Genomic DNA, 72,089 nt, shown 5'->3' on the forward strand with positions numbered 1-72,089 from the left:
TAAATTATGTTAGGTAATCTTAGTATATGTTCCAGCTCCATATTCTACACACACACTCAAGCAATACTGCTATCTCCTTATGCTCACCAATGCATCCTTTCTCTTTCAAACTCAACAGCTTCTACACCATTTCTATCTTGGTCACTTGATAGTCTGTTTATTTCTTCCACAACACCTCTGGCTGTGCATCTGTGCATCCAGCTTCTCTTTTCCTAAACTCCTTGACAGCTTCCCTGTTGCTCCCCTCTTGCTGATTCATTGCTGCTTGCAAGGCCACTAAAGTAGCTTTGCCAACCAACATTCAACACTGGATTGCTGGATTGGCTGTTCCTGCAACTCTTATCAGCCTGAGTTGTGTTGAGCATATGGGCTGAAATGTATTTAACATTTCATACTGCAATCTGTGTGTGTGTGTGTATAAATATTACATAAAGTGCATATGTATTTGTTGGGCATATGGTTATTAAATAATTTATATGACAAATTTAACCACTTTTGTTTATAGAATCAGCAAACAAATTGGTATAGTCTCAAATGTAGCCACTTTGTGAAAGCATTTGACTGATTTTTTTTTGCACACTATTTATAACTGTCTGTAGATTGATTGTGAACAGTGCTCTGTAAATATTTGGCATTTGTTATTTAAGCTAGATTGTTCAGTTGTGATAGGACAGATAAGTCACATGGTATTGCTTCTGTTCCCTGGCTGGACAGTGTTCAAATACTTCTGGCACAAATCTTTATATGTATACATTTAAAATTTTGATTCCATCCAAACTCACTGATGCAACTTTGAAATTTGCTTTCTGGGAACATTTGTGCCTGCTCAGTTCAGACACAGATTGGAGTGCACATGGCCACAGAGAACATTTATGGAATACTTTGCATACGTTTATACTACTAGGTTATATACACATGGGATATGAAAAATGGCAAGATAGCTCTTTAGCTATACAACTCTTTATCTCCTTTAGGGGTAAACTTTAAACTGGACCTATACCAGCACCTGTGTGTGTGTGTGTGTGTGTGTGTGTGTGTGTGTGTGTGTGTGTGTAAAATTTCTTATGCATCTGCACTTCCTACACACAAACACCTGCTACAAAGGGAACACTTTTGTACGAGCTTGTTATCTAACACCAGCAAGTACTTATATTTTCACCAAAATATGCCCAGTTCTTTCTAATGAGTTCTCTAGGTGCAAATGCTAACACTTGCACTTCCTTAAATGGTGAGTGCAAGTGTTAGCACACAGCTGTTTCTATGTGCACAGGAAATTTATGCCTTGTTTATGTGTGCAAGTTACTTCAATTGCTCATGCAAATCAAGTAATTTCACAGGTGACTAATTATGGTAATTTGGTAAAAGTATCTGATTTGCATGCCCTAACATAAGAATTGCACACGAAATTTGGGCATGTCATTTGTGCACAACTGCACACCTCACTTATTTAAAAATCAGATCCAATGTGCCTACCTCCTAAAGATATGACTGTAGGGAGGAATGCGTGTTTCAGGAATAATATATTAGTACGTTTAAAAAAGGTATTATTAGTCAGTTACATGCATGGAGAATTAGTCACACAGCTCTCGGTAACGTTGACAGGAGATACACATTAGCACTGTACTAAAATTTTGTTCCTTGAGTCCCTGAAAGACGATGTAGCCTCTCTTACATTAGATTAGCAATCAGAAAATCTATGGAGTTTTTTGTTACAGAATTTCTGCCATCCATGCATGAAAATCTAGATTTTAAGATAATTTGATAAAGAATGATTGAAATGGACTAGAGCAGCAACGGTAACTAAGCTGATCAACCTGCCTCTGAATTTGACATTTGACTTCCATACTCTCAATCGCCATTTAAATTAAAGTGTCCAAGAGCAAAACTCGGGCAGTCAAACCCTCTAGGGCAGCTCCCAGACTTGCTGCTTCTCATTGTGTCTTAGGCTTGTGTCCGGCTCTCTTGCTCTTTTGAGTAGACATTTTTTTCAGCTGATTGCTGCACCCAGGTGTGTCAGAGCAACTGCTGCTAACACACTTTTCACTCAGTGTAATTGTTTACTTCAGTTCTGAAGCAGTCGGTCCAAATGGACCTCAAGGAATAATAATCAGCTCAGGGAACGCACTGAGGGAAGTTGGCTTCTGGCTTTCCAGTGATGGTGGGAGTCTCTGAGCAGGAAAAGGAGGGAAGGTGAATAAAGGTGGTAATTACTGGGCAGATTTGAAAAAGAGCTCAGCACTCAGCGGCTCCCCTGGTCATTTCATCTAGGTGTGTAAATGGGAGCTGAGCCGTCTGAAAATCTGGCCACATACGTTAAATGACAATGCTTTACGAATCAATGACTGGCTTGTGTGTGTGAGAGAGGGAAGAAAGACATGCACAGGAAGAATTCACAGCTGTGAATGGACAGGGATCTGCCTCAATGTCCTCAGTGTTATCATGCTAAAATAAATTTGTTAGTCTTTAAGGTGCCACAAGTACTCCTGTTTTCTATTTTTTTGCAGGAAGAGTGTGTATCTCAGGTCTGGGGATGTTGGTAAGGAAGATTTTAAGAGCAATAAGGGTGGGACCATTGTTCAGGCCATCAAGATAACGCTGCATTTTGAGCCACTCAAACAAATTGCAACTATCTCCAGATTTTTATTTTAAATAATTGATTAATTGGGGTTGGGCTGGAATTCTGCTGCGGGAAGTGGCTAAGGCAAAGGAATAATATGATTGTTTATATTTAAAGGGCTAATCCTAGGAACATGGAGGGACCTGCCTGCTGTGGAGTTGTCTTTGTTCCATTGTACCGAGTTGTGGGGACCCTGTGTAGAGAGTGAATGTCCCAATGCTGCTGTTGGGCTATGTACTGTGAGGGCATCTAATAGGTAGGGCCCGAAATTCAGGGTCCATTTGGGTCAATTTTCCAGTCAGAGGATTTTAAAAATAATAAATTTCATGATTTCAGCTATTTAAATCTGAAGTGTCACGGTGTTGTGATTGTAGAGGTCCTGACTCAAAAAGGAGTTGCAGGGGGATCACAAGGTTTTGTAGGGGGGGTTGCGGTACTGCTACCCTTACTTCTGTGCTGCTGCTGGCGACAGCGCTGCCTTCAGAGCTGGGCAGCTCAGAAGTAAGGGTGGCAATACCACAACCCCCCTAAATTAACCTTGTGACCCCCTTGCAATTCCCTTTTGGTCAGAACCTCCCAACTTGAGAAACACTGGTCTCCCCCCATGAAATCTGTATAGTATGGGGTAAAAGCACAGAAAAGACCAGATTTCATGGTCTCTGATGTGTTTTTCATGGCTGTTAATTTGGTAGGGCCCTACTTATAGCATGAAGAGTCCAATGGAGGAAAAGTGTGTGTGTGTGTGTGTGTGTGTGTGTGAGAGAGAGAGAGAGACAGATCCGCTAAGGCCACCAGAAATCAGTAATTCTACTGTTACTGTGCAGCCTTGTGGGAAAATTCCTTCTCCACCGGGTCCTCATGGAGAACCTAGTGCACCGCTTTAAGATTTGGCCAGATAAATCAGTTTCTTAATTAGGGGACAGAATATGATTCTGCAGCAGTTTGGGAGCAGAGGAAGCAGAGAGAGCAAGAGAGAGGGAGAGACATTTTATTTTAGGCATTGGCTGTACATTGAGATTTGTTATACAAGTTTTTTCCTAAATTAATACAAAAATAGTAACCAAAAATCACCTGAAATTTTACAAGACGTTAATTTACCACATGGATTAAGATTTTTGAATATTTTGGAGCTGGAAAATTCAAAATGACCTCGAATTTTTTGTATCTGTTTTCCCCCCAAACAAATGGTTGTGGAGATTTTTAGAAGGCAGACTATCAGAGACAAATTCAAGTCTAAGAAATATGTGCCTCCCAAAAGGCCACACAATACATGCTTGCAAAGGCATCATTGTTGTGCGCCCATCCTTTGCGTAGCAACAGCGTGACTAAACTATGTAGGGCTATGTGTGTGTGTGCACGCCTAGGTGCCACTGCTGGATAAGGGGGCATATCTGCCAAAATATGTGAGCCATGCCCCGTGATTCAGTGTAGCAGTCAGGAGCACCTCTCTGCATCTGCAGGTAGGCAAGGCTTGCCGAGCATCCTCTACCAGGGCTCTAGCAAGGATAGGATCAGAAAAGTTCTTCCCTGCACTTCCCCTGTGGTGAATGGGGGGGTTCCTATGTGCAATGCTCTGCCAGAGTTTAAACCTAAGGCCCCAATCCTGCAGGAGGGTCAACCTCTGTGCCGGTGCAGAGCCCCAGTTGGACAAGGATCCAACTGTGTGGGGGCGAATGCAGGATCAGGGCCTATACATACACCTATGGTAGGTGGATTAGTTGTTCGTTTCCTGCTGATGCTACCAGTCCGCTTCACCAAAGACATGGTGGAATTGAAATGAATAGATACGGTTCCTAATTTAAGAACATTCAAAGGTAGATAACTTTTATCACTAGAAATATTTATTTACCAAATTTAAGTATTTATAAAAAGAAAAAGGGGGAAAATACATCTTGTTTGGAGATAATAGTATCACTTGATACTTACTGCATTAAGTATTGATATCTAGTAATATTGTACAGGAAATATTTGGGGACAAATCCTCTCCACTATGCAAAGTCTTTAAGAAAGTGGAGGGGGCCTTACCGTTGGGGTCCCGCAGCAGTCACAGCACGTCTTACGCTTTCCTCAGTGTGAACCTCAGCCTGGTCTCCAAAATCTATCCACACTAGGATAGCTGGCGCCCTTCCGTTGTGCACAGGGAGCCTGGACTCTTTATCCATGCCCTCTGCTTCCGGTCCCCACATCCCCATGAAGTAGAATTGCATACAAGGCCTACTGTGGGAAGATTTGGCTCATAGTAATTTTATCTACTTTCAAACTTTAAGGAACAGGAAACTATGTATCTGTTAACATTTGAAAGCTAGAAATAACTAGAGTTTTTCTCTTTGTAGAACTCAGCCTTAACAGAGGGCTTTGCTTCTCTCTTGTTTAAGGGTGTGGGCATCATTCTAAAGAGGGACTGTCGGGTTGTGACATTGCTTTAACTATTTTATTTTTTTTAAACGAAGGAAATCAAATTTTTGGTTGGGGTAGATTGTGGCAACTGGCAGGAAGGAGGAGAGTGAATCCAGAACAGCATTTAAAAATACAAACTGTCACTTTACAGCTTGCCACTTCTTTGTCCATTTTGTCTGAATTCAGCCCTGGATCAGGAAGACTCTCAGATGTGAAGCAAATGCTGGTATGTTTCATAGATATATCAAGCTGCTTCAGTGATGCGCTCTCCCTTTATCAGAGGGGTAGCTGTGTTAGTCGGATCTGTAAAATCTGGATCTGTAATCTGGATCTGTAAAAAGCAGCAAAGAGTCCTGTGGCACCTTATAGACTAACAGATGTATTGGAGTATGAGCTTTAGTGGTTGAATAGCCATTTCGTCAGACGTATTCACCCACAAAAGCTCATGCTCCAATACTTCTGTTAGTCTATAAGGTGCCACAGGACTCTTTGTCGTTTTTTACTCTCCCTTTGGGCTCAAAAAACTGACCTGTTTTGCCATACAGGTTTTCCTCAGCTTTCACAGTTCTAATTTTAATCTAACTAGAAAATTCTCTGATAAAGCTTTGGGCAGAAAATTCTGCCCTGGCCAATTTCTGTTTACCGAGAAATTATTCCAGATGTTCCAGTTTTTCTCTCTCAGTGTTTTCCCAGAATGGAATACTTGTAAACTGAAAAATGAACTCATGTTAAGCCACCATAGGGAATAATCTTGCAAGAAAGACTAGACTGAACTTGACGATCATTTGTTTTTTTTTTTTTACATGCTTGTCCATTATCAGAAATTTGATCTGAACAATAATGTATTAAATGGAATTTTTAATGTTTGTAATTTATGTTCTGAATGGAATGGTAATCATATATAGATCCGTTTAAAATAAAAAGTCGGAATAATATTTTATTATCCTCAGATAACTTTCAGTCAGTGCCTGACAGTAACACAGTGTTAGACACTGACTGAACTCCCCCCCCTCCACTCAAGAGTGTGACAAAAACTAGTTGCTTAACCTAAGATGGCTCTCTAAAACAGGGTGAGCAGAATTTTACAGGCACTTGGGGATGTTTTGTAGTTGTTTATTAAGGGTAATCTCTTGTGCAGGATTAACCAGCTCTGGGTTGGTATATGAGCCTAAATTATACAAATTTTAATCGATACTGTGGTGAATATAGCCTGCCTTTGGCCCGGAGCATCCTAAGGAATCACGCTGGCTCCCTGACTGTGCCTAGCCTCTTTCTGAAGGTGGGGAATAGAAGTAGAAGGGTCAGGATGTGTGTATGTGTGAAAATTCTTCTGGGTCTCCCTGAGGAAGTGATGCTGCAGAAGTAGCTCCTCCATGACCTTCCCAATCTCTGATAAATCAAGGCAAAGCCCCACATGTGTGTACCCCCAAACCACATTACATGGAGTTTTCATGGTGGGGTTTCCGTGGGACTGAGGGGAATGATACCACTTTGTGTCAACACCCTCTCTCCACCAGATTTTGGGACAAAAGAGTAGGTATTCTAACTTTTTTTTAATGTTCTTCCTTGGAGATATCAAAAGGCCCCATTTTACTTAGATTTAATGAGAGACCTATGAAGCTACAAGCTTGAATAGCCATCTCTTCCCTCAGGAGCACTTAAAAGACAGTCCCAGCTATTCATTTAACTTAAATGTAAAGAGTTTTATAATAGTGGATGTTAGTAAATCTACTGATAGTTACACTAGCTTTTAAACTTCAATAAAGAGGTATTTATCTATCTGTTGAACAGTTCAATGAAGGGTAATTGAGTGTTATTTGGATGACAATAATGACTGTCACATAAAATTTGAAATAAATGTGCATCTGGGGACCTAATTTAAAGACTTACATCAAGCTCAGAAACAGATATGAAAAATTGGATCTTTCAAAGGACTCTCAAAGTTCAGCTCACAAAAAGCAACAGTGCGCTTAGAGTTCTGTGGAAAAAAATGAAAGTGGAAGTGAAACAGGTAGACAAGAATCACACTTTAGAGTAGACAATCACATGAAAAGTCTTGAATTTTTACTAAAACAAAGCTGATTTTCTATGCTCCCGAATCTCTCTCCATCCCCCATCTGGCTGGAAACTATAGGGCAAGGCTTGAGCCTCAAGAACATATCAAAAACAGACAAAACAAAACCCCCAAACAAACAACAGGTCCTTGAAGAGGCTATCTAGCGCTCCTCAAAGTACCTTTCCACCCATCCCCAGGTTCTGGTGTCTTTCTACAAGCCTGAGGATGTCTGACAGTTTTTCTGCCAAGAATGAAGTTACATTAGAGCTTCCAGTTGCTCCTACATAGTCATCAAACTTTGCCTCAGGGTAAAAGGTCTGAATTTTTGGCTAAGCAAAAAGTTGTAAGAAATAGCTCTTTGAAAATTAAAATTCACAAAATGGAATCTGAGGATTTCACACAGGTCTAATGGAAGCCATTTTGAATTAGTGCTAAAGAACAGTACTATGCAGTGATGGGCAGATCACCAATTTGTTACAACGGATGCACTTATCATTGTGTAACACATGCAGCCTCCTGAAACCAAAGCACTCAAGCCACACAGCACCAGAAAACATCAGTTTGAGTTCCATAACCCACGAGTTAAGTGAACATTTTCCCAGTTATTGAAATACTTTCAAGTACTTTTACTTTCTGGACAGATGTTAACAGAGAATAGTCACTAGAACATCTCACACAAATGCCAGCTGCATGTTACTGGGTTTTAGTTGACTAATTTAGACTGCTCTAGCAAAACCAAGTCAATTGGTCTATGTTCCCAGGAGGGGGGGGGGGTCTAACTGGTTGGTATAAAACCTCACAACAATGTCCTGTGGTTCTTAAGTGGGAGTGGGGGTGGCGGTGAGGATGCTTCTTTATCCACATTACTCCACATCACAGATGCTGACATAATTATTGATTTAGAACACAATGCTCCAAAAAGATTCAGTAATGCAAAAAAAATAACGTGGTGTTTTCAATAGGCCCCCTTGATACAGGCTCTTTGAGGAGACAGTTAAACATGACACTGTTAGTGTAGTCCCACCATTGCACTGTAATATATAAATCACGTTGTGGTCTGCTGTCTCCTGGAAGAGCCCATAGCTGTGAAGGCTATTGCTTTACAGCCACTCTAGGAAGATTGAGGGATTAAGTTATACATTATGTAAAACTATCCATTAATCCTCTTAGTGTGCATTACTAGTGAATGGCCTGAAAGAGACTCTTATTAAAGGAGCCCTAACATTCACTTTTCCTTGGTGACATTAGGTATTTGAGGCTTGTTTCATGGATTTTGGTGCTGAAATATTCAGTACACCATCTTTTATCTGCTGTTGGAGCCGTTGGCATATGTTAGTACAGTACTAACAAAACTACGGTTGGTAAAGCAGATCCCTTGTTTAAATAGTAGCAAGACATTCATAAAATAGAATTGTACATCTTCTAGCATACCAGAGTCACTGACATTTTTTGTTTTTGTTTTTTTAAAAAGGAACAGCTACAAAAACCATGACTTTAAAAATGTTCTTGGAGATGAATTACATTTTAAAATAACTGTATTTTTAGAAAAAAAATTACTTGTAACACAAATTTGTTCTGAAAGTGTCTGGTTGCTGCATATAGCCTTCTTCCCTAGTTCAATTTGCTTTCTGTTATACAAACTTGCACGAATGTTTTCATTCGAGGAAAAGAGAAAAGAAAAGTTCAATGTGATGGCTAAAACCTATCAGAGCTGACTCACTGAGCTGAATTATTGCTGTGCAGAAAGTTTGTAAAGCCTTTACCTCCGGATGAACACTGAGCGTTACTTCAGCCTTGACAGTTGACCTTTCAATTTGATTGGGCTCAGCAATAATAATAGCTGTATCTGCAGTATAGAGAAGGCAGAACAGTGCTTAGTAACCCATCTTCCCTTATTAGATCTTACCACAAGTGACTAAAATTCACACTCTTTGTGTGTGTGTATAAATTCTTTCACTAATAATACCTTTGTTATGGAGGCCAATTAATGTACAATTTCCCTTTTTCCCCCCCTCCCACCATTTTGGCTATTCTTGGTTTTAGTTTAGGAAAAGAAAAATCAAAAATCCAATATTTAATCAATAAAGATCTCTTTTCTCTCAATAAGACCTACTGTGAAAAGACAACAAACAAACAAGTCAAACTGTTGTAATTTGGTCAACCACTCGGGTACTATCCATATCCACCATTTCGACACACTCTATTTCCTCACGGTTTTCAGGATTCTTCTTCTCTTTCCTTTTTTTCTTGGATGGTGGCACAAAAGTCAGTATCACAGGTAAAATGGCAAAGCAGTGAAAGAAGGTGACTAATGCTATTAAAAACAAGCACCTGAACAGTGTACGGGTCAGATTTGAAGGCACAGCTGCAAGAGGAATCAGACCAACAATATAGCAGAGGTAGCTCTGTAAAATAGCTACCCCGTGCACTTCTAGGGCATTTTTTACCCATTTAGTTCTTGTGAAATCTTTGCCCAGGATAAAGGTTGATAACAGTGGTGCACAGTTGTCAATTGTATAATTAATCCCATAAATTAAGCACAACACAGAAATACAGTCCAGTTCCACTTTCCACAAGGTCATGAAACCTATGACTCCAAATTCGACTGAGGCAACAGTTAGAGTGAGCCAGACATTGATTAGAGAGTCTGCCACCAGGAATGCCGAGAAGAAGAGCAGAAATAAAGCACTGATGCAGGAATTTTGTAAGGGGGCTCCCACCGAGGAGGCGTAACGATCCATGTACACGAATGATGGATTGAAAACGATGAATTTCACCTTGGATGTGAGAGAGAGTTTCCTCAAGGTTTCCAGGAGATCATAGAGTTCTTCTCTCTTGGTTTCCATTGTCTTAGCCACCAAGAACATCCTTGAAGCTACTACATCAACTTCATTGTTGTATTTCTTGGAAAAGATGATATCCTCTGAAAAATGGGCATACTGGGGGGCTTTCAGGAAAGAGTTCCTCAACATGTCAGTAAAATTCTTTTTGGGCAATCCAGTAGATATGTTGAGTTTCCTAAGATAATTTAAATAGCTCTCAAACCAAGATATCCTCACAAACCCTTTAGTATACTCTAGCACATCTTCTTGAACGCTTGTGTTCCAATATTCTATTGACTCATAGATATAAAACCCAATGACTGGGCTGTAGTTACTGAAATACTTTTGCTGGGCAGTAGTGTATTCAATGGTTCGTGTCGCGGTTGCTACGATGTTACTAAGGTCTGACCCTTCATTGACCTGCAGGTAGCCCATTAAGGCAAAGGAAATATAAATAAGATAAAAGAGAACTACAAAAGGCTTGACGTAAGTGTTTGTTATCCAGTCACAGTAATAGCGTTTGAGGAAACACACCAAAAGATGACTTTCATAAGTATTTGTTTCCTCTGAATCGGTTGTGTCCTCACTGAATTTGGCTGTCAGAAGAAACCTATACCATGCAGGCTTCTCTTGCAATACCTCTGGCTTTGGTACCTTTCTGCAGAAGATACTATGCTGGTAGTTGTTTTCTATGTAGCCAGTAAACACCAGGCTGGAACCATAAAAGGAGAGTACGTAGAGGTAGTTGAAGAAAATTGCGATACAGGAATTGCAGCAGAAAATCCTTGCTGCTTCAATGTTAGTGAAGGGACTGGCACCTATTCCAAAAGTGACCAGGTACATGGCAGTGGTGAGAGAAAAGGAGAGCATGGAGTCTGCAAACACAGCTGCAGTTCTCTCTTTAACATGTTGGTCTTCTCTAGTTTTCCTCCAGGAGGACAACATTTCAAAAGTCCCATATAACCCATGACCTAGAATAAAGAACAAAGCAAGTGTTTAAGGACTGTATCTTTTTAGTCAGGAAGGGCAAAACAGCATGAAATTTTTTTAACATGGACATGCTAAAAGGCACAAAGGAGTTATAATTGGCCGCCATTAATTTAAGTAGCAAAGGTCTTGTGGAATAAAAAATATTAAGATTTTGTAAACTGCAGAAGCACATTAATAATGAGAAAAGCAGTTAGCAAACTCAAGTATCTTCATCATGTATTTTTGGTAAGGGTCAACATGTGGAAGCCTAATGTCTTTGTAAAGAGTTCACTAGAGTTTCCACACATCAGTGTTATTGGGTTGGTGGTAACCAGGTAAAATATTTGTTTTTCTCAGCCATTGGTTTTAGTTTTCAAGAGCGCCTGAGATGGAGGATGCTTTGAAATTCAGTAAGTTTGTAATGTTTTCAGGTGGTGGGATCTGACTAGTGAATAGAACAAGCGATTAGGAACCAGAAGAGCTTGGGCATTATTTGGTCTTTTTGCTGAAAAACTAGGAAAAAATAAAGTGAAGGAATGCTGTATCTGAGTTGAGTTTTGCTGGGTGAATCAATCGCAGACTTTCCCAGTCCCTTGCCACATCATCTGTCTAGAAAAAAAGATAAATCATAGAAATGTAGCAAACAAAAAAGCATGAATAAATTTTACAAAAGCAGACAGGCAGAATTAATATGGATTATAATAAGTTTATATGTACAAAACTACATGCTGCTTTATTTTTCTTACTTTAATGTGTATACTTACACAGTTTGTACAACTAAACGCAGATCCATTTAATTTTTCACCAATCCCTAAATGTTGTAATTTATTTAATTACCTCTTAAAATAAACATAGTGTTCATGAAAGAGCTGAACTGAAAGACCTGGGGACTGAAATCCTCTGTTTAACCACAGAAGAAATATAGGATTGGCAAAATGCATGGCTTTCCCTGTGTCTCTGGTTCTTTTGTCCTATATGCCCATTAAATCCTTGGTCTCTCTATTGTGACCTGACAACAAAGGTATCAATTGTGATGATGGTTTTGGTGATGTGGACATTTGCTCACTTGTAGCAGAACTATACTGCGAACACAGACTCATTTCACATACATTACCAAAGAGCTATCAGATGGGAACAGTTATGAGACACAACTTGATGTATTTTAGAGGAGAAAAGTTCTGTAAAAATAACGCTTAGAAATAAGTTGAAGTTTGTAAAATGCCAGCTGATTGACACCTAATCAATCCTAAAAGTACACTCCTGGGAGGTGGGTAAGTACTAAACTGATTTGAAATAGGAAAACTGAAATAGAGTGACTCTACAAGGGATGCCAATGTTTAGACTCAGGATTTCTGGGACACTAATCCTAGGCTTAGATCATTTGACAATGTCTTTGCACCCCTTTACCAACTCCTTGAGTCCCCCAGGCTAAATTCTAAGCTAATTATGGGCCTGGGACTGGGTGTATAGTCTGGGCTGTATACTTCTCACAGTGGAATGCCCATTGCTTTCAGTTTGAAGTTTGCACAGAGACAGGGTGACCAGACAGCAAATGTGAAAAATTGAGACAGGGGATGGGGGGTAATAGGCACCTATATAAGAAAAAGACCCCAAAATCGGGACTGTCCCTATAAAATTGGGACACCTGGTCACCCTACACAGAGATCAAATGAAAAATATAGTTTTTCTGTAGGAACTAAGGGTGGGATTCACTGCAGCAGGGGGACTGGGTTTCGCACTGCTAGGTAAGTGCTCTAAACACTAACCTGAAGAATCATGCTCACACTTTCTCACCCAATGACTCTTTAAGTGTTTATCCACAGTGGAACAGCTTCAACAGGATAGATTCCCACATCAGAATATCCCATAGCTCAGTGGTTAGAGCCTGCAATCCCCAAGGGATCAGAGAGGGGTGAATTGAACATGGGTCTCCCACATCACTGGTGAGTGCTCTAACCACTCAACTAGAGGTTCTAAGATGGGTGGTGGTGACACCACCTTCTCTCGCTCTTTTGTACGGAGTGAGGAAGGATCTAACTCAGGGGTCGGCAACCTTTCAGAAGTGGTGTGCCAAGTCTTCATTTATTCACTCTAATTTAAGGTTTCGCGTGCCAGTAATACATTTTAACGTTTTTAGACGGTCTTTTTCTATAAGTCAATAATATATAACTAAACTATGGTTGTATGTAAAGTAAATAAGGTTTCAGAATGTTTAAGAAGCTTCATTCAAAATTAAATTAAAATGCAGAGCCCCCTGGACTGGTGGCCAGGATCCGGGCAGTGTGAGTGCCACTGAAAATCAGCTCGCGTGCCGCCTTCGGCACCCGTGCCATAGGTTGCCTACCCCTGATCTAACTCATTCTCTCAGAAACTGCTAAGTCCAGACTGCAGGGAAGTGCTTGTCTCAGTGGTGAGCCATGAACTGGGATCCTCTTTCCTAGAGTAAGCATCTTAGGTGCCTGACTCTGAAAGGGGTTTAGGATAGCCATTGGCTAGTTTAGGTGACTCACGCCTAACTCCTTTTGTGAATTTGGGCCTAAAAATTTAGTTAGTTATGATTTCTTCTTCTTGTTGCATTTGTCATTGATACGTCCTCCCATCTTTGGGCCAGCCACTGTATCTCCCCTTTGTTTTTCTTCCTTTTCCTTCCTGCTTTCTCTGTGTTTCTCCCCCATCCCTGCCTTTGTGAGTCTACTCTGTTTTTCCTCTGCATTTCCTTCTCTTCAGTAATGTCCAATTCCCAACCCAGTAGGCTTGCTTTGCTCTCATCGTCGTCCTCATTCCTTCCACTAACAATGTTCAGTGATTAAAACATATTTAATGGGGGCACGAAAGTGTAAATTGGACTGTAATCATTGACTTAGGGTCAGGGGCATTCAATCTCTGCACTATTGTTTCATACTGTCTGCAAACTCGGGCAGACAGCTTTGCATCGATTACATTTGGTTCACATTTGGAAGGTTATCTCTGCTGCCATTAGTGCTGAAAATTTTCTTAAAAAATAAATCGATTCTTGAGCATCTGTGTGTCATGAAGGCCACATACATACATACCATTGGCTAGATCTGGCCTGGGGGCTGCATGTTTGACACCCCTGCCTAATCAGAATATTCCCAAAACAGATGATAATAGCCCTGGCCTTGATGCAGGAATTAGCATATCTAAGTTTTGAGCTGATGGCATGGCTGTTCATTCTGGTAATAACGGAAAACGGTGAACTCACTAGTCACAGATACTTTTAAACAAAAGAGAAATTTGAAATATGGAACTAAAATGAGTTAATGTAACTAGTGTCTTTTCTCTCCAGCATTTCTTATTTACAGTAACAGAGTGCTTGCCCTCATGCATACCAGATTTAAAAAAAACCCTACAGCATGGCATAAAACATGAATATCCATTTTGTAGTAACATTAGTCATGTTTCCAATGAGGCATTTATCTTAATTTGTCCAAATATTGTTTTACAGCTGCTTCTGGAGGGCAGGTCAAGACTGTCAATTTGATAGCTAGTACAGTGCCCCCTATTAAAACTAATTGGGGATGCCAAAACTTCCCAGACATAGAAAAAAGGAAAAAGTACAATCAGCGACTGACACCCCGTTGTTAATTATGTTTTAAATAGTTATGTTCTAGGTTCGGCAGGGAAAACTATTAAGCTTGCTTTCCTGTGTTCTTTGTAAAGACAGATTGACCTTTATTTAAAAGTAACAGATCACTTGCCAAAGCAAGGAATGAGAGGTTTAATCTCTTTATGGTTCCCATAAGTCCTGCAGACGGGCATGTCTGACTATTCCACACAGCATCACATTACAAATTACTTTCACCATGAGCTTTAGTTTGAACACATTTTAAAAAAAATGCTTCAGCAATAATAAGGCCTTGCATAACAATTTCAAATAGAAGCATTAATTTGGCAGGCTTTAGTCCTTACAATACAACAAAATTTAGATATAGTTAAAAATGATGCAAGGTCTGATTTTTGTTTGTTTGTATGTTTTGGATAATGGTCATGTCTGATGACATTGACTTCTGATCAGTGGTGCTAGAACATTTTTAGTAGTGGGGGTGCTGCAAGCCAGCCCCCTTACTCTGATCCGTGCCGCCCCCCCCCTCCCGAGCTGAGTCTGGGAGCAGGGCTGTGTCTCCGGGAGGAGGGACCTGGACAGGGGTAAGGTGGCCGAGGCCACAGCTGGAGGCGGGCATGGGGGCAGGAGTGGATCCCCGGGCAGGAGCCAGTAGCTGGAACCCCACAAGCGGGGCCAAGAGCAGAGCCCTGGCCGGGTGCAGAGCCCTGGGAGTGGAGGCCTGAGAGTGGGGGGTGTGGCTGGGCACAGAGCCAGTGGTTGGGGAGCGGAGCCCCTGGCACAGGGCCAGCAGCCGGGCAGTGGGGCCAGCAGAGTGCAGGCGGAGGGCTGGGAGCAGAGCAGAGGCATGGGAAGCACCCCCAGGTTTTATGTGTGGAGCCAGGGGAGCGGGCCGCAGGGCTGGCCCCCAGGACCCAAGCCGGGGAGTGGAGCCCCGGGCATGGGGCCGGTGGCCCTGCATAAAACCTGGGGATGCTGCAGTACCCCACACACTCCTACTTTCTGCACCTATGCTTCTGACTGCCACTTACTACAAGGACACATTTTAATAATATAACGCTTTGGGATACTTTTTTACTTTGCTATTACATAATTGTGGAGGATAACTTGAAAAGGAACTGGATTAATAAAACTATTAAAGTAAATGAGAGGCTCAAATGCATATAATCTAGAAAGCTAACTGAAAAAAATGATTGCCTTGCATATCATCCTATTTTATGGGTTACTTTTTTTGTCTTTTATATACTCCGTACATTATGGATTGGTATTTTCTGTTTGAATTTTGTGTATTTCTTGACCATGCTCTGTATCATGTACAATATTTGTGAAGGGTACTGAAGGCCTAATTTTCAAAATTGCAAGTCTGCAAAAGTGTCCTTAATTGTCTAGCCCAAAGTCACAGTTTTTACATGCAGTCACACTCAGGGCCTGATGCAGCACCCACTGAACTCCATGGAAAGGAGCAGGCCCTAATTTCATATGCTAATTAGGCACAGTATTTTAGAGATTAGCCCTTCTTGTCTTGTGTATGGAGGCATTTTGTAAGAATTTTGCTTTCCTTCTATGGTTATGCTGATTTCATGTTCTCCATTTTTAACCACCATCTGCCCATCTATATTTGACTCTATTGTTCCTCTCTCTCTCAATGTTATGATGTCTGTCCTATAAACCATCAGCTAGAGGTGAACAGATCATTCCTTGCAAATAAATAATCCTGTTATTTTAACCCTTTTCCTGCTATTTAGTTATCCAATACATTATTTGTACTGATTTGTTTTTCACAATTGTTCAGTAAATAATGTGTGAACACATTTAGCCAATGGGTTATTAGCAAACTCTTCACTACAAACACTTACTTACTATTCATAGGTCACTGTGTGTGCCCTGTGATTGGTCACCTAGATCAAAAGGTATTGTTTTTGTTGCTTGGCCGGGTGACTTTAACTGTATCATCCGGCAGAGTCCCCTTTTCTGTTTATACCAGTTTGTTCACTATCCACAGCTCTTTTTAACCAATCTTTTGTGTAAAAAGCAATAATAAATGAGCTGTGAATACGCTCTCAAATATTTATTCACTCTGGGTGGAGAGGAAAAGTGAGACATGATGGTGCAGGACCTGGCGGCACTAGCTGGCACAAGTAACAGGAAGATGAGTAGACATAAAGCCAAGAGAGAGCTGTGGAGGCCGGGGAGTGTGATCTGAAGGGGCAAATGAGGTTGTTGGAGGAATGACAATGAGGTATTGGAAAAATGAGAGTGAGGGACTGTCTGTTTTGTGTTTGTACAGCACCTAGCACATGGGGTCCTGGTCTGTGATTGGAGCTCTTAGGCACTCCAATAATACAAATAACTAATAATAGCACTGGAGAAAACCAGGCAAAAATCCTCTTGTTGCCCTAAAGAGCTAGTCCTTTGGGACACAGGGGATTCCCCCTTGTCATGTTTGCTGTTGCTCAAGATCCATTACAGAAATGCTGATTAAAGCAGCCCAGAGAGTAGGCCCAGAGTCACAGAGAGACTTAAGCATCTAAACCCCTGATTTAGGTACTACTGCAATGCACAAAACCCCTGCTCAGCTGTGGCCTAAACCCGTAGGCGCCTAAACTCGCTCGGTGCGTAAATGTCTGCTGTAAAGATTCCCTAGGTGCCTAAATTTCTGCCTCAGGCAGGAACCAGAATATGTATCTCACCCCTAAGCTCCAGTGTGATCCTCAAATCAGGTTAAGACAGGTGTTGCCTCACCTATCTCACGTAATGGGACCCCATCCAGTAGGTGTGGTCTGAGTACACCTAACGCCACACAAAATGGCGGAGGGGGAGAGTGTGTATGCATGTCTGTGTTGCAGTGCTTAAGCCCTTCTGTGAATTCAGGCTGTAGTTATTTTGACTGTACTTTCTGCAGCAGCCTGGGGTTTTTACAGACTGCGTCTCACCCATCTTTGTCTTTAAAAAATAAGATAATAAAAGTGCTCTTACATAGCACTTTTCATCAGTAGGTCTCAAAGTACTTTATCACGGAGGTCAGTATCATTATCCTCATTTTACAGACACAGAGGCTGAGGCACAGGAATGTGAAATGAGTTGCCCTGCGGCAGGTCTCCTGAGTCCCAGTCCAGTGCTCTATCCACTAGGCAACCCTGCCAGCCTAAAATGACAGCTGCTGTTAGATTTTCTGTCTTTAAAGAATGCAGTGTGCTCTCTTTAATTTCATACAAAAATTATGTGGGTTTTCTCACAGCCCCTATAAAAGATTAAATGGATGTATTTAAAGGAAAAACTGAATAGAATTTTTCAGTAATGGAAAACAGGGCGAGAGACTGGGAATCAAACATTAGTTCCTTTTTCACAAGACTATGTCTGCACTACGGACCTTACAGCGGCACTGCTGTACTACTGTAAGGTCTCCCATGTAGCCACTCTATGCTGGCAGCAGAGAGCTCTCCTGCTGGTGTAATTAAACAACCCCTAACGAGCAGTGGTAGCTATGTTGGCGGGAGAGACATAGTGCTGTCCACCCTGGTGCTTTTGTTGATAAAACTTTTATCAGTCAGGGGGGAGTTTTTTCACATCCCTGCCTGACAAAAGTTTTGCCAACAAAAATGCTAGTGTAGACATAGCCTTAGTTTTACATGCACATAGATACAGTATTGCAGTATGTTGTGGTGTGGAACTGCACTGTGTTTTACCTTTTGGTTTCAAGTGTGTTTGTTTATATTCTTGGAATGTGGGACACCCCCCTAAAGATGGAGGAGGAAGTTCCACTCTTCCATGGCTGTCTGTTACACATGGTAGCATTTTATGCATAGGTGCAGTTTGACTTCTATATTTGGGAGGGCGGCTCCAGTCAAGCCAACAGGGCCACGCATGGGCGGGGGCGGGGGAGGAGATTTCTGTGCCAGCCCACAGGGGCACCATTTCAGATTTTTTGGGGGAGGGAGGGCAACTTTAACAGTGGTTCCAGGGGCTACTTAGGAAACTGAAAACTCTAATTTTTTTTTGCAGATAATAACTTAGAAATTATCTGACAGGACAGGATTTCTATATCAAGAAAGAAAATTAAATTAATTTTAGACCTACTCAGTTCTAATACTAACATGTTCTGGCATCTTGTGGCAAGTCACTTATGGGACACTGGTTAGGTTTAAAATTGTAATGTAATGAGCTCTTTGAGTCTCCTCTTATAAGGTTCATTTTCCATTCCTCAGATCATCCTTCTCTGCACCTGTTCCAGTTTGAATTCATCTTTCTAAACATGGGAGACCAGAACTGTACACAGTACTCCAGATGAGGTCTCACCAGTGCCTTATATAATGGTATTAACACTTCCCTGTCTCTACTGGAAATACCTTGCCTGATGCACCCCAGGACCATGTTAGCATTTTTCATGGCTGCATCACATTGACAGCTGATAGTCATCCTGTGATCAACAAATACACCCAGGTCTTTCTCCTCCTCTGTCATTTCAAACTGATAAGTCCTCAACTTATAGCAAAAATTCTTGTTAGTCCCTAAATGCATGACCTTTCACTTTGCACTATTAAGTATCATCCCATTTCTATTATCCAGTTTACAAGGTCATCCAGATCTTCTTGTATAATATTCTGGTCCTCCTCCATATTGGCAATACCTCCCAACTTTGTGTCATTCGCAAATTTTATTAGCACACTCCCACTTTTTGTGCCAAGGTCAGTAATAAAAATGTTAAATAAGATTGGTCCCAAGACTGATGAGGAACTCCACTAGTAACCTCCCTCCAGCTTGACAGTTCACCTTTCAGTATGACCCATTATAGTCTCCCTTTCAACCAGTTCCTTATCCACCTTTCAGTTCTCATATTAATCCCCATCTTCTACAATTTAGTTAATAATTTCTCATGTGGAACTGTATCAAATGCCTTACTGACATCCAGATACATTATATCTACTGAATTTCCTTTGTCTAAAAAATCAGTTATCTTCCAAAAAAAAATATTAGTAACTTTGTTACTACCTCTTGAATCCAACAACTGAAATAATTGTAGAAAAATCTATAATTACTTTCTATCATGTAGGCTTCTTACTTTTTGCAGTTCACCAAGCTTGGAACAGATCATTTAACTTTAGGAAACACCCTAGCAGCCCTTTCTTATCTTAATTACCTGTTAATCATTCTGTTTATAAACAACAAGGAGTCCCGCGGCACCTTAAAGACTAACAGATTTATTTGGGCATAAGCTTTTTATTTGGGAGAACACTTCAATCTCCCTTGACATTCAATAACAGATTTAAAAGTAGCCATCCTTCAATAAAAAAAGTTCAAAAACAGACTTCACCGAGACACTGCAGAGCTACAATTAATTTGCAAACTTAACACCATTAATTTGGGCTTGAATAGGGACTGGGCATGGCTGGCTCAGTACAAAAGCAATCTTCCCTCTCTTGGCATTGACACCTCCTCATCAATTATTGGGAGTGGACCACATTCACCCTGACTGAATTGGCCTTGTCAACACTGGTTCTCCACTTGTAAAGTAACTCCCTTCCCTTCACGTGCCAATATATCTATGCCTGTATCTTTAATTTTCACTCCATGCACCTGAAGAAGTGGGTTTTTTACCCACAAAAGCTTATGCCCAAATAAACCTGTTAGTCTTTAAGGTGCCACTGGACTCCTAGTTTTTTGTGTGGATACAGACTAACACCGCTACCCCTCTGATACTGTTTATAAACAAAATTCTGACTCCCTGCCTCACAGGGGCCCAAGCTGGGAGAAGTCTCCTGTCTCCTCTGCGGAACTCATTACACTGCACACTCAGGCTGCCTGTCTGCCCGAGGCTTGCAATTTTGGGGGTGCAATGCCCCACCCTGCCCCCCAAACTCCACCCATGATTTTATGGATAATTAGTTTTATTTGCCCCATCTTAGCACACTTGTACACAAAGCACTAATCATGACTGACCTCTGCATTAATGAGGTTAAATGCCGTAACAATACACATGATTTTCACCAATTGATGGGACTAAGAATAATGATGAGCTAATCTAGGCTACTGTCTTCCTGGGATAGTCAGTTACAGGGACTAGATATGGACATTGAAGCAAGGTTTATGCATGTGTGGGAAACTGCTGCCCATGGATTCAGGTGGCCTAATTCTGATCTCACTTACATCGGTGTAAATCCGAAGTAATTCCACTGATATCAAAAGAGCTAACCTATGTAAAACCAGCACAAGGGATATCTGAATCAGGCCAGGGAATTTTCTTTTACAAAACTATAACAGTAATAGTATATGATGTAATGAAGACACGCTAGATTCCACTAGCTGATGGGATTAAAAATAACTCTGTGCTCTGCTCAGCTACATAAGTGCCTTCCAGAGTTAGACAAAGAGCTTGGGATGATTCCCTCCATAATTTTTCCAGCTGGATCAGACAGCTCACCTAAAACCCAGCTCCACCCTCTGTGAAGCTAAGTGAAATGGCCACTGCTGATCTTCCTGATGACCAGTTGTTAAGAACTGCCAATCAATGACAAAGTAAAAATGTTATGTGACTTGCTGGATATGACCTCTCCCTACAAATATAGTTTGAAATTAAAACACGCCAGTGAATAGCAGTCGCAAAATTTTCATGAACATGCATATAGAGCAAAAGAGTGAGCATACAGTTTAGATCAAATCTTCCTGATCAGAAAAATAAAATTCAAAGAAGCTGATTGAACTAGAACCAAAGTTAATTTACACTATCATTTTTTACTGAGTTTGTAACAATTTACTGGCCTACGTAGCACTCTTCAACATTTGTGTCCACACTGCAGATGGCAGCAAACCATATACCGGTATTACCATATCTGCTGTCCAAGTCTGAAACATGGCTGCCTTCCTGATAGAAGCTCATAACTCTACTTTTTTATCATTATCATAGTCGCAACCCAGGTATGCCCATATCCACCCCATCTTAGGGTTCATTCATTGGTTTATTCCAGGGATCGGCAACCTTTGGCATGCAGTCCATCAGGGAAATCCACTGGCGGGCCAGACAGTTTGTTTATCTGCAGCGTCCACAGGTTCGGATGATCGCAGCTCCCACTGGCTGCAGTTCGCCGTTCCAGGCCCATGGGGGCTGCGGGAAGCAGTGTGGGCTGAGGGATGTGCTGGCTGCCACTTCCCGCAGCCCCCATGGGCCTGGAGCGGTGAACCACGGCCAGTGGGAGTTGTGATCGGCTGAACCTGCGGACACCGCAGCTAAACAAACTGTCCCGTCCCGCCAGCGGCTTTCCCTGACGGGCCACATGCCAAAGGTTGCCGATCCCTGGTTTAGTCTATGGATCAAAAAGCAGAGTGCATTGGCCAGATTTTTATTTACATGAGCTAAGAATCTGTCTCCTTGTTTCTGGATACACTGTCTGTCTGAGTCCTATTCTGGATCCATTTGGGAGAAAAGGAATAGAGATTGAAATGTTTAACAATATCCACCTGAGTAGTGGTTGTGTTGACTATGTTGCGGCATTTCCACACAGATAATTAGTTGCATTGAGAGAGGAACACTGGCAAGAGGTAAAAGTTGTCACGTACAAACATGATCAGTGCATGTTGATAAGGAAAACTACAGCAAATGTGCAATAGCTTGCTCTTCTTAGAGGACAACATTCTTCTGGGTCTGTGGACCTCAAGGAAGAACATCATAAAATCATAGAAATGTAGTGCTGGCAGGGACCACAAGAAGGCATCAAGTCCAGCCCCCTGCACTGAGGCAGGATCAAGTAAATATAGATCAGGGGTTGGCAACCTTTCAGAAGTGCTGTGCCGAGTCTTCATTTAGTCACTCTAATATTTAAGGTTTCGCGTGCCAGTAATACATTGTAACGTTTTTAGAAGGTCTCTTTCTATAAGTCTATAATATATAACTAAACTATTGTTATATGTAAAGTAAATAAGGTTTTTAAAATGTTTAAGAAGCTTCATTTAAAATTAATTTAAAATGCAGAGCCCCCCCGTAACCAAAGGTGGCCAGGACCGGGCCATGTGAGTGTTGCCTACCCCTGATCTAGACCATCTCTGAGAGGTGTTTGTCTAATCTGTTCTTAAAAACCTCCAATGATGGGGATTCCACAACCTACTTTGGAAGCCTATTCCAGAGGCTAATTACCCTTACAGTTAGAAAGTTTGTCCTAATATCTAACCTAAATCTCCTTACTGCAGATTAAGCCCATTACTTCTTGTCCTACCTTCAGTGGACAAGGAGAACAACTGATCACTCTTCTTTTTATATCAGCCCTTAACATATTGGAAGACTGTTATCAGGTCCCCCCTCAGTTGTCTTTTCTCAGGACTAAACTGTCCAGTTTTTTAAACCTTTGCTCTAGCTCAGGTTTTCTGAACCTTTTAATCATTTCTGTTGCTCTTCTCTGGACTCTCTCCAGTTTGTCCGCATGTTTCCTGAAGTGTGCACACAGAACTGGACACACTACTTCAGCTGAGGCTTCACTGGTACTGAGTAGAGTAGGACAAGTCCTGTTAATACACCCCAGAATATTAGCCTTTTTCGCAACTGCATCACATTGTTGACTCATATTCAGTTTTGATCCATTATAGCCCCCCTCCCTTTTAGCAGTATTACCGCCTAGCCAGTTATTCCTCATTTTGTAGTTGTGCATTTGATTTTTCTCCTTCCTAAGTGAAGTACTTTGCACTTGTCTTTATTGTATTTCATCTTGTTGATTTCAGACCAATTCTCCAGTTTGTCATTTTTAATTCTAATCCTGTCCTCCAAAGTGCTTGCAGCCCCTGCCAGCTTGGCATCATTCACAATTTTTATAAACATACTCTGCACTCCATTATCCAAGTCATAAATGAAAATATTGAATAGTACTGGACCCTGGACTGACCCACAGGGGTCCCACTAGATATGCCCTCCCAGTATGACAGTGAGAGAGAACATTCAACCAGTTGTGCACTCACCTTATAGTATTTGGATCTTTGGAACAGACATGCATGTGCCATCAGTCACACTGCTTGATACATTACTTTATCTTGCACATGAAATTCACCAGCACATGCCTAATGTATCACTTAGGACCCACACAAGCCCTCAAAATACTTGATACAGCATGTAGGTGGTGAACAGGACTTGTGTGGGCCCTCTGCCCAAGGGTGAATTTTATCCTCAGTCATTTGGATGTTCCACATCAGACATAGACTATTTCACCCATCCTATGTTTCTGAAGAATGCACCTGTTTGGAAAGGCGGCATAGGGCCAACTTTCTGTTCTGGGGTGGAACACTTAATATTGGTCAGGCCATGCCCTTTTTGATTTATACTCTCCCAAACTTGCACAAAGAGGGGCTTTAGCAAATGCAACTCTTCTCCAATATTCCCTATCACAGAATAATAAACCAGGGCGAGTGGTGTTATCTTTTTAAAGATAAAAACCAAAATATTTATATAAATTACTATAATATAAACAATAGTATTTAATCATGACAAACAAATAACAATGGACATACACTTTAGGAACATGTATAAAAAGAACAAACTATGTTATCTCTAGTACCATTCAAGCCAAAATTACTGTCTAGGTGTAAGTCCTTAGTATGTACAAACACATGCACATAAGCTATGTATACTTCATGTCTATTGTCTCTCTACCCTGATCTATATAAGAGATAGAGGAATATGGAACGAGAAATACGTGTAAAGTACTGGACTGAAATCCTGGGTCAGACCATTGGTCCATCTAGCCCAGTGTCCAGTACCAGAGCTTCAGGGGGAGTGTAGAGAACTGGGCAACTTTGGCAAGATCCACCTAGGGTGACCAGACAGCAAGTGTGAAAAATCAGGACAGGGGTTGGAGGGTAATAGGAGCCTATATAAGAAAAAGACCCCAAAATCGGGACTGTCCCTATAACATCGGGACCTCTGGTCACCCTAGATCCACCCTATCTTCCCCTCCCACTTTCTGGCAGTCAGAGGTTTAGGGCTGCCTAAAATGGGATTACATCCCTGACCATCTTGGCTAATAGCCATCGATGGAACAATCCTCCATTAATTTAACTAGTTCTTTTCTTTCAATGATCTAGTCACAATCTCTCTTCCTAGTTTTAACATGATCATGAGCAATAACAGTAGAAAAATATAATTTAATGGATTCTATTTTGTTTGTCATTAAACTTTGAACACAACATATTATAATCATGTCCACTTTTTAAAAAATTATCCATATATTATGTTTCCCCACCAGTGTATGATGCAGCATACCAAACCCAATTAAAATAAATGGACAAAAGCTCCACATGTGGTGATTGTATAGGTATTATGACCCTGATCCAGCAAAGACATTTACACATGGCTAACTTTATGCCCTTTATGTAGTCCCATTGACTTCAATAGAGTCAAGAGACCTGATTGGGTAGACTGGGAGTTCGGAGGATGTTATTTTTGATGTGGGTTGGAATAGTTTCTTTTGGAGCTTTCATTTTTGGATACTGATCCGATGCAATGTTTGTGTTTGTTATTATGACAGCAAAATGTCAGCACATTTTATAAATAGAAAAACATCTGAGAGGCAAGTTTATTTTGAGAAGCAGAGATAAGCAAGGCAAAATATGGTTCAAAATCTGTTTTTATTTAAATTGAATATTTAATCTGGTAGCAGAAAACCATCTGACAGCCACTTTTTCCTACAGTTCAAATATTTGTCTTAAGAAAATAATCCAATGTGGTCCCATGTCAAAGGCTTGTTTTGGTGTTTAAACGTCAGGATGTTAATTCTATTTCAACTTGTGGGTTACTCCACTCACTCTGAGAGAGAACTGGCTGAGGCGGAAATGTCAGATCATATGTTTCTTTTAGCACATTGAAAAATATTTGAATATAAGTACTGCACTGCTCTTTAGCTATATGCTTTTAGTTGTCTGGTTATTTATTTATGTATGACGATCCAAACGTTTTATATGCTTCTCTGAACTGAATCTGTGCTTAAAGTTTTTGGAGATTTGCTGATCACTAATAAATACTGGTCTATGCTTTAAAACCAACTTTTGGATTGATAGAGGGGAGCTCTTCAAGGGCACAAAAGACAGCCAGGGGTCTAACTGACGTTGATTTTCAATAGGAGTTGGGGCGTAATTGCCATTTGTGCCCTCGAAAATCTGGTCTTTCACATTGAAATGTATGAAAAATGTGCAAACCCCCTCCAGCACACAGTACTGTGGCTGAGTTCTTAGCTGAGGAGAGAGCTTGAAAGGAACAGAAAGAGAAACATTCTGTTTGGTTAACCACACACCTGCTATCGATACAGAGAGGAAGAGGGGAGTATACTGTGGCTGCAGAGGATGGAGGATGGTGCAGGGGTTTGGACCACAGAATATCTAGGGATACTTTACCTTGCATGAGGAATGGGGTGAGTTGCATAGAATGTCAGAGACTTTAACCATGGCGCTAGGAAACATAAGGGGACCCTGGCACTGCAGACACACAGCAAAAGCATGCAGAAAAAGTTTCCCTAGCATTCAGGGGCACCAAACCATGTTTAATCAAGAGAGAAGAGCTTTCAACGTGAATGCCAGCAGCTGGCGTAGGGCAGCAGGCACAAAGTAAGACAGACCTCCCAGACAGATTCCCATTGGTGTCATGTCACCATATGCAAAGCATTACCGATTTTTCCTTCTATTCTACCCACTGAGATTCAAAGTACTGGAGATTAGCAAATGAAAGTTAAATAAAATAACAGTGTTAGGCAAGAGTAGAAGATACTGTGAGCTGACCTTCTCCATAGAGAATAAAATGAGTTTTCTTGACAGACCTTACATGAAATATATAAAACTGAAGCAACAGCAATCAAAAAGAAAACTGAGGCCATCTCAACCTGCCCATGTAAAAATAATTTTTGTGTGTAACAGAACAGCTAAATACCACTGTTTGGGTATGGCACACAGGAATACCTAAGGATGGAATGAGGCTGGGTGTATTTTAGTTTGGGCAAAAACTTAGGCATCGGGTTTTGGATCTGAATTCAGAAGCCAAAGCATCCTTGGTTCTGGGTTATGTTTTTTCTTTTTTGGATCCATGGTCTACTGAAATATGGAGCATCTTAAACTCTTTCAATTTCCCCATCTGCCTCATAACACTGAAACCAATATGGTTCAATAATGCACTAATTTTATCCCTTTAAATAATTTTTGCCCTGCATCTAGGATAATGAACAGAACAGAACAGATTAACATAGAAAACAATACAGAAAACTGCCCTTAACATTGAAAAACTTCATAAAAACAGGAGACAAAGTAAATTTAGTGATGGGGAAACCTCAGGTTTAGAGATCAGCTTGGATACTTAGCTAAATGTCCAAACTTACAGGCAACTCCCCGAACCTGCCATGTACCTCTGTACCTACATAATCACCCTTGCCCCAACAGGCCTAGTCACAGACTCTCTTCTTTTGTCCCTCCCAGCACTTCGTGTGTCCTCTTCATGGAAGAGGTCCGATTGCCCAAAGATGACAGGCCTATACATACCTCACAGTTGTTTCTCATTTTGAGAAATGTCATTCACTTTAGGTCCAAAATGAGTTATATTCCATACAAATTTGGTGTGTCATTTTATTTTTGAAAATTATTTATAACAGGATCATGAAACTGATGTTATGACTGGAGTGTTTCCCAAACTTGGGACACTGCTTGTTTAGGGAAAGTCCCTGGCGGGTTGGGCCGGTTTGTTTACCTGCAGCATCCACAGGTCTGGCTGATCGTGGCTCCCACTGGCCACGGTTCGCTGCTCCGGGCCAATGGGAGCTGCTGGAAGCAGCGGCCAGAAGTCCCTCAGCTCGTGTCACTTCCAGCAGCTCCCATTGGCCTGAAGCAGCGAACCGTGGCCAGTGGGAGCCGCGATCGGCTGGACCTGCAGATGCGGCAGGTAAACAAACCGGCCCAGCCCACCAGGGGCTTTCCCTAAACAAGTGGCGTCCCAAGTTTGGGAAACACTGCACTAAAGGAAGGAACCCTACAGCATTTTTGTATGTTTCCGAAATAAATAATTTTATATGCCTCTCCTTTTGGGCCTTTGTCATATACTGCATCCTTGGGCTATGTCAGGTTGAGAAGAGAGATGGGCCTGACCCCCTCTCTGGTATTTCAGGGACACATTCACTGTCCTCCACAAGCCTGTTATGACACATGGGACTCTCTCTCTCTCACACACAGACCTGAGAAAAAGAGTCAAATTGGTTTCTGCTGACCCTCTTGAGCACACGAGACAGGCTCAGCCAATCAGGAAACATTAATATATGCCATGTAACCTCCCTTTCTGCCCAGGGACCAGCCCAGCTCAAAATTCAAAATGCATCACAAAACTTCCTCAAAATGTTCAGATTCTAGAAAGCTATTTCTAAAACAAAGTTTCATGCCCAACTTTGATTACATTTTTTCATGGACATGGAACATTTTTTCATGAAACATGGGAAAAACACCAGGTTTTAAGGTTGTATTCCTAAATTGATGCCTATACCCATGCTAACTCAGCACACTGAGCCATCTCTGACATGTTTCAATTGGGACAAGGATTTGTATCTGAGTACAATGTACTCTTGCTTCCTGATCTTTTATAGGGGAAAACACAGTTCTTGCTACACTAATATTTGCCGTGGATCTCACTTATAGTTTGTTAGCTATGTATTTTCTTTGCACTTGAAGAGAGCTGGGAGAACATGGCATAAAATGTTTGGGAACTATTTGTATTTTTAAATACATTCTTTTCAAATGTTAGTGCCTCCTTTGCATTTGCTTTCCTCACTGGACTGAAGGCAGAAGATCAGTCGGTAGGTGGAATGGAGGGAAGGAGAGCAGCAGTTGTTTGGGGAAGATGGGTGATCAGTTGCCAGTGGGTGTGGGGTAGAGGATGAATTTGTCTGGAGATCTGTGGGGACAAAGAATAGGGTGAATGGGCATGGCTGTGGCGGGGATTTATGCTTATCTAATCAAAGGACTAGAAATATTGCTTCAGGAGTGATGGGGAGGGATTGTGGAAGATGGATTGGAGGGCACAGAATTTGTTACAGTGATTGAGGGGAAAAAGATGGATTGGAAGAGGAATATGATTGGGGTAGGTAGGGAATCAATTGATTATGGAGCAGGGAGGTGAGAGAAGCAGAAAAATCAATTGGAGACAGAATGCAGTTGGATCAGATTGGATTGGAAGGGCAGAGGAGGGACTGAGGGGTTCAGAGGATGGATATTGATGAAGATGTGGGCAGAAGATGCATTGGGGCTAAGCAGGGATGGGATGGGCAAAGGACAGACTGGGGAACTGATTAGGGGTCTGAGGAGGCAGATATTGTATTCAGAGATGTAGTGGGGGCAGAAGATGGATCAGGGCAAAGAACTGTTCAGGCCCAGAGTATTCACTGGGGAGATGAGGGGAAAGGGTATGGATTGTGGGCAGAGTAGCAATTTTAGAAGTTTAGGGGGCAGAGGATGGATTGTTGAGGCTGGGGTTTGTTGAAGTTAGATTGGGGGCAGATGACTGAGCTGGTGGAGAATGGGAAAGAAATGGAAGGTGAAGTCAAGAAAGAGATGGGAGCCTAAGCAAAGGCTGGGAAACAGCAAAAATGATGAGGGAAGCTTAGGGAGAGAAATCAGAATACAGGGTTGAAGTGGGAGCTGGAAGACAGAACATGGAGGGACAGTAAACAGGATACAGAGAGCAGAGTGGAAGCAAGGGAAAACAAACCTCAGAAGGGATGTGGGAGTGAAGATTGTGGGAAAGTGAGAACAGGAATGAATGAGATGGAAGGGGAAGAGGCAGAGGGACAGAAACTTGGGGAGATACACATGGAGAGGGGAGATAAAGTTCTCCTTAGGAGAAACAGACAAGGAAGAGAGACAGGTTGATAGAGAAGGAAAGAAAGCTGAGTGAAAAGAATAAAAACAAGGGAGACACAGTAAGCTTCTCATTTTTATTAATTTATGACAAAGATCGGTGGCAAAATACTCTACAAAGTCAAACATTTGTGTGTATTGTACCTTTAAATGTGGAATGAAGGAAATTTGGGAGCGCCATTCAGGAATTTGGTACGGGACATTTATGTTTCTGTATGTAAAACTAATGCTGACAGAGGGTTTTAAAAGAATATATTAATATTTTTTGTGTCTGATGGAGAATATGATGAGTGCTTTTAGAGCCTGGGATATTTTTGAGCATGGTTACATTTTAACAGAATGCAGTTCACCACTAGTAGTTTACTTCAGAGTTCCAAAGAAATGGCAGGTAGACTACAGACCCTCCCCGGGTTACACAAGACCCTACTTATGAAAATTCACACTTAAGGAAAAAGTTCCATAAGCCAGAAATAGGATTTTTGAGTTGCGGAAATTTTTGTGTAACGTACGGGTATACATTTCTGACTTACGCAAAATTCGAGTTACGCAAGGCTTTCCGGAACAGAACGATTGCGTAAGTCGGAGGGCGTCTGTACTTGTTTGTTCAAATCTTGGTCTCAAATCTTCCAAAGTGCAGGAAATTGCACTTGGTATTTCAAGCTATGCTGCAGTGCTCTTCACATTTTTCTTGCCACTCCATAGTCTCCCTGGTTTTGTTTAGCTACACATAGGCTTGAGCATCTTTAGACCTTTAGAGTTTCTTTCATTTCCATGTTTTGCTTTCACATTCTGTCCTTGTCCCTCTCCCCTTCAAACACAGCCAATTCCTACCCTGCTTTTTTAACCCCACATTTCCCTTCCCATCAACATAATTCCCCATCTTCCTTTTCTTGACTTCATATAGCTCCTTGACCCGTCTCTATCTGCTTCTTCCAGATGGCAGTGAGTCCACAGACTTTCCAACTCCCTCTCTTCTAGTCCAAACCTTACCTGTCTGATATTCAAGAAAAAGGTCTCTGGTCTGACATTTTGTTTTATGGGTTCTGTCTTGTCACTCTGCTAAAATTTCACATTTTAGGCCTTTAATTGCCATGTGAACTACCTTCTCCTCTGAACCTAAGGAGGTTTGAGAAGTTGCATATTTTCAAGATTGCTGCTGGCTCAGCAGAGATTCCTCAACTTGCTGAGACTGCAAAGAATGTTTTGACAAAGTAAAGAGGCTTGTAGAGGACTGTGAGTGTTGGCACCGAACTTATCTGTATTTTATCAAACTTAGCAAAATGTTTGATCAGTTTACGGATGGCTGAAAGTTCAGGCCATTTTTATTTCTGATGAACTGTTTTTTCCAGGCCTATTCTAATGCGTTAGTACACTTTTAAATCAGAAGCTAAATATAAGCCAGTGGAACATTTACTGCATCTCTCCCCATATTTGGCAATGTCTGACATCCCACAATTATTTTACATGGATGCTTCTTTCAGTGAATGTGGTCGTTTAAAAGAGCTGAATCTTCTTGAACAAACTGTACAGTTTTTCTAAAGGAATAACAGACTGCCTTTTTGAAATAGAAAGACCAACACTGAAAATTTCATTTCAGTTGTCTAAGATCAATGTGTCATTATAGTTGTATGATATAACATGTCGACTGTCTCATGAGCACAGCTTATTTTTAAGTGGTTTGATATGTAACACACAGTGCTTTTGAGGAAGTGGATATACTTTTAAGGATCAGGAATCATTAAATGACACTTACTAGATATGGTGATCCACGGTATTTCGATACAACACTTTGGCCTGGGTCCAGATAACAAACACCCAAAAACTTTGGTTGGGGAAGCTATGGTGAATCAAAATCTGGATCTCTGCTTTGCAGTTCATGACCACCTATATAATTTGTTTAATATAATAATGAAGAATTTGATTTGTTTTATGTACTTCTGGAGTTTAAAAGTGTATAGGCCCTCATTTAGCAAAGTATTATTCAAGTATCTAACTTTAAGCATTTAAATATTTTTATTCCTGTTTATCAAAGCATTTATGCCCATACTTAAGTGTGCTGATGATTTGGGGCCATAATGTTTAAATTAGTCAGTGACATTCTGCTCCCACTTACATTCAGGCAAGTCAGGTAAGCCACTGGGGTTCCACACATGTAACAGATCTGAATCTGGTTCATTGATTTTTTTAAAAGAATTTTTTTTTGCAAGGAACACCTTTAAGAGCATAAGAATGGCCATACTGGGTCAGACCAAAGGTCCATCTAGCCCTGTATTCTGTCTTCCGACAGTGGCCAATGCCAGGTGCTCCAGAGGGAATGAATAGAACAGGTAATCATCAAGTGATTTATCCCCTGTCGCTCATTCACAGCTTCTGGCAAACAGAGGCTAGGGACACCATCCCTACCCATCCTGGCTAATAGCCATTGATAGAACTATCTTCCATTAATTATCTAGTTCTTTTTTGAACCCTGTTATAATCTTGGCCTTCACAACATCCTCTGGCAAGGAGTTCCCCAGGTTCACTGTGCATTGTGTAAAAAAATATTTCATTTTGTTTGTTTTAAACCTGCTGCCTATTAATTTCATTTGGTAGCCCCTAGTTCTTGTGTTATGAGAAGGAGTAAGTAACACTTCCTTATTTACTTTCTCCACACCAGTCATGATTTTATAGACCTCTAGCATATCCCCCCTTAGTCATCTCTTTTCCAAGCTGAAAAGTCCCAGTCTTATTAATCTCTCCTCATACAGCAGCCATTCCATACCCCTAATAATTTTTGTTGCCCTTTTCTGAACCTTTTCCAATCTCAATATATCTTTTTTGAGATGGGGTGACCACACTTGCATGCAGTATTCAAGAGGTGGGCGTACCATGGATTTATATAGAGGCAATATGACATTTTCTGTCTTATTATCTATCCCTTTCTTAATGATTCCCAACATTGTGTTCGCTTTTTTGACTGCCATTGCACATTCAATGGAGGATTTTTAGAGAACTATCCACAATGACTCCACGATCTTTTTCTTGAGTGGTAACAGCTAATTTAGACCCCATAATTTTATATGTATAGCTGGGATTATGTTTTCCAATGTGCATTACTTTGCATTTATCAACATTGAATTTCATCTGCCATTTTGTTGTCCAGTCACCCAGTTCTGAGATCCTCTTGTAGCTCTTCACGGTTTGCCTGGGACTTAATTATCTTGAATAGTTTTGTATCATCTGCAAATTTTGCCACCTCACTGTTTACCCCTTTTTCCAGATCATTCATGAATATATTAAATAGGACTGGGCACAGTGCAGACCCCTTGGGGACACCACTATTTACCTCTCTCCATTCTGAAAACTGACCATTTATTTCCTATCTTTTAACCAGTTACCAATCCATGAGAGAACCTTCCCTCTTATCCCATGACAGCTTACTTGGCTTAAGAGCCTGGTGAGGGACATTGTAAAAGACTTTCTGAAAATCTAAGTACACTATATCCACTGGATTCCCCGTTGTCCATATGCTTGTAGACCCCCCTCAAAGAATTATAGTAGATTGGTGAGGCATGAGTTCCCTTTACAAATACCATGTTGACTATTACCCAACAAAGTAAGTTCCTCTATGTGTCTGACAATTTTGTTCTTACTATAGTTTCAACCAGTTTGCCTGGTACTGAAGTCAGGCTTACTGCCCTCTAATTGCTGTGGTCACCTCTGGAGCCCTTTTTAAAAATTGGTGTGACATTAGCTATCCTCCAGTCATTTGGTACAGAAGCAGATTTAAATGATGGGTTACAGACTACAGTTAGCAGTTCTGCAATTTCACATTTGAGTTCCTTCAGAACTCTTGGGTGAATATCATCTGGTTCTGGTGACTTATTGCTGTTTAGTTTATCAATTTTTTCCAAAACCTCCTCTAATGACACCTCAATCTGGGACAGTTCCTCAGATCTGTCAACTAAAAAAAATGGCTCAGGTTTGGGAATCTCCCTCACATACTCAACTGTGAAGACTGATGCAAAGAATTCATTTAGTATCTCTGCAATGGCCTTATCGTCCTTGAGTGCTCCGTTAGCATCTTGATCGTCCAGTGGCTCCACTGGTTGTTTAGCAGGCTTCCTGCTTCTGATGTACTTAAACATTTTTTGGTATTACTTTTTGAGTCTTTGGCTAGCTGTACTTCAAATTCTTTTTTGGCCTTTCTAATTTTATTTTTATACTTCATTTGCCAGAGTTTATGCTCCTTTCTATTTTCCTCACTAGAATTTAACTTCTACTTTTTAAAGGATATCTTTTTGCCTCTCACTGCTTCTTTCACTTGTTGTTTACCACAGTGGCTCTTTTTTTATTTTCTTGCTATGTTTTTTAATTTGAGGTATACATTTAGGTTGAGCCTCTATTATGGTGTCTTTAAAAAGTTTCCATGCAGCTTGCAGGGATTTCACTTTTGGTGCTTTACCTTTTAACTTCTGTTTAACTAACCTCCTCATTTTTGTGTAGTTCCCCGTTCTGAAATTAAATGCTACAGTGTTGGGCTGCTGTGGTGTTTCCCCCACCACAGGGATGTTAAATTTAATTATATTATGACACTATTACCAAGTGGTCCAGCTATATTCACCTCTTGGACCAGATCCTGTGTGTCACTTAGGACTAAATCAAGAATTGCCTCTCCTCTTATGGGTTCCAGGATTGGCTGCTCCAAGAAGCAGTCATTTATCTAAGAGCTGTGCAAAATGTTCACAGTGAAAACAAAGCTTGTTGCAAAAATTCCCATATTTAGCTCAATGGCTGAGACAGCACCTCATCAGTGCCGTATAAGATTCCAATCTTTGCAGCTCTTCCTGTCCTCCCTGTCCCTAAAACCTCATTCATATATGGTGAGAGTAGAACCTTGCCCTTTTGGGACCAGGTGGAGAGGCTCCTGCTGTACTTCTGACTAGTGCTGAATCTCACTGAATAGCATATCTCAGAAGCCTGTTAGTTTCAATGACTTTATTTAATTTCTGCTTTGTTTTAATAAGCAATTGATGAATCCTAATTGTGGTAAAGAAGCCTGTCCACAACATAAAAGCCATCACCACAATCAAGACTTAGTGAGGCAAAGAATTCAATAAATACAGAAACTGAAGCTACCTTTTCTGCACTACAAATTGTTCACTGTTGGAGGGGGTTGAGGCTGACACGAGGTAAATAATTAAGAGGAGGATCTGTCAATAATCTATTAAAAATAATACACAATTAATTGAATACTTTGTTTTGCAAATATACTGTCTGCATTATCAGTAAATCCAACAAGGAATCCTTGTGGCACCTTAGAAGGCAACTTCCATCTTTTCATGTGCTGTATTTTTATATCTGCCTACTGTATATTCCACTCCACGCCTCTGATGAAGTGGGTTTTAGCCCACAAAAGCTTATGCCCAAATAAATTTGTTAGTCTCTAAGGTGCCACAAGGATTCCTCGTTGCTTTTGCTGATACAGACTAACACGGCTACCACTCTGAAACCTGAATTATCAGTCTGGCTTTTTTTAACTCAGAAAATCATCTAAAAACATTCAGTGAATAACTGGACAAATATTGTGAAATGTTATGAATATATTATTTGAGAAATATTATTTGACCAGCTGTAGTTGATCACAGTGGTGGCATAGTGGCATCTGTGTAAGATCAGGATTTGAATCAGGAATAAGTATTTTTTTTCTGACAACTTTTTGCTTGTAGTCATGAGATGATGGATTCATAGATTCCAAGGCCAGAAGGGACCACTGTGATCATATAGTCTGACCTTCTGTATCTCACAGAAAGCCACAGAACTTCCCCAAAATAATTCTTAGAGTAGATCTTTTAGAAAAACATCCAGTCTTGATTTAAAAACTGTCAGTGATGGAGAATATACCATGACCCTTGGTAAATTGTTCCAATGGTTAATTTCCTCACTGTTAAAAAATTGCACCTTATTTCCAGACTGAATTTCTCTAGTTTCAATATCCAGTCACTGGTTCATGTTACACCTTTCTCTGCTAGACTAAAGGGCCCATTATTAAATATTTTTTCTCCATGTAGATACTTAGAGACTGTAATCAAGTCACCTCTTTGCCTTCTTTCTCTTCATTCAACTAAACTGATTGAGCTCTTTAAGTCTATCACTATAAGGCACGTTTTCTAATCCTTTAATCATTCTCGTGGCTCTCCGAAACCCTCTCTAATTTCTCAACATCTTTCTTGAATTGTGGGCACCAGAACTAGACACGGTATTCCACCAGTGCCAAATACATAGGTAAAATAACTTCTCTACTCCTACTTGAGATTTCCCTGTTTATGCATCCCAGGATCGTGCTAGCTCTTTCGGCCACGGTGTTACTATGGGAGCCCATGTTCAGCTAAGAAAACGTGGGTAAGTAGTAGATACCACACTAAACCACAGACCAGAAATCCTATATTCTCTGAAGGTCAGTAAATCTAGGGTCTGATCTAGTCCTCCTTGAAGTTAAATTAAAGTATCTCCACTGACTACAATCAATGTTAGATTGCACCTCTAGCTTTCAGTTACCTAATGGGAGGCTTTATTTTTTAAATGTATATATGTAAAATATTTGTTGAAATCTGTGCAGAATCTTTCTATGTCCTGCTTCACTTTGCTGTCAGAAGAAAAAAAAATTGTGTTTTCAATTGTCCACTTGATTAAACCAATTCTCATTAAAAAATTTACATCTGTCCTTCATGTCCATGTCTGATTTTCAGGAGTTTATATTAATCCATGCAAAGCATATGGAGGATTCAAGTGAAATGGGCTAGTAGGTTCTGACAGTTATTTAAAGTTTAATTACTTGCTAGAAAATCACTCCTAAAAAAATAGTAATACATTTGAATTAAAAAATAATTTTGGTCTATAGTGTTTGGCAATCAAAGGAGATCTAGAGTTAAACTATATTAGCTCACCCACCTTATCTCTCAAATATCCTGCGACCAACTCGGCTACAAAAACACTGCATGCAAACTAACCATAGTTAACTTTGCACCCACCCCCACCCCCATAAGACGTGTAGATTGCAGCACATTCATTGCCAATGAATTAAAAATGTAAAAGGCTGTCTTCAAGCAGTGTGAGTTTTGATCCCTTAATCTAGCTAACATTTTATATTTCAAAGTCACTCCATGCAAAATACTTTCATTTCTATGGATGGACTTTTAGATTTAATTTCTGCAGTGAATATTCTCTTTATAACACACACAGAAAAACAGGATATTTTGCATAATCTCCTTAGTTTGATCAAGGCATTTTTAGATTACATAAAGTCAAATATAAGAAAACAGGGCAGATGGCTAGCCTCCCTGTGACCGAAAATTCCTGCAAGATATTTCCTTTTGATCATGTTACATTTTATTTTAATTTTTTGGATGTGTTTTGAAAATCAGAATTACATGCTGCCTCTGATGTGACATTTGAGGGTCTGCTTTCTGTTTACTTACTTTCCACTACGTATATTCTGCACCTAAATGGCTGCTTTATAAAATGTAACATCCTTTTAATTAAACATGTCAGGAGCACAAGTATATTATAGGCACATCATAGTGGGCCTAGTTTTGAATATAAAACAAACCTACTGAAACATGTAACATCACTACACGATGTGACTTAGTAATTGGAGATCCACATGTGCTGAAAATGTGTAGTACTGCACACTGATTTTCAGCTGGGAAAACTGTTATTAAATCAATGCATGAGGTATTCTTCACAAATGAATACTGTTGCGAACAAGGACATATCAGACACCTGCAGTGTACAAAGTTTTTCTACCATTCATGAACAAAACGCAAAAGCAAACAGAATGAGCTTTCCAGCTATCTTTTTACATTCACTAGTGAAGTCCTCCGCCTGCTTTGATTTAGTGCCAAGTTTCCCCAAAATGTGCCTAATCAAAAGACCCTTGAAGTTAATAAAAGTGTTTCCACTGACTTCAGATCAGGTACAATCTGACTCTCCTCGTCTTGATATCCAAAAAATTATGGTGGGTGAGTGGAGTATAAAAATCCCTGTGGTAATGCCACCAACCCATAGGTGTGCACAGGACAATCTTCATAGTCTGTCAGTACTTTGATCATTTGCAAGGCTTGATGCTGAATGGTGTGAGCTGGCCTGGTCAGCAAGAGCCAGAGCTCTGCAACTTAGCAGTGCATATTGCTACTTAAACTGTCTTGGCAAATTCATTTTTCAAGTGAAATGCCACAAAGAAACTGCCTATTACTGCATTTATTCCCGAAACAGACTGATTAAAACATAAGCCCATGATAAAACAAGAGTGTGTACTCATGGAGAGTACAGTTATTGTTCTGTAAATGAAAAGTGCCCCTTTTATTTACCAAGGCAGCTGATATTTTAATTTCACCAAAGGGGCCTGTGCAAAGGTTTCCTTATAAAGCTGAGTACCAAAAAACATAATCAAATTTCCACAGAGAAGCTGCTGTTGGTTTCCCTCTCTTGGATAACATACTCCACTAGCACAAAATTGTCTCTATCTACCACATGAGCAGAATGCCATACCAAATGGTGCTACAAAACAACCAAGTCCCTGTGGAGTTTTTTTTTTTTAATGTCCATAAGCATTATTATTACAAATACCAGATGAATTCATGATGAGAAGTACACTGCAGTGTCACAATGAATGGGTACTGGGACTCATGCAGTGATGCTTGGCTTCTTTTCTGCTGCCCATGAAATACGTCAAAGAACCAGAAACCCCCACAAAAAAATAGAATGAGATAATTACCTAACATGATGAAGGGAATTCCCAGGAAGGTGGAATTGTATTTCCCACCAGTCAGATTGATGATTCCAGCTGCAGTCAGAGTGGCTAAGCTCACCGTTAACAATCCTAAAAGGCCAAGCCAAGGTTTGCTGCGGACACAATCCTGCATGGAACAGCAGAGTATGGCCAAAGTGACCACAAGGACCAGGCTTGTGGTCAGGTAACGTTCTGACACCCTGCTCGTCTTCTGGAAATCCTCCCTCAGCGAAGACGAAGTGAAGGGATACATTTTGACTTTCCTGTTGGATTTCTGGAAAAGTTCGACAGTGTCACAAAAGATGGATTCCCACTTTTCTGCTACCATGTCATTCAGAGAGTTGATCGTCTGCAAGTAGTAGGTGAGCTGGATGGCTTCTGCAGACTTCACCCGATCTTTGCTGTGCACGGTAACCCCGCCAAGCTGGTGTCCGTTATACACTTCCCTGCCATCCTTTAAGTGAGTGATTGGATATGTGATAACAAAATTAGTTCGATTAGAAGATCGAGCAGACTTTAGCTCCTCCAGTACATGCACTATGTCATCCACTATGCAAGTCTTGTCATTATTCAGGATACATATATGGGCAAATGTGTAATTGAAACCAGGTCTTTGTACTTGGATCCTGGTCACAGCTGAGTGCAACTGTAAGGGGGAGAAAAATCATACACATTATTCAACAGTTAATTGTGCACCATAGCAGGTAGAATGACAGCAGCTTTGTCATCTCAGTCCATTTCCTATTTAATCTCGGCAAAAAAACATTTCTAATTGCTACAATATTAATAGTAAGCACATTACAAAAATGCAAAACATGCATTAAAGTACTGATATTTCCCCCCAATGTCCTTTACTCATAACTCAATTACGTTTTGACTTCTATAAATGCTAGGTGCACCTGCTGTTCACCCTCTCCCAAAACAAAATATCATTCCAATAAACGAGAATGCTTTGTTTCCAAGTGAAGTAAAAGGGACAGCTACAGACCAACCACATTATGGCGATGTAATAATAATCAGGATTGCTAAATGACCACTGCATCAGACAACTATCAGGAATGCAGTACAGAAAAAGCAACATGACAGGTCATTTCAATGTGCCACTAGGGTGAGGTGTAGTAAGCCCTGTTGATTGGTAGTGGGAGGGTTAACCCTCTCTCAGGACAACAGAAAGATCACAGCTGGATGTCCTAAGTGCCAGGATTGTCAGGATAGCATGACCAAGCTATCTGGCATTAATTAAATGGTAGTCCTATCCACCCAAACTACAGCAAAGAGTTGAGATGATGAGGGAGGCTAAAAATGGAAGTTAGAGCCTCCTGGAAGAACATATTAGCTGGCAAAACCTTTTATTTTAGGAGTTGCTGGTTGGGGCCTGCTATCATTACAGTTGTATCCCAGCTCCTTTTCAGAGGTGCTTGTATCCTTCTGAAGCGTCCTGTTTAGGCTGAAAGTTTCCATGGTTAATCTCTGACCAAAAGTGACTTGTTCTGGAAAATGTGAGCAAAAAAGGCTGTTATTTTTGAAAGAGGGAAAGAGTGGAAAAATTGCACTGTCCCCATGGGAAAAATAAAATCTTGTGACTTCTTTTGAACCAGCTTCCAGCTAAAACAGGTGGAGTTAGAAGGTTGAAATTTGGCAGGGGAATAGCCTTAAGTATAGTGAAGGCCCATTCAGTATTCTGGTGAAAAAATGTTTTAACTTGGCTGTGTTAGGACTCTTTGCAAACTATATTGTTTATTTTGCATATGATTCCCTGATAAGCTTATAGAGCCGATCCTCAGCACCAGTTAAATCCTCTTTGTGCTGCTGTAGTGGTGTAAAGGGTAGTTAAACCTGCCTTAAGGAGGCAAGATTCCATGAAAAGTCAGCTGTACAATAGCCACTCTTTACAATGGATGTGGGAGTGTCTTGGGCTAGAACAGGGGTAGGCAACTTATGGGGTGAGGGGTAGGCAACTTATGGGGTGGGGGGCAGGGATAGTTCAGTGGTTTGAGTATTGGCCTGCTAAACCCAGGGTTGTGACTTCAATCCTTGAGGAGGCCACTTAGGGATCTGGGGCAAAAATTGGTCCTCCTAGTGAAGGCAGGGGGCTGGACTCAATGACCTTTCAAGGTCCCTTCCAGTTCTAGGAGATTGGTATATCTCCTATTATTTTTTTTTTTCAGCACACAAGCTGATTTTCAGTGGCACTCACACTGCCCAGGTCCTGGCCACCAGTCTGGTGGGTTCTGCATTTTAATTTAATTTTAAATGAAGCTTCTTAAACATTTTAAAAACCTTATTTACTTTACATACAGCAATAGTTTAGTTCTATAATATCGACTTAGAGAAATAGACCTTCTAAAAATGTTAAAATGTATTACCGGCATGCAAAAACTTAAATTAGAGTGAATAAATGAAGACTGGGCACACCACTTCTGAAAGGTTGCCGACCTCTGGGCTAGAATGTCATGTACTCTGACAATCCTGGCTGACAGAGCAACCCCTGGAGGGCCATCATCGGCTGGTGCAAGTTAGAAAAGTGCTGAGACTGCTCTAACTTGCACCAAGAGCTGGCTTGGCCTTTGGCAGCTGCCCAAATCAGAAAGGTAGAAAGGTGTCATTCCTTTCCTCTTCTGGTGCACTGCTCTCGCTCACCTGGGGATCTAGCTCAAAGTGCTACACTCCATAGGCTCCTGAATTACTCTGAAATGATCAAGACTTCTGTGAAAATGCTTCAGGGAAACATGGAATCTGGTCAAAGGGACCCGTTGGATTCTTGAAGTGTAGGGTAGTAAACATGGGGCTGGGAGCCAGAATATCCCAAGTTCAATTTCCATCCCTTTTGCTGACTGGTTTTAATAATTCAATATACTTCCCAATCCCTGTTTTGTGAAGGGTCACAAGACTCCTTGCATGAGGCCAACAATATCTTTATTGACATTTTTCAGATGGGTTAATCGAGGCACAAAGCTGACTTAAGTTGACCAGGATCACTTGGTGTGTGGCAGAGCTGTGAACAAAACCAGATTATAGACCAGGGGTCAGCAACCTTTCAGAAGTGATGTGCCGAGTCTTCATTTATTCACTCTAATTTAAGGTTTTGCGTGCCAGTCATACATTTTAACATTTTTCAAAGGGCTCTTTCTATCAGTCTATAATATATAACTAAACTATTGTTGTATGTAAAGTAAATAAGGTTTTTAAAATGTTTAAGAAGCTTCATTTAAAATTAAATTAAAATGCAGAGCCCCCCAGACCGGTGGCGAGGACCCGGGCAGTGCAAGTGCCACTGAAAATCAGCTCGCGTGCCACCTTCGGCACATGTGCCATAGGTTGCCTACCCGTTATAGACCCATGTCTCATTCATTCAAGTACAGTTCCTCTCAGAAAAAAAAGGATCTAGTCTAAGTGCTTGTGTGTGTATAGCCTATAAAAGCTGTCTACTCATGCTTGCTTGACCACATTTGCCATTTTTGAGATCTGTAGATGGAAAAGCCCTCCGTAGGTGCAAAGTGTTCTCATTAGGTCAACTTTAAAGACAGGAAAACTGACCTATGGAAAAGCTCAATGACTTGCTTGTAAGGTGCAAGGATTTGGCAGTAAATCAAAAGATCTTGGTTCTCATGATTCTTTGGTGTCGGAAAAGTCTCTTGTTTCCTCCTCTGTAAAGCAGGGATATTAGCACATATTTACTGATGAGTTGAGAGATTGAATTAGAAATGTCTCTAATTTTTTTTAAATGATGAGAAATTATAATCTGACCTGCTGCTTGGCAGGACAGAGAGCACTGTCCTGGGGAAGAAAAAAATCCCTTCCTCTTTATATTAGATGTGCTGCTATCCACGGAATCCCGAGGGAGTGGGAGATTCTCAGTTTATACTGACAGTGAAGGGACTGAATTGAGGCAATATTTAGCACACATGTTTTCTGTAGAAGAAAAACTGTGATTGAAAAAGAAAATGAGAGAAGTACCCACAATAACAATGGAGCTTGCAGGATCTGATGGTGGAGATGGATTAGCCGTCTAAACACCATGGGTGAAATCCTGGCTCTCTGGAAGTCACTGGAAGCCCTTGACTTCAGGGTAGCCAGAATTTCACCATATTTGTAGAACAATGTGCATACCATGTATTATTTATTTTACCAGCGATCTGATTATCTTGTAATTATCTTACATAGTCCACTACCGGGACAAATCTAGTTGAAATTGTCTCCAATTCTTATGATGATACAGACAATATGTGTAAGAAGATACAAAATTCCTGCCCATTGAACTTGTTTGTCTTGCAATTATGTGGCTTGTTTCACTTGCATTTGAGTAGCTTTAATTTTCTGTAAAATTATAGAGCAATATTGACAATGTGAAGCTAGGTTGGGAAAAGAAAATGAACCAACAAACCTCTTCAGAGGATTGGAAGGATATAATGTTAACCAGAGTGAGCAGGCTAAATTCTCCCTCATGGAGAGATTACAAATAGGAATTTGTGATTAAAGATTTTTGCACAACAGTCCTGCAAAACAAAATAGAAGACTTCACAGGAAAATGCAGGAGGGAATGTCTTCTGAGACTGTCCCAAGTTGAAAGACTTCTGCTCTGTTAGAAAAGTAATGCAACAGTTATTTCAAGGATATATCCCTCAACTTCATGGTGTTAGGGAAGTGTCTTGATTTAGTGAAATCAAATATACATATCTGTTTAGAGTTTTTGTGGTAGCAGCCAGTAAATATATTCCATCAACTATATTTGTAAAAACAAATGCCATTTATTGTAGCTGACAAGAATAAAAGATTTTTAAAAATGGAATTATTTGCTGCCTGCATTAGATTAGCAACTGATATCTTTGCAGAAGGATGCACAGAGTAGGATGCTGCAATTTAACCCCCCAAACAATGATATTACTTTTAAAATAATATATATTATATATAATTTAATATAATATGTTATTTACTCTCTGTATCTACTTACCTATTCTGCCTCAACTCTGCTGAATTTCCTTTTCTTATATGTCTGAAACCTTCTCTTATTTAGGTTAGAAAATAATGTGTACTGCCAACAATTCTGTTTATCTTTACTAAAAAGCTAGTAGCTAAACATGGTATTTGAAATACTCATGCTCCCTGGAGGCCATCATTTCTGATTCAGAGACCAGATCATATCGTGTAGTATGGGCTTTTCTCTGCTGTACTGAGCAAATGGGCTATAATGGTGGCGTAGCCAGACAGATGGGATAGGAGAAGGCTCAAGTAACCTGGAGATGGCTATTGGTCTTCCCCACTCTGCTAGCATATGGAATGTGCCAGGGATGCATCAGGGAAGGAAGGGGAGCAACCAGAGTGCACTGTGCTCTGGCAATCCTTGGACAGTATAACGGCCCTTGAAGGTTGTTACAAGATGGTGCAATTTAGAGCAGCACTGAGGCTGCTCTAAATTGCGCCAAGAGCCAAATTGGCCCCTACTTGGCCTAGAATCAGAGATGGCTGAAAAAGTGGTATAAAATCACCTTTCCCTTCATATCCTCCCCACCCCCTACATGCACTGAGCACTGTTTCAGCCATAAAGAAGGTCGACTCACACCTTCATCCTGGAAGCAGCTAAATTCAGTACCCTGCAGTTTTCTATGTGCTGTTTTCAGAACAGATCTTAGAAACTAAACCACTCTTGCTTGTGTGCGTATACTAAGGAACATTCTGGAAGAGTTTGGCTTGGTGCAGCAGCATCATAGAATATCTCCCTCTCCACACTGATCCATCAGCCTGTGTGTCAGTTGGCTGCTGCCCTCTTCCCCAGAGACAGTTGTAGTTCCATGGCTCTCCTTATATGAAGGCATTTTAGGAACCTGATTGTCAAATTTGAATTGAATTTTTTATTTAGAGCAGAAATCCAACCTCTTTGTTTCGTAGGATATAGAATATGTGAAGTTCTGTGTGCTGAAAGGTGCTATTAATTTAAATGATTACACTATACACAACTTAATTTGAACACGGTATATTATGACATCCCTTTGGAAAAGTGTTTAGTTTAGCGAACAGTAGTGACTATTGTTTAACTGAGACAGCATTAGCATACATCTAGACATTGCAAAGTAGTTTAATGGTGAGCAATAAGGATTTAAAAAGATGTGACATTTGAAGCTCGGATTAAGGACGGGTCAGACAGTCTTATTTATTCCTAATCAGTTTTCCCATCCCTAATTGTCTTATACCTAGAAAGGGAGAACTGAAGTAATATGAATATAATCTGCACAAATATTTTTTATCCCAGATCCTCAAAGGGCAAGTGGTGCTGGTTCGTCCTGGCGTACAGGTTTCTCAGTTAACTAACAGTGTAACTTCAGAACCCAGTATATAGCTGGTGCAGCAAAGCACTGTGCATGAGAACTGTACAGCATCACTTCAGCCATGATAGCATGCTGGTTTTGCTCTTGTACCTGAAAGTGCACCTGTCACGAATTAATAATAACTGACACCCTTCTAGTCTTCTTGCTTAAAGGGACCTTGTCATCTGAAATTCACATTGCCAGTCCCCCCACATTTCTGCTCCCCAAGACCTATAGGTGGTCAAAGGGAAACAGAATGTAAGGCTGCTATAACTTACATTAGGGCAGGGGCTGGGCAGGGCACGAATTCATAGATCCCAAGGCCAGAAGGGACCACTGTGATCATCTAGGTCCCTGCATAGCTCCAAATATGGGAAATGCAAAGGTAGTTTAAAGTTACGTTTGGCTCCCAGTCCCCCCATATCTGCCTCAAGTGCAGGAATGGAGAAACTGAGAATAAGGACCTTTCTCTACAGTCAGTTTCACTGTTCTGATGATGGTGAAGTCATTCTCCAGGAACTGCAAGAGGGCATTAACCAGTAGCATCAGTGACAGCAATGCTGGAACTGAAAGCAAAGAGGCAGCAGTCAGGGGTATGCTCAGGAGAAAGGGGAGAGTTTGTTTTTGCTCTTATGCCCATTCAGAAGACGCTTTTCAACTCAGAAAGAGGAAAAATCTCTCCCCCCCTTTTTAAAAAAGGAACTTTCTGATATAGAAGTCTGCACATACTATGTAAATGGGGCTCTATCAAAAGATATATTTTAATAAGTCAAGTTAGCAATATCCCTTTAAAGTTAACAAATTATATTCCAGATGAAAGGGTTGCAACTGCTGATTCATTTGCAAAATGATGCATTCCAAGAAATCCTGTAAAACCATGCTATACAACATGGTACTGTGATCAAAGCCAAGGCTGAACAACACAGGGAAAGCAGCTGAAGAACCACAGATAGTCCTGTATCTGTTACAGGTTTTAAGGCTGGTAAAAATTTACTTCCAGGCAAATGAGTTACCAAAAATCAACTCGACTCTTAAGGCCTAATTCAACTCCCATTAAAGAGACTCTGACTTTAATGGAATCACATTATTAAAACTAAGTATGTGTAAAACTAGCCAGACATAATTTGGATAGTGGTAATGCATGAACTGTACTTTATCTGATTCACACAATGCTTGCAGCTTGCTGTCCGCATATGGGTTTCAAAAATGTATTTGTTTTTGTTTTCAAATTATGATGTGTAATATTTTATGGGTGACAATACATGGCACCACACTGGATTATGTGTCACTTGACCTATGATAGATAAATAGCTAGCTAAATAAAATTAGTTAGATGGATATATTTTCCTCCTATAACATGAGTAATTTGACAAATATAGGGACATATGTTGTTATGAGAGTCTGATCTTTGCGATGTCATATCACAAATATATTTTTTACTGTAATTCGTTTAGTCTCTAAATGCCAAGATCAATGGGCATCTGATGGTCAGTATTGGAGATGACCTTACATGTTGCCAACTCCTGCAATTGTATTGTGATTCTCACAATAATTGGTGTTTCTCTTAAAGCCCAACCTCCTGAAGTCATGCTGATTATTTGATCATCTCAACTTTCATTAAAAAAACCAACAACAAAAAACGTATACCTTCCTGGCTGTGGAGCAAAGCTTAAAACCCAGAAGGCAAATAAAGAACTCCAAATGTATTATTGTTTACAATCTCATGATTTTTTTGAATGCTTGCGGCTGGCAATACTAGTTAAGCCTATAGTTTCATTTTAAATTAAAGTTGCCTTTGTCTGGTTTATTTTGTTGGTAATTTTTATGGATAACTTGTGCCAATGGAAAGGAAAAAGAGGAAAAAACGTCTACTGAACTACTGTAAAGTTCTTCTGTTCTTCTATGATCTCCATCTATTTTTGCATAGTGCTTTTTGATTGAATATTTTCAGAAGATTGTCCCAGTAAAGAGGAATGCATCCGAGTTAAGTGAGAGAACAGATTTACACAGCGCTCCTAATTTACAGGGGGAAATACCTTGCATATTGTACAAATATGGACAGAAATGAGCCCTGAATCTTTAGCAATGTTTTAAATAAGGGTTCTTCATTATAAAAACATAAACACATGAAGGATGAAGGGGAAAGATGTGTAACTGTGCCATAAACATTTCATAATGGGCCAGATTCTGCTCTCAGCCTCACTTTTGTGTGTCTAGAGTAACCGTGTACACCACTGGGTCTCAAACTTCTTTACTGGTGACCCCTTTCACATCACAAGCCTATGAGTGCAACCCCCCAATAAATTAAACACACTTTTTAATATATTTAACACCATTATAAATGCTGGAGGCAAGTGAGGTTTGGGGTGGAGGTTGACAGCTTGTGACCCCCCCATGTAATGACCTCGTGACCCCCCTCAGGGGTCCCGACCTCCAGGTTGAGAACCCCTGATTCCACTGCGATGGAAAGCAGTGTCTTGCACAAGAACTTCCAGCATGCATTTGTAACCTGCATACAAAGCAGATGGATGAAACCAACAGTTCATTGGGAAACACTAAAGACTAAAAGGCAATTCACCTGTAACTTGAGAATATGTAATAAACAAATAGTATGGGATACTGGACTATATATATTCACCCAGACTGTCTGAATGAGACATTACAATTAATTAAATACACCTCTACCCCGATATAACGCTTCGGGGGGAGGGGAGGGCTGCACATTCCGGCAGATCAAAGCAAGTTCGCTATAACACGGTTTCACCTATAATGCGGTAAGATTTTTTGGTTCCTGAGGACAGCGTTATATCGGGGTACAGGTGTAAGTCATGTTTTCACCAGCAGTATTTGTAATCTGCACAAAACATGGGGGGGAACAGACTATTTGTCCCAAACTACTAAACAATTTTCAATGTAATTAAAATCCTTCAGTGATTTTCAAAATACAGAAAGTTACTTAAGTTACTAGTATTTGCATTAAGAACTGAGTATTAGCAGGAATATGTGCTTTTCCACTATACATATTTCCATCCATTTTCCTAGTGGCTCCACATCTAAGGAGACTGCTATGCATCATTTTCTTTTCTAATCTAAGGAAAAAAGCTTTTGTACCCAATATGGTCTTCATTTCAACTAATGTCATGACAATTCAGTTTGAATATGTGCTACACTGAGCTGAACACACTTCATTTTGGTTACCCTGTTTCAGATCCTGTTGCTCCAACAGTCACATGGGGCAGAGCCAAGGTAGATCACTGTTTGGAGCATCAGAAAGAAGAACATTTGTGCTGCAGCTAAGATAAAATGCTGCAGTTTTAACACTCAGATGGGAAGATTTAGGCCCCTCCCCACTTCTCATTCTAATTCTTGAGTCATTATTAAGGTAGGCTGGCAACTTGGTATGTGCCTTCATATATGGCAAGTGCCCAAATAAAACTGTCTTTCTGTTTGGGAAAGCTGTAAAGTCATCAATGATCATTTTAATTCAAACTTTGGTCCATGTCATCTCCTCCGCTGGAAGAGGAGCATTACTCAAAGTTCTGTGCCTTTGAAGCCACTCAGGTCCTGAGGTATCATGCTGTTGAAGTTGTGCCATGATGTTTGCCATCCCATGGAAGGGATAAGTGGCTGCTGTTGAAAAATCATCAAAAGGTCCAAAGGAGAAGTGCAGAGGGGACCTCTTTAAGGCCAAGAGTAGCTGGAGGAGCTATTGTTAAGTGGTGGGAGAAGGGGATACTGGGGCACATGTGTGGGAGTAAATTAGAGGTCTTTGTGAATTAAAGGCAGCAGGGAACTTTATGGTTCCTAGTACAGACAGATCTGCTTCTGATACAAAGTAAAACCTATTTCCCAATGCTAATATTTTTTCCCCTACTGTTACTCACACTTTCTTGTCAACTGTTGGAAATGGGCCATCCTGATTATCACTACAAAAGTTTTTTTTTCCTCCTGCTGATAATAGCCCACCTTAACAGATTATTCTCGTTATAGTTAGTAAGGCAACACCCATTTTTTCATGTCCTCTGTGTATATATATATATATCTTCCTACTGTATTTTCCACTGCATGCATCCGATGAAGTGGGTTTTAGCCCACAAAAGCTTATGCTCAAATAAATTTGTTAGTCTCTAAGGTGCCACAAGTACTCCTCGTTCTTTTCACACTCAGAAGTCACTGTAAGTTAATGCTGACATTGATGTTTCTGAACTTGTATTTCCATGCTGTTCTTGCACCATGTTCCTATTTCTTTTTCTTTCTCACCTGGCTGTGCCCAGATCTTACCTGCATATCTTAATTCCACTCTGTTTTTGCATAAGGTACATTTTAACCTCATGACATTGTTATGACAAATGTCTTGCACTTCCACTGCTTTCATACATTTTCCTCTTACATTAGGATTCTTTCCTTCTTTCTGCAGCCTTTTCCTGAAGGCATGATTTGGTCCTTTATTTTCAACTCACTACAGTGTGTCCATGGCTAGAACTGTTTTTCAGCTTTTGAGCAAAATAGTTAAAATTTGCTATATACATACCTATGGAGTGCCATATGACTATATTTCTTGTACGTCTGTATGTGTTTGTGTTAGTAAAAGTAACTAACTACAGCTAAGAGGTGGCTAAGATGTCAAAAATGGGTACCTAAAATTACGCTCCAAAATCCTAGCGGCCTTATTTTCAGAAGTGCTGAGCAACCAGCAACCCCCACTGACTTTTGAAAATGATTTCCTATATATGCAGTATATCTATAAGATAATGATTATAGATAACGCAGACATGGGAGCATAACGGAATTATTTTCCCCATGAGTTTCACCATCTATAGAAACTATTCATCCAGAATGTGAATGAGGAAATCGTAGAAAATATTGTCTACCATATGCAGATGCGATGTTTACTGACATATGAAATAATTAAGTAACAACCTATTAAAGAAACAACAACCAAATAACAATGCAACAACCAAATACAATGGTACAAACCCACTGCAATTAATCTGTTTATTAATAAGTAGGAGCTATGAACTTCAGAATTAAATATTTTATCCCAATTTTTACCTCCACATATATCTAGATATTTACTTAAATATTTCTCTCTCTCACTATGGCAGGCTATGTGAAAGAAGGGGTAAATAAATATTGCTGCTAAAAATGTGAGGTTAGTGTAGTTTTCAAAAACTCAACATTTCTATAGCTGTATATACACAACTGTGAATATAAAATCGTTTTTTGCTATAAGGCATGTTAGAGTTTATTACTCTTTTACCTTAACTTTAAGCCACTTTAAATTTAACAAAAATACTGTATTCTTATAAATATAATAGAGATAGAGTAGAAACAAAGATTAAATTAAAATCAATGTGCAGTACAGTGGGCTCACTGTGACTAGGGTTGAGCAAAGAGGTTCAAACAAAAGACCCGAACTCCAGCTGAATCTAAATCAAACTTTTTTTTTTAAAGTGCCTGACTAGTGTTTTTTGCAGATTTTGTGTGCCTTTAATTTTCCTGGTTCCCTCTGCAAGTGGAAATAAAATACTAAAATAGAAGAAGCCCTTGCAATATTTTCAGCTTCATTTCTAGACTAAAGAGAATGGGAGAAGTTTTGCATAAGATCTCTGAACTTTTGGATGATTACCTGGACCAAATGTCCAAATAATTTTTTCTTCTTGCAGGTGTGTGTTGAGGTGCAGATGTGAAAACAGTATCTTTGGTTATATTTTTATTATATTTCTCTCTCCTCTCCACAAAATAGTGAATTTTGGCGAGAAAAAGGATCTGGACTGACAATGCAGAATGCCAATGCCCTATTGAACAGGCACAGCATAGGCAATGGAAGTATAAAATTCCTGTGCTGCCCTACTACCATTATTCCTCTATCTCAATGTGATGTGAGAGGGATGAGACAATTCATGAATGTCACAGGCCCGTAAAGCTATTTTGTTGCTACTTTGTAATTTCTGTGCTAGTTTGGGGAGGCAACAAGCAGTGTGTTTAGGACTGATTTGTGCATTGGTGAAGGGAGTTAGGAGAACAGTGGATGGAGGCTTCCTCTTAAATAGGAAAAGGGTAATCAGCATTGTGTCCAAGCCAGGCTATAATACAGGGCAAGATGGCCTGATTCTCTAGAATGCACTAGTTGTCATCACAAAACTGCTAGTAAATGTGTAGCAGCTTCTATATTCAGCAGTACGTGGCTCTGAGGCGTGAGCACCTACACCACACTAACACTCAACATGCCCATTGGGGATGGGGGGGGATGCATCTCTAGGTTTGGCAACATTGTCTGAACGGTCCAGTAACAGGGTGATTCAGACTCCAGTCTATTCTCCATTTCATACCTCATTTCCCAGACTGCCAACAAGGTGTCCTTCAGTGCCTATTGTGAAGCTAGTTACTCCTTCCCCTCTTCCCTGATGCGGACATCTGTCCATTGGTACCTGTACACAGACCCCTAAACCATTTTAGATAGGCCACCAAACAGCTGTTAGATGGTAATTATTAGTGCTATCAACCTTCTTCTGATTCCAACCAGACTAAATGCTTCATATCATTACCAGGGTGTCTGTTTGGGAGCACACTTATCCTTCTACTAAAACCAGGGGAAAAGCTCCCCTTCTTCTCCTTTTGTGAGTGGGGGAGCACTAGCACCCCAAGAATCAGTAACTGATCTGAGAAGACAAGGTGTCCCATCCTGAAGTCTCCTATCTGCCTCTTCTAAAGCAGCGTTTCTCAACCTTTCCAGACTACTGTAACCCTTTCAGGAGTCTTGAGTACCTCAACTTTCACCTCACTTAAAAACTACTTGCTTACAAAATTAGACATAAAAATACAAAAGTGTCACAGCACACTATTACTGAAAAATTGTTTACTTTCTCATTTTGTCTGTGTGAAATTCTAGTTTGTACTGACTTTACTAGTGTTTTTTATGTAACCTGTTGTAAAACCAGGCAAATATCTAGATGAGTTGATGTACGGAAGACATCTGTGTACCCCTAGAGGTACGCGTACCTCTGGTTGAGAACCACTGCTCTAAAGCAAGCTCTGTCCCTAGGCTAACTTCTCCTCCTCTACAGAAGGAAAGACAATGCACAATGATTTGTTCAAATTCTCTCTTTGAAATGTCTTAACCTTTTAAAATGCAGGATGTTACTAAACACATTGTCTATCCTGATCATGTCTATGTGGCAGCGGTTATAAAACAGGTGGGGTGAGCACCTCGCCACCACACACACTGTATGTAGTCACAGTACTTGGTTTGGCTGGCTTTGGACTGCATGGAAACATGAACTCCCCTCAGATTACATTTATGCTCTTGTTCCTTTAGGTGCTCAGATATAGTGGTGATAGGTACGGCGTAAAAACCTACATCTAGTTCTCATTCTCTTTCACTTGCTGCGCTCTGTTACCACAAGATGATGCAATGCCGCATGACCACATAAGAGTGAGAGCTGTGAGCTCCGCCTCCTATTTTGATTAGACCCACTGCTCCTAACCAATCTCCTTAGCCATCTTTGAGCTTTGAGCAGGGGGTTGGACTAGATGACCTCCTGAGGTCCCTTCCAACCCTGAGATTCTATGATTCTATGATTCTATGATTTAGGCTGCTATCTGTGTCTGGGTCTGCCCACAAACAGACCAATAATTAGAACAAATGTATTTTGTATTTTCTGTAAAAATGTATTTTATATGCTTGATGATGTCAGATTAACAATAAGTAAATGGAGTCAAATGACAATAGCGTGGTTAATCATAATCTCGGTAAGCGAAAAATAATCATTTTGTGGGCACATTCCAGCTATAAAAAAGAGGCAGCATTTAAAACTGACAGAACTTTCTAAATTATAGCTTTGCCCCTGATATGATACATCTAATGCAGAAGTTTGCTTGTGGAAGATTCAGAGTAACGTTTATTTGTGTGTCACTAGTCTATTGATTAAACTACAGATCTCTAGAGATAGCACTTCAGGGGAAAAATCCATTATAAATTTTAATCTGTGACTGAATGAATATGTACATCCTGGATGCAAATGCAGTTCAGAAAAATTGGAAAATGAAGGAATGAAAATTGTCTTCTCTGGAGTTTTCTTATTTACCACTGAAATGTTACTAGACTTACTGAGACTACATTCATTAAATCTACTTGCTGACTGCTGTTTGTCGATATGTCAAAAACAAAAAGGAAAAATATTAAATAGTTGGGTGGGTCAGTGCAATAGTACTATAGTTGAAATAAGAAAAATTAATCCACTGAAACACATTTAGTTTAGTGAAAAGAGTGAACTCTCCTAGAACTCTGTCAGAATATATTTTTTTACTTATTTTCTCATTTTAGGAGAGACACTCCCTACTGTTCACATTAACATTATCTTTTGTGTGTTTTGACAGTTTGACATCCAGCAAATAGAAAATGTTGACAGTCTTTATGCTTTCCACAGGGGAACAATGTTAACATGCAGTCCTACAGTTTAATGCTAAAAGTGTGTAGATTCTGAGAGCCACACCTTGAATATTTCCAAATGTTCCAGAGATTCTTCATTCTTTCTGGAACTCTACCCTTCTGCGGCCCAATTTTTGCATCCATCCTACTTTCCCTCCCTGCCCCCCAAAACCTACTCAAAATTATTGCAGTCTAGATCAGATAGGGAAATTAAAGAAATTTGTATTTCTGACGTTAGGCTAAATTGTACTATGAAATGTCACATTACATCAGATTACATATTCCATGAAACATAAATGATATGACAAGATGCAACCTGATGTAACTTGATTGTACATCACAAACTGCACAATGCCTCAAATTTACAACCAGGCTGTTTTTTCTTTAAAAACAACAACCAAAAAACCAAAAAACAAAAGGTTTGTGAGGATGAGTGGAGGAGGAAATACTATCAGTTACAAATAATCAATTTGGTATGTAATTTGGTTCCAAGAACCATGAAATGGAGGTTTCAAGCTATTCTGTACCCAAAAGTCACAGGCAGTCCATACCTGGCAATCCATACAAACTACACCCCCCCCCCCCAAGCAGTTTGCAGATTTGTGCTCAAACTTCAAAACCAGTTATTGAATTCAGAGTGAACTTAACTCACAGGCATGACTGTAAGAATAATAAAGAGTGCTGGAAAACTTAACAAAATGCCTTGACCTCCTTATTCACAAAAATACACACCTTTGTCTAGGTTCTTTCATCCACAAACAAGGGAGATTTCTCATCTCCTTTAAAATAAGTAGTCATCCCAACTGTTGCAGGGATGTGACTTAGAAGCTGTGTTCACAAGACACATAGTGTCTATGGAAGGTAGGGTGTACCCCAACAGGCAATAAATGTGTATCTGGACTGTGCCTGAGTTATCACACAGATTGGGAGGGTGGGGAAGGTTGGATCGAAGAAGAGGGGTGGGACGGAGAGAGAGATGAGGTGCGGAGGAGGTGAATAACTGGGAAAACAGCAGAGGTTTACCTTTAAGATCAGATCAGTATGATGTTGGTCCAGCATGTTTGCCTTCCTGAAGGATGTGATGATGACCCTGCCGTACCTCCCAGGGGTCTGCAGGTCAGAGTAGAGCCGGTGTTTGGAGCGGTTGACCGGGAAAAGGCTGTTGACCAGGTTCCTCTCGATCTTGGCCAGGCTGTGTTTGGGGGCCAGGAGATACTCCACGCTCTCCTCGATCTGGTACCTGCTGAAGCTGGCGCCCAGCAAAATCGAGAGCAGCACAGGTGCGGAGGCGAAGAACACCGGGTGACTGGCAATGAAGTGGCCGAGTCTGGAAAAAGACGTCCTCAGCCCCCTGTGCAAAACCTGCCGCAACATCCTAGTGCAGAGGGAGCTCAGGAGGGCGAGGTGCGATCTGAAGCTCTCCCGCAGCCGAGGCAAAACCATCGGGGGAGCCCAGGCAGACGGGAGCTGCCCCACCGGCCTGAAATACACCCGGGCAACAACAAAAAAAAAAAGAAAAACCCGGCCGCGGCGCTCGGTGGGTGTGTGCGCTGCTAAGGGCTGGGGGGCTGGGGTGGGCGGGGGGCTGCTAAGGCTCTTTCCCTCCCGGAACGCGGCTGTGCCCTAGAGGAGTTTCCCAGCGCCTCATGGTCTGACTCGCCCCCGCCAGCCGGCTCTGGGGAGCAGACAGCCAAGGGCAGCGGGGCTGGGGCGGCGAAGGGCAGCACGGGCGAGCGCCAGAAGCCCCGAGCCCGCCGCGCCTGCCGCCAGAGCGCCGCCGAGTTGGCCGGGGAGGCGGGGGCTGGCCGCTGAGCGCCGCCTCAGCTCCAAGCCCGCGCCGGCAGCGCGGAGAGCGGAGCGCCCACTCCCCCTCATGGGGCGAGCGGCGAGGGGAGGCGTGCTCGCAGCAACAACAACAACAGCCCCCCGCACACACACACACACACCCCGCACAGCACACGCCGGATCCGGGGCGGGGGGGGGGCTGCGGCTGCTCGGTTGTAGCGCCCCTGTGTGAGCCGGGCGGTGCTGAATGTCCCCCACCCCCTGGCACACGCGCTGGGGTGAAAGCAGCGCGCGGGTCGGAAGGGAATCGCCGCTTGCGAGGGAATCACACCAGCGCCCCGTGACACGGAGGGGCTGGGGGTGGCCACGCGTCCTCGCTTTCCCACCGCAAGTTGGTCAGCTGGCGGCCCCCGCCCCCGCCCCCTTCTGCCTCCCGCCCAGAAAACGAGCAGTCAGTCAGTCAGTCCGTCCTCAGGGCAGCCGGCGGCTGGCCGCGGTGCCTCCCCGCCCCATCTTCAGCCGCGGCTCCTAAAGTCCCGGCTGCCGGAGGGGGCCGCCGCGGGAGCGGGTGGGCGGCATCGCTGACCGCCTCCCGCAGCTGGCGCGGCGGGCGGGGAACTTGGCTGGAAGAAGGAAGTCACAGCGGCTCGGCCGCAATCGAGACGACCAAGAAGAACTGTGTAGTCAATGGAGGCGGAGGACTCCCCCCACCCACCCACTTTGAAAGAAGAGGACCTGATGATCCCGCTTTATGTCAGCCCCATGACAGCGCCGCCGCGAGCCTCCGAGGGACAAGCTGCCAATCAGAAAATCCTCAGGCGCTCAGGGAAGGAGGGAGCCAGGCATGTCACTGGTACATTCACGCTCCTCCGGAAAGTTTCCAGCCTCACCTCTCCAAAAATCCACTTGGCAGCACGTTTCGGGGGCTGGGCCCCACGCCGGCGGCCGCGGGTCCCATTGTTTCCGACACAGGATCAGCACAGAGATACAGTTTTGTGTATTTCATTGGGATCACGCGATCCTTTAGCGTGGCCAACACATGCAGCGGGGGAGTCGCTCGCTGGAGAAGGCAGGAGCCAGAAACGTCTAGGCGGTTCCTCCACCCGCCCTGTCTGGCCGCGTGTGAGTGCGAGCGTGGGTCTCCCCCCGTCTGGCTCTGCCGCTCTCTCAGGATGCGGCTTGTGCGAGGGCTTTGCCGGTGGAACAGCAGAATCCGCCCGGCCGCATACGGCCTCAATGGGCATGTGCACAGTGTCTGCACATGCCCATTGCCAAAGTGAAGCCCCGCTGGAGCTGGGGCCCTTCCCCTGCCCTCCGCCCTGAGCTGCAGCAAAACTCCCCTTCCCCAAACGCAGCGCGGCGAGCCGGCAGCGGGAAAGGGTCTGGGAGCGGGGTGTGCGAGGGCGAGCTGAGCAGCTGATCGGGAGGAAGGAGGAGGTTGGGTGCAGGCGACGCAGAGCCGAAGGAATGTACAAATCGGAGCAGGGTATCAAATTGCCGTCTGGATTTTCAACAATGGGAGGGTGGGGCATACAAAGGATACAGGGGGTGCCAGCAAAAGTTGCAGCTGCACTGACACGGACATCCCCATGTGCCTGGACACTTCCCCCACCACTCTGATTAATTGGTAGGTGTGTAGTGATGTCACAGTGGGGTTCTCCCTTGGAGATGACATAGCGTGCGGTATGGGTAGTGAGCAGATGAGTCATTTAAGATTTATAATAGTGTCTCTCTTGATTGACTTTCAAATTTTGATTTTGATTCAGGTTTCCTTTCAATATTTTTATGACTGGATTTTAATTTGAGTTGGGTGTTTAAGACATTTTTTTCTTCCTTTCACTAACAGATTTTCTGATGCTTCTGTCAAAAATCTGCTACCTGTTATAAATGTTAATGATTTTGTTGAAGGGGCACCTTACCAATGCCTGCCTTTTTCTTTCTTTCTTTCTTTCTTTCTTTCTTTCTTTCTTTCTTTCTTAAAAAAATAAAAACAACTTTTTTTCTAGTAATGTGTAATATTATAACCTATTACATTCGTATACCTAGCTCCATCTACAGTCTAATCTGAATAAATGGTGTAACTATACCCATATAAAACAATAAAAAAAATCAGAAATACATTAGCAGCTGGTTTAAAGCTTTCATATTTGGATACCCAGATATCCACATATATTTATTTCTATTACAGTTAAACCGTCTTTCATAGCTTCACTCAAGCCATCACTGCCCAAACCATTGAGACTTTATCGGACCCTGGGTGAACTTGCATTTTGGTGCCCCTTGCCCCCATGGACATGGTGCTCCCCATTGCTCCTGGTCCCCCATGGGCTCCCCACCATCCCTACCCCTGCACTGTGCCACCTTCACTCCTACCTCCTGCATTCCCCTCCTGTGCCCCTAACCTCTGCACTGTGCCCCCTATACCCCAATCCCTGCACTCCCCTCCTGTGCCTCTAATCCCTGCACCCCCTTCACTTCTACCCCCTGCACCTCCCTCCTGAGCCCCTAACCCCTGCATCCCCCTCCTGCACCCACATGGGGAAACTGACCCACCTGGATGCACAAAACAGCTGGCATTGCTGCTCGTACCCCCACTGGACCGCTGCTCCTCTGCCCCGTGCACCCCCTGGGCTGCATAAGGAGAGTGCAGGAGACCAGCAGCTGCGGATGCCTCAGCACAGCCCAGGTGAGGAAGTGACCTGAGTGCAGGGAGCCCTAGTGTTGTGTGAGTTGGGGGGAGAGAGAGGGAATGTGTGTGTGCGTATGTCAGTGTGTGTGTGTGACAGAGTGTGTGTTGTGTTGAGGGGGAATGTGTGTGTGCCTGAGTGTAGCAGTGTGCTGGTTCTTTAAGAAAGCACTCAGGGTCAGGAGCCTGAAGGCTTGTGTTCAGACATGAGCAGTCACCAGCAGCTCTAGAGCCAGCAGCACACACACTCAGTCCCCCTGTCCTGTCACCCCAGCTCAGTGGAAATTGAGTGCACGGGTGAGGGGACATCCTGACATCACCCCCCCCCCCCCAGCAGACAGGAGGACGCTCCCAGTTAGGGAGACCAGATGTCCTGATTTTATAGGGACAGTCCCGATTTTTGGGTCTTTTTCTTATATAGGCTCCTATTATCCCCCACCCCCCGTCCCGTGCCATCTGGTTACCCTACTCCCAGTCCGAGTGGCCAGGGCGGCTCTGGGGAGAAAAGGGGACGGGGCAGGAACAGCAGCGCCTGCACACGTGGGGCAGGGGGGAGGAGGGGACCTCCTGCTTCGGAGGAGTCATCTGGCTTGGACGGCTGGCCGTCCAACTGCCCCCTGCAGCTCAGGTTGCTCCCCCACTCCAGCTCTGCTGCTCACCTGCCTGCTGCCTCCATCAGCCCAGCTGGCCCTCAGCAGGTCAGGTGGGAATCCAAACCCTGCACACCGCTCCCTTCCCACCCCAAAGGCTGGCCCTGCACACACACACATCATAATGTTTTGGTATTAGCCTCTGTCAGGTTTTGTAATGGTTAGAGTTGCAATGTTGTGATTATGTGCTTCCGTGGCTAGGGTGACCAGATAGCAAGTGTGAAAAATCGGGATGGGGGTAATAGAAGCCCGTATAAAAAAACCCAACCAAATATCGGGACTGTCAGAGGTGAAAGTAAGCCGGTCTGGTCCAGTACGGCATACCGGCAAGAGCCGGTACGCCGTGCCGGACTGGACTGACTTCCCCGGCGGTGATCTAAAGGTCCCAGGGTTCCAGCCGCTGTGGGGAGCCCCGGGCCCTTTAAATCCCTGCCTGAGCCCGGCTGCCGGAGCCCCAGCGGCGGCAGGGCTCTAGTGGCACTTTAATGAGCCTGGGGCTCCCCTAAGCGGCCGGAGCCCTGGGCCCTTTAAATCACAGCCAGAGCCCTGCTGCCCCGGAGTAGCGGCAGCAGGACTCCTGCAATGACTTAAAGGGCCTGGAGCTCCGCGGCGGCCGGAGCCCCAGGCCCTTCAATTCACCCCTGAGGCCTGGGGCTCCCTGCCGCCTCTGCAGCTGATAGGTCTGGGGTGATTTAAAGGCCCCAGGGCTCCCAGGGCTTCCTTTAAATCTTGGAAGGCCCCGCCTCTTCCGGTTGAGGACCCACCTCTTCCAGTTGAGGCCATGCCCCCGCTCAGGACTCCGGCGTCCCAGTAAATCCTTTAAATTACTTTCATCCCTGGGACTGTCCCTATAAAATCGGGACAGCTGGTCACCCTAGATGTGGCTATATAATCGTATCGTTCATTAATATCAAACTGCTGATTCACAAATCTGGGTTTTACTTTGTTCTTCCAAACACCTCAGTAATGTGACTTTAAGGTCCAAATCCTCAGCCCAGTTCCCAATCTAATTAGTTCCAGGGTCACTAATCCAGTTCCAAACTGCAGCAGCAACCCCAATCCTAAAACAATCACTTTACTAGGCCAGAGAGATTAGAACAGTAGTTCTCAAACTTTTGTACTGGTGACATAGCAAGCCTCTGAGTGCGGCCGCCCTTTATAAATCAAAAACACTTTTAAATATATGTAATCCTTCTGCCCGTCTGAGTTGGCAGCAACGAGGGCTGGGTTCAGTATCTAGGGGTTCAGTTTCAATAATGCAATGCAAAACTGGCTCGAGCCCCCACCCAATGACCTGGGACAATTACATACCACTCTCCAGGCACCTCTAAGAGGCAATACTTCCCCTCTCGCAGGCACGGAGTCTGAGTGTAGCAAAATCCTTTTAATAAAGGAGGGAAACAATGCGGCATTATGTTGGGGAAACACCACAAACAGGATTCATAACACAAACCATGAGCAAAAGACCCACCTCCAAGTAAGTTTGGCAGTATCCTTTTCCCCTCAGGGTCTTAAGTACAACAGTCCAAAAGATCACCCAAAAGTCCAACACCCCAAAAGTCTCTTGAGTCCAGCAACCCAAAAATCACCCCAAAGTCCAACAACCCAAAAGTCTCTGTCCCTGGTCAGTGCAGCCCCAGAGTTCAAAAGTTTATCTGCAGAGTTTTACCCCCCCCAGCCTGGGTGGAAAGGGGGGGAAAGGGGTGCACAGGGTGTTAAGTGGCACCTTATGTGGTCCAAGGCCAACTGCCCACCTCTTTGTGGGGTTCTGCTGCAGCCTTCACCACAAACCTCTCCACTCCACCAGTCGTCCTGTGAGCTGCTCCAGCCGTCCTACGAACTGCTTCACTCCACTCGCCGTCTCGTGGGTCGCTCCAACTGTCCCACAAACTGCTCCACTCTGCCAGCCACTTAGCAATATATCTTCAGGCTCCCCACTAGTTAACACAGCACTCAGTGACTCAGCTCTTGGTAATTTTAACTCTTTAGTGATTTCAGCTTGCAGTAGGGGAGCCCCAGTGCTGGTGCACCATTGGCGCAAAGTGAATTCAGCACAGCAGCCTGTAACTAGACTTTTAAAGGAATCAAAATTAGCCCTGCTATTCAACAGCAGAGAGAAGGGGAGAGACAATTGGTGTTTCAGACTCTCAAAAAGGCCCCATACTATCAGGTACAAATACCTAACCCCTGACCTCTCTCAGTTCACTGGGTTTTGGAACCCATGTCCCTTGTCTAGCAAGTGCTACTTAGTTGATGATGAGTCCCTCTGTCATAAAACAGTTCCACTGGCCTTGATTCACATAATCATGGTAACAACACTTTATTCTTCCTGCCCCAATAACAGAGAAACTGGGGATCCCACAGCTACCAAAGTGACCATTTGGGCAGCTGTGGGCTCATGCTAGGTGGAGTGGGTGTGCCTATGTAAACAAGACCAGCCCCTGAAGTTCTTTCCCACAACTCACCACAATTCACCACCAGATGTCAGGGTAGAGTTCATCCTGACTCTGCTTACATATAATCACCAGGCAGCAGGAAGTGAAGAGACCCGGCCCCAACCCTCTCCGCTAGCTCGTGCTGGGGGGGTGGCTTCTTCCCTTTCCCCCCAAGCCTGCTCCTGCCCCCGACAGACCTTGCAGAGGCCTGGGGACAGCCACTTCTCCCCCCCATGGGGGGAGGGCAGCTGTGTAGGGCACCACAATGTCTAGGGACGGCCCTGCCCTAGCCCTGATCCCCCTCACCCAAGAGTTCTGAAGGAACTTCAATGTGAAATTGCAGGACTACTAACTGTAGTCTGTAACCTATCCTTTAAATCTGCTTCTGTACCAAATGACTGGGGGATAGCTAATGTGATGCCAATTTTTAAAAAGGGCTCCAGAGGTGATCCTGACAATTACAGGTTGGTAAGCCTGACTTCAGTACCAGGCAAACTGGTTGAAACTATAGTAAAGAACAGAATTGTCAGACACATAAATGAACATAATTTGTTGGGGAAGAGTCAACATGGTTTTTGTAAAGAGAAATCAGGACTCACCAATCTACTAGAATTCTTTGAGGGGGTCAATAAGCATGTGGAACAGGGAGAACCAGTGGATATAGTGTACTTAGATTTTCAGAAAGACTTTGACAAGGTCCCTCACCAAAGGCTCTTAAGCAAGGTAAGCTGTCATGGGATAAGAGGGAAGGTCCTCTCATGGATTGGTGACTGTTTAAAAGATAGCAAACAAAGGGTAGGAATAAATGGTCAGTTCTCAGAATGGAGAGATGTAAATAATGGTGTCCCCCAGGGGTCTATACTGGGACTAGTCTTGTTCAACACATTCATAAATGATCTGCAGATTTTGCCACCTCACTTTTTATCTCTTTTTCCAGATGATGCAAAACGACTCAAGATACTTAAGTCCAAGGCAGACTGCAAAGAGCTATGAAAGGATGTCACAACACTGGATGACTGGGCAACAAAATGGCAAATGAAATTCAATGTTGATAAATGCAAAGTAATGCACATTGGAAAACATAATCCCAATTATATGTATAAAATGATGGGGTCTAAATTAGCTGTTAGTGTTACCACTCAAGAAAGAGATCTTGGAGTCATTGTGGATAGTTCTGTAAAAACATCCACTCAGTGTGCAGCAGCAGTTAAAAAAGCAAACAGAATGTTGGGAATCATTAAGAAATGGATAGATAATAAGACAGAAAATGTCATATTGCCTCTATATAAATCCATGGTATGCCCACATCTTGAATACTGCATGCAGATGTGGTTGCTCCATCTCAAAAAAGATATATTGGAAAAGATACAGAAAAGGGCAACAAAAATGATTGGGGTTGTCAGAGTCTACCCTCACTTGAAACTGGGCGGTTTCAAAGTGAGGACCCGCATGTCTTCCCCCCACCCCAAAATCCTAGGGTAGGTCTTCCCTTCGGCTGCCACCACCCGGTCAATTCCGTGGGCCGGGACACCCCTGTTTCCCCCCTTGGGAACACAGATCAATTCACAGAGGAGGAACCTTCCCCCTCCCCCCTGATTCAACTCCTTGAATCTCACACACACAGGGAAGCAGCCCACTTCCCCCTCCCCTTCCCCTGAATTTCCCCAAGGGAAGGAATTAACCAAGTCCAAAGAAAAGAAAAGAATTTATTAAGAGAACAAAAGAAAATACAGAATCTCTATGAATCCAAGCTGGGCACTCATAGGGTATAACCTTGCTAAGTTCTGGAGAGAATCCTCTCTCTTTCTTTTCTCAGTAAAAGCAATATCAGCAAACAGGAATAAAGCATTTCCTTTAGCAAACACACAATTGCAAATGTAGAAATCAAATCATAAGACTAATTCGCCTTTCTAATTAATACTCACTATTAATTAGTAGAAACTACTCCAGGAGAACTTGGAGACATGACTGTCCTCTGTTAGGTCCAAAAACAGTTCTCACACAGACAAAGGCTTCCCTCCACAGAGATTTGAAAAAATCTTATCTCTGATTGGTCCTCTGGTCAGGTGGTCACCAGGTACTACATGTTAACCCTTTACAGGTAAAACAGACCTTAACCCTTAACTATCTGTTTATGACAGGGGTATAGAACGGCTTCCGTGTGAGGAGAGATTAATAAGACTGGGACTTTTCAGCGTGGAAAGGAGATGACTAAGGGAGGATATGATAGAGATCTATAAAATCAAGACAGGTGTCAAGAAAGTAAATAAGGATGTGTTAATAACTCCTCATAACACAAGAACTGGGAGTCACCAAATGAAATTAATAGGTAGCAGGTTTAAAACAAATAAGAGGAGTATTTCTTCACACAACGCACAGTCAACCTGTGGAACTCTTTGCCAGAGGATGTTGTGAAGAATCAGACCATAACAGGATTCAAAAAAGAACAAGATAAGTTCATGGAGGATAGGTCCAGCAATGGTTATTAGCCAGGATGGGTAGGGATGGTGTCCCCAGCCTCTGTTTGCCAGAAGCTGGGAATGAGTGACGGGATGGATCACTTGATTGCCTGTTCTGTTCAGGTTCTGTTCTGTTCTGTGGCCTGGCATTGGCCACTGTCGGAAGACAGGATGCTGGGCTATGGACCTTTGGTCTGACCCAGTGTGGCCATTCTTATGTTCTAAGATCTAGGCTGATTTCCTTTCTCTCTTTGTTGCTGCCCAGAGCACATATGCTTCCCATGAATTAGACAATATCAACTTTAACATCACAAATCATTTTTAGAGCAGTTTAAGAATATGATTTCTATTTATTTATTATTTCCCTCCACAAAATGCCTAGAAAATGTTTCATACTCCAGACAGATAATCAAGAAAAGAAAAACAGGAAGAGATGACAACACAGTGGGCTGGAAGGGCTAGGAATAGGCATAATGAGGGAGAAGACAATATGCGTGTGCATTTCCTTTTGAGGTTACAGTGTATGTCTTTTGGGCAGATAAGAGTCAGTTTTGAGAAAACATAGAGGAGGTGTTAGATAAAGGTTCAGTTCTATTAGTAATAAGGTCAGGTAAGCAGGCTTAATTTTTATTAATCAAAGATTATCAAAGATTAATCAGTGTACTACAGAAAGGTAACGGATCGATTAATACAGCACCAAGCCAGGGAGCAGCTTTGCATCTCTGTTCCACCTATCTTTTAGAAATTTATCTCTGTATATACTATACTTGTTTATGGAATTTCTTACTCTTTTCATTCTCATTGGCTACTTGTTGATGTCTTTAGCTTATCGAGTATGTAAACTGAGATGTCACAAAAGAACATCTGTTCAGCAAGTCATTATTGTTACACGTCTTCTATGATTAATGAGATAATTATTCTATTTCTTGGATTCCTGCACATCTGGACATGTTTTGTAAGGGTCTACAGATCAAAGCAAAAGGACACACGCGCTCCGTTGTTTGACAACACACAAGGATTTAGTCTGGGACTTGGTTCATCTACTGAGAACCCTGGGAGTTTGGTTCATCTGCTAACACGTTAGATTTAGCTCATAAAGAGGGAGTTCCATTTAAAAACAGAGCACAAATAGCTGTAAGGAGATTCACAGTTTCTCAAGCCGTAAGGGACCACTGTGCTCATCTAAGAGTGTAGACTAGATAACACAGGTCATAGAACTTCCCTGAACTAATTTCTGTTTGAACTAAAGGATCTATTTCAGAAAACATTCAATCTTTCTTTTAATAATTGCCACTAATGTAGAATCCTCCTCAGCCCTTGGTAAATTGTCACAATGGTTAATTACCCTCAGTGTTTAAAAAAATAAAAATTGTGCTTCATTTCTTGTCTGAATATGTCTATCTTCAACTCCAACCGTTGTATCATATGTTTTTGTCTGCTAGGTTGAAGAGCCTTATTAGTAATTTTAGTTCCCCATGTAGATACTTGTAAACTGAAATCATGTCACTCCTTATAATATTCTCTTTGTTAAGCTAAAAGAGGTAGACATGAAGGAAAGCATCCCAATAGCAGCTTTGGCTGCGCAAAGAGAGCGTGGAAGGACATAAAAGGTGACAAGGAGAGGTATGGAAGGCTGTGGCAGGTAATTTGAATATCTTATATTTCTTTTATTAGGTTTAGGGTGCCAGTGCAGACACCTTAGGAGTGTCTGACTGTGGGCTTAGCGTAGGAAAAAGCAGGTGATTTTTATAATAGGATACTGAGCAAATTGTGTGATGTGGGCTTCAGCTGGAGCCTGAAGAGAATGAGTTTACAGCAATCCAGGGTGAGGATGACACTGAAGATTTTTGTGATGACAATTGAGAGGAAAAGGAAGATTTTAAGTGATGTTGGGGGGGATTAAGCCTGTGTGATTTAGGGTCAGAGGCTTAAAATGGTATAAATCAGTTCCATCAAAGTCACTGGAGCTACATCAGTTTACACCAGCTGAAAATCTGGCCCAGCATCCATATGGGGATATGAAGGAAAGTGACACATAAGAACTAATGAAGAAGGTGCTCAGATTTGTGCTAGGGGACAAAACTGAGATGTGGCTGGCCCATTTATGGTGGGAGTGTAACCCACACACCACCTGCGTGTGGTGTTCTGGCCCCTCTAGTGGCACCGAGACCACTTAAAGATTGAGTCTGCTCTACAGCCTTAGCTAAGGGCCATGTGACTTTTAGGTCATGCAGTAGAGCAGGGGTCCGCAGCCTTGGCATGTGGCCCATCAGGGTAATCCGCTGGGAGGCCACAAGACGTTTTGTTTAAGTTGACTGTCCGCAGGCACACCCCCTCCCCCCCAGCAGCTCCCAGTGGCCGCGATTCACTGTTCCTGGCTCATGGGAGCTGAGGGGAAGCCGCATGGGCCACAGGGACATACTGGCCACCGCTTTTCGCCACTCCCATTGGCCGGGAACGGTGAACTGTGGCCACTGGGAGCTGGGGGAGGACTGTGCCTGCAGACAGTCAACGTAAACAAAACATCTTGCGGCCTGCCAGCAGATTACCCTGATGGGCTGTGTCGCAAAGGTTGCTGATTCCTGCGGTAGAGGCTCATGCATTTAGCTCCAGAGGTTCCCAGGTTCGATACCAGCGTCTGTCAGGAGTACAGTGACCACCTTTACATCCCCTCAGTGAACTCTGCTGTGCACTCGTTAGCTGAGGAGCTGAGCTGATGTTTTTAAAAGTCAGTTGAGAAACTGACTGTGCAGAAAAGGCTCTAAAGGTAACACCCTACTGATGGTGAATGAGGAAAGTTCACACTTCTAGTCTTAGACAGCTTGCAATTAACATACAAAACAGAGCAGAGGATCTCAAACTTCTTCACAATGTGGGTCACATTTTAATAGGCAGATTATTTGCTGAGTACCCCCCGCCATCTTTCATCCATGTTCACATAGTATCTCTGTGGCAACTACAGCAATTGCTTATACTTGAAATCGATATTGCTGCATTTTTAGCTTTGTTTTGATGCAATACATGTTTTCTCCTTTTGAATAAAATTAATCACACTGTTTTATTTTGTTCTTCATTTGCTTTCTCTTTCCCATCTGTTCTGTCTCTCTCAGCTGGCAGCAAGGAGCAGAGCCAACTTTATGGGTCTAGCTAGCTCTCTTAAAACCACCAGCAAGTGCCACCACCACACTGAAACAGAGTGATTGTTATCATCCTCGTGATAACACCAGGAAAAAAAAAAAGAAATCCAATGAAGGATCTGATTAAGGGAGAAGAATTTTAAGGATGTGCAGAATGCCTCAGAACGTGCCCTTCAGGGAGTTAGGATGACAATATTAGGGTTGAGATTTTTCTAAGGGATGTGCTTTTTTATGGACCTGGGATATAAAAAGGAGACTGCACACTTGCTGAGGAGTATCTATACCTCTCATGATTTGCAGTCATAGATTTCATTGTTGGTCGTCTTAACTTTTGGCAGACACAGTTTAGAGCAGGGCATAGTTTTGCTTTCCCCTGCTGCAATGGTCTGCTGGCAAGAAAATTTTCATCTAATGTCTTTCATTTATGGTAGGCGAACCCCTTATGTTAATCACAGATAATGGAAGTAAAGGGCTAAAGAATGAACTAATTCTTCAATTCTGGATCTACATCAAAGTGTTCCCTACATCCCTCAGACATTGAGGGTCTGCCATCTGTAATAGTACACAGAGAATCCAACTGAACTTGCAAATTTACATTTTGGGGAGAAATCACATTAACTGGCTCCCCTTTTTGCATAAGCAAAAATTAAAGCAATCCACAAAGCTAAATACTGCTTGACAATATCTTCTTTTGCAGTGTGTTCTATAAAATGCAAATCCCCATGCTTCTCCCTGGATTGTCCCTCCTTCCAGATAAGTAGATATATTAAAAGAATATAAATCACTAAGATATACTTTAACAGCTGGCACATGATTTCTTATTGGGTGCTCCCTGATGGTCACTCTTTGGCAGCTCTTTGCTGATTCATGACGATTGCTAAGAGAAAGCCGGGGTGACTTATCTTTTATGGAGTGTAATAAAAGAAGGGAAGTGCCCTAGGTTGCTAGAAATGCAGTTTCAGGGGCATCTCTGAAATGCTCCATTAGCCTGCTTCTGGCTGTGATGATACTAAAATTGGATTGGAGATCCCCTGATTGCACCATTAGTATGAACAGAAAGAAAAAGGTGTGTGGGTGGGGTGCTTTGTGTTTGTATGAAGCCTCAGTATAGTGGGGAAAATGATTCCACTTACTCTCACAAGGCTGCATGAAAACACAGTTCGGCTCCAGTCAGAGCTCTTCAAATGTTACATTACATCTGGATTTATCTCTTACATGAAAATCGTTGGAGCACAGCATCCCACTCTGACTGTATTTCTTGACTTCACCGCATACAGCTTGCATTTGACAGTCCAGATTGTTCACTATGCCCACTAATCTGTTTGTTTTAGAACACAGGCTATCGATAGACATCCATGTCCATACTGATTCGGATCTGTTAGGAGGGTCTTTCCTTCACCAAAAACAATGGGGAAAAATAAAGTGTCCTTTTTTCAGAAAGATGAATTACGTTTGTATTCTAAAAAGCAGCCTAATGATCCCAGTGTACTGAAAGGGAACAGCTAATATAAAAAGATGAGTCAACTTGCAGCTTTCCTACTACATTTTAACAGACAGAACAAGCAGACTCGACTGCATAATAACTCCGTCTTTAGGGTGGACCACTCCAGTTGACATTAAACAGCATTAGATCAGATAGGTGGGTGATGGAAGTTACTAGAAAATACGGAATGCAAATATTTTATCAAGGACATGAATTTTTATGACGGTGCTGTGAATGGATTTAAACATATTAATGTAAATGAAAGGCTATATGACTATGAAAGATACAGGTCTAGAGATAATGTCCTTTGTTCACAAATACAAAATTCACATCCTAATGGTAATCCTGATTCCTGTATGAATGTTAGTAAAATAGTTTTTCTATTTAAAATGTAAAAGTGACCCAAAGAGACATGGGGTGGTGGGGGGATATGGGAGCATTCATGTACATGTTATTTGGGGGAAACAGGATTTCATCATCTAGCTATCAAAGTTAATTGTTTAAAATGCTCAGTTAGTCTGGTTTAAGAGTACAATGGCAAACAAGTTATAGTCAGGGTAGACTATGTGACGGGTGCCACCTGGAACTGGAGTGCCGCTGAGCCCCCTGATCCACCAGCCTGGGTTCCCTCTCCCACTGTACTGCTGTGACAAGCTACAAAGCTCTGCAGCCTGCACTTTCATCAGCCTTCATACAGATAGTGACACAGTCAGCTGCAGGTACAAGTAGGCTCTCTGACCAGCTCCTGCATGGGAAAGCTACTCCCAGCTCCTTAGGCACGCAGCCCCTCTGGGGTATAAACCCAAAATTATACTGTCTTGCGCTGCACAGAGAACTGTATAGTGTTAGCTCATAAAATTCACCCCCTCCCTCAATGTGGAGAGGAATATGCAACAGCCTTTTGCCCCTGAATTATGATTCCCCCACACTGGTTTAGATAAAGCAAAAATAAGTTTATTAACTACAAAAGATAGATTTTAAGTGATAGTAAACAGATCAAAGCAGGTTACCCAGCAAATAAACAAAAAATGCTAACTAAATATACTAAATAAATTGGATATGAGTTAGCAGATTCTCACCCCAAGAGATGATACAAGCAGGCTGCAGATTCTAAGGGGCAAGCTGCACTTGCTTTACAGCTTGGAATCCCCAGGTGTTTCATTCACAGGCTAGAAATCCCTTTAGCCTGGGTCCAGCACTTCCCGCAGTTCAGTCTTTGTTCCTCAGGTGTCTCCTTGAGTGGGGAGCGAAGAATACCAGATGATGTTACTCCCCGCCTTGTATAGATTTTGCATAGGGTGGGAACCCTTTGTTTCAAAGCTTGGTTCCCAGACTGGTCTGTGGAAAAATACTGACATCCAAGATGGAGGCTAGAGACATGTGGTCTCATCACATGTCCTTGTAGAGTCATAGCCGCCATCACTCACAAGCCGTTTGGAGCGTTCACAGGAAGGCTCACCAGAGGGGAGATAAGCTTCTCCTAAGGCCTATTGTTTTTTCTTAATGGCACATTGCCCAGATAGGCCCTTCCCAACCAACCATCTACTGAAAACATCTTGTCTAGTGAGTGTTACCCAGGTCTGACTACATTTGAAATAGATACATAGTCAATATTCATAACTTCAGATACAAAAATGATACATGCATACAAATAGGATAACCATATTCAGCAAATCATAACCTTTTTGATGACATCTCACATGACTTATCTTGCATAAAATACATCATAACTAGGCCATTATCATAATACTATAACTATGAAGAATATAGATCATAAGGGTTGGAAGGGACCTCAGGAGATCATCTAGTCCAACCCGCTGCTCAAAGCAGGACCAATCCCCAAATGGCCCCCTCAAGGGGGGAACTCCCAACTCTGGGTTTAGCAGGCCAATGCTCAAACCACTGAGCTATCCCTCTCCTCTGCAGTGTCACAGACTATAAGTAGGAAGTTCTGTAGATATTTAAAGTATGCAGCCATCAGTATTTTGGCAGGAAAAGAATAACTCTGTCCATACATCTTGACTATTTCATTTGTTTATTTTTATTTACATAAAACAGACATATTGAATGTGTAAATTCACCATATGCAAACACATTAATTGGCATCTGGTTTAATATTTAGGGATGTAAAACCAAAGATTAATAGTGGACTTACTTTTCAGCATGGTGGACAGTTCCCCAGCTCCAAGAGTACAATCTCTTTCAATCAGAAGAAAGCTAATTCTTGGTTGACACCAGGACAATTGGTGGTTAGACAATGCCTGATTGAATACCGCTGGTAGGTCAGTTAATTTCCTATGCCCTGATGCTGCAAAGACTCACACACATTGCATAGTCCCAATGACTTCAGTCGGTATGTCTTTGCAGGGTTGGGGCCCCTGATCATCAGAAGGCAGTCCTGTGTTGGTGAATGTATAACTAACAAACAGAAATATAATCTGTTTTCTCCTCTATAGTATTTCTAAAATACCCATCTGCTGAATATCTAGATGCTGGGTAATGACTGAATAACTTGTATGTTAATCTATTTATATACTGCCTACATAGCTTGTTGCTTTCCCTTATGGTGAGCATGCCTCTCCACCTTTGTTTTTTTCACCACCTGGCTTGTTTTCCCTTTAGTCTATTGCTTAGGTTTTGTGTCTCTAATGTTGTTAGTAAAACCAGTTATGTAAATATAAACAACAGCTGCCCAGCTTCAGGACAATGTATTTCTGACTCAGAATCGTCACCTTCAGTCACATTCTTTCACCTGTGGCTATGGTGCATATTAAGTCATAGGGGCAATATACTTTGCAATCATATGAGAGATTTTCAGATTAAGAATAAATGAATTGCATATTTTGGCTTCTTAGAAGGCTTTTCTTCCCATCTTCAAATGATCTGTGTTTGTATTTCATCACATAGTTTATAGATCATTTAATGATTCAGCATGGTCTAATGGAGTGAGCATGGGACAGGTAACTAGAATCTACTAAGAGTTAGTTCTGCTACTGATTCACTGTGTGATCTTGGGCATCTTGCATCTGTTTCCCTATCTCTAATACTTGGATAATATTTACTGAGTTACTTTACAGGAGTGTTGTGAGGGTAATTTCTTGATGCTTTTACAGTGATTAGAAAATGTAATGCTATATTACTGGTAAACTTTATAGAGCTTGCTCTGGGAAACCTTTACACATAAGAACAGCCCTTTCTCCTATTAGTAATCTCATTGAAATCAATGGGATTTATGTAAATAAGGGTTTACAGGATCAGAATAATTAGCTGATTGCTGTTATGTGCTAAAGAAAGCGATAGATAATAGAAAACAAGAGGGAAAGAGTTAACTGGCCTTGAGCCAGCCACTGTTTTTTATGTTACCATCCAAAATATTAATCCTAAATAAACCCTGCCATAGTCCTGGTCAAGTTCTCCCTTCTCAATATTCACCAGGCTGCTGAGTCTGGGCCCTGGAATGGCACAGCCTCATTCTGACTAGTGCCCCCTCATATCAGGGTGCCAGGGGCCTTCATCTCTGGTATCCCCGCAATGGTCACCACCTCACTCCTGCAGTGGCCTGTCTTGCCGGGTCTTCTATCACCTGCCCCATCAGCCAAGTCACACAAAAGTTCACTCTTTCTGGGATAAGAAAAGGGCCAGCTGAAAGTCTAAACCAAATGTCCAAACTGAAGTTCTCTGCTTCTTGGACTCATCTGCATAACTTCCTCCACAGCCTCCTTTCCCCAGGGAGGCTGGCAGCTTCACAGCAACGACAGTGCTCCCCCGCAGGAGGCTACTCTGCTCTCTGTGGTGTCGTCTATCCCCTGCTTCACTTCCAGAATGCTGACCTGAGAACTGTTTCTGTGGACACCTTGCCCCTTCTTCCAGCAGCTCCCCCAAAGGACTTAGCGTTAATACCTCTGGGGATCATCTCTGTAGCCACAGCCAACTCCCAGGCTTCCTTTGCAGCAAGGTCCTACCTCCTCAGCAGTCTCATGCCCTACACTGAATTTCCAGCTCTATTTAAGTAGTCCCGCCTGAGTCCCTAAAGCTGGGTTGGCTACTTATTAGGTTTCCATCTCACCATCAGCGGGAGGGGTGTATGTGTGTGTGTGTGTATGTGCTAGCTGCATGGTCACAGGCAAGGCTCAGCCTGGCTTCCCTTAAAGGGCCAGCCAGCCCGTCACAGGCCTCCACACTGGACCCAAGTGCTTTTAAGTTTTCCTGAGTCTGAGCAGAGTCCAGGCATACTCTCAGGGTACACAGGGTTTCTAGGCACAATCTCTGGGTCCTGATAGTCTCTCTAACACCTGCCCCCCTCTGAGATGCCACAGTCCAAGTGCCTAGGCCCTGAGACTAGGTATTGCCCCACCCCCCAAACACCTCAGGTGCTTAAGCACACTCTTTCCTAGAGCTCCAGTCTTGTGGGCACTCTGCTTAACAGTTTACCTCTTCACACATGATGGTGACACAGTAGACATAGGTTTTTCATAAGGGGTTTCTATACCTTTAGACGAGTGTTCTTAACCTTTACTGCAGCCTGCACCCCTTTGGTTCTCAAAATATGTCCTTGCACCCCTTATAAAAATCATTGAAGTAGGTCAGTTCTTTAAACCTAGATATATCATAACTATAGCATGAAAGAGAGATAATTATATATTTATTTTAATTTCGC

The 72,089-nt window shown here is 42.1% G+C and overlaps 1 protein-coding gene across 1 annotated transcript; it reads right to left on the reverse strand.

The window, feature by feature from the left end:
• Positions 1–9,208: 9,208 nt before the first annotated feature.
• Positions 9,209–56,210, reverse strand: PTCHD1 (patched domain containing 1). Its single transcript, XM_045009554.1, has 4 exons — positions 55,473–56,210; positions 53,821–54,124; positions 38,050–38,710; positions 9,209–10,863 (listed from the first exon to the last, which is right to left on the reverse strand). The coding sequence occupies exons 1-4, from the start codon at positions 55,586–55,588 to the stop codon at positions 9,209–9,211; spliced, it is 2,736 nt and encodes a 911-aa protein (XP_044865489.1). The 5' UTR covers positions 55,589–56,210.
• Between the last annotated feature and the right edge of the window lie 15,879 nt (positions 56,211–72,089).

The sequence above is a fragment of the Mauremys mutica genome, chromosome 1 (assembly GCF_020497125.1).
Source record: "Mauremys mutica isolate MM-2020 ecotype Southern chromosome 1, ASM2049712v1, whole genome shotgun sequence".
Classification (NCBI taxonomy): Eukaryota; Metazoa; Chordata; order Testudines; family Geoemydidae; genus Mauremys; species Mauremys mutica.

Bases quoted from the DNA above. Each gene is read 5' to 3' on its own strand.
- PTCHD1 (XM_045009554.1), bottom strand. From the start codon at position 55,588: ATGAAATACACAAAACTGTATCTCTGTGCTGATCCTGTGTCGGAAACA. The intron at 54,125-55,472 runs GTGAGGCTGGAA...GTCTTTTTCCAG, and splicing joins CCAAGTGGATTTTTGGAGAG to ACTCGGCCACTTCATTGCCA. The intron at 10,864-38,049 runs GTAATTATCTCA...TCTTTATTCTAG, and splicing joins AATTCCCTTCATCATGTTAG to GTCATGGGTTATATGGGACT.